The sequence below is a fragment of the Parus major genome, chromosome 9, assembly GCF_001522545.3.
Source record: "Parus major isolate Abel chromosome 9, Parus_major1.1, whole genome shotgun sequence".
Classification (NCBI taxonomy): domain Eukaryota; kingdom Metazoa; phylum Chordata; class Aves; order Passeriformes; family Paridae; genus Parus; species Parus major.
This window is the reverse complement of record NC_031778.1, coordinates 22,018,294-22,090,382: the sequence shown is the minus strand read 5'-3', so window position 1 is coordinate 22,090,382 and position 72,089 is coordinate 22,018,294. Positions and strand designations below refer to the sequence as shown.

The 72,089-nt window shown below is 40.9% G+C and overlaps 1 protein-coding gene and 1 long non-coding RNA gene across 3 annotated transcripts; both read right to left on the bottom strand.

Annotated features, from left to right (window-relative positions):
* Positions 1-1,401: 1,401 nt before the first annotated feature.
* Positions 1,402-12,779, bottom strand: LOC107208566. The gene is made up of 4 exons (XR_004498791.1): positions 12,600-12,779; positions 11,887-11,966; positions 8,613-8,910; positions 1,402-3,924 (listed from the first exon to the last, which is right to left on the bottom strand). It is a non-coding gene; the product is annotated as an uncharacterized LOC107208566 (long non-coding RNA).
* Positions 12,780-49,121: 36,342 nt separating this feature from the next.
* On the bottom strand, positions 49,122-63,323 carry ZBBX (zinc finger B-box domain containing). Of its 2 annotated transcripts, XM_033516825.1 has the most exons (17): positions 63,256-63,323; positions 62,462-62,549; positions 61,869-61,982; positions 60,615-60,708; positions 59,699-59,747; positions 59,463-59,569; positions 57,109-57,286; positions 56,175-56,295; positions 55,509-55,636; positions 55,193-55,296; positions 54,765-54,868; positions 54,198-54,229; positions 53,508-53,782; positions 52,705-52,864; positions 52,104-52,259; positions 51,012-51,144; positions 49,122-50,311 (listed from the first exon to the last, which is right to left on the bottom strand). In XM_033516825.1, the coding sequence occupies exons 2-17, from the start codon at positions 62,527-62,529 to the stop codon at positions 50,236-50,238; spliced, it is 1,899 nt and encodes a 632-aa protein (XP_033372716.1). In that variant the 5' UTR covers positions 62,530-62,549; positions 63,256-63,323; the 3' UTR covers positions 49,122-50,235. The 2 variants fall into 2 exon arrangements, with proteins under 2 accessions (XP_033372716.1, XP_033372717.1); XM_033516826.1 differs by lacking the exon at positions 52,104-52,259.
* Positions 63,324-72,089: the final 8,766 nt, after the last annotated feature.

Genomic DNA, 72,089 nt, shown 5'->3' with positions numbered 1-72,089 from the left:
CTAATGTCAAGAACTATTTATTCATCTCTATAATGGGAACAACTTCAGGCAAGGACAATAATCACAAAGCAGGAAAGTGTTCATTAATTAAATGGAAACAAATCAGAATTGCCCAGGCACAGCTTGCCAAGGATCCTTTTGGCAGGCAGAGATATGCAATGTTCCTCCTTGTGCTCAGAACCTTTTGCATGACAAGAGGCTGAAGGAAGTTTATCAAGGCTCCTGCCTGCACAGGTAGCTGCTTCACAAACCCATTAAAAATGGAGATCTTGGTGACCTGTATGTGTTAAAATATCTCACCAGTGGATCACAGGCAATGGTGAAACCCTTGACTTGCTCTGTGGCCAGGACTGGTGACTGTCAGAGCAGGTTCTCTGTGCCTGCCCATCCCCTCTGATCCAGCAGCTCCCACTCACAGCACCAGATCCCACACCAGATATCTGGGGAACCTCCCCACCTCTCTACCAGCACCACGGGTAGCACTTAAACACTCTTGAAAACACTAAATATCCCTCTAAAATTGTAACATTTCATATTTCCCCTGACTGGGAAGGGAGATGCAAACCAGGTCTTCCCATTTACTAGAACAACCATAATTTAATTACAATTTCTTATATTTTTATACTTATACTTCTTATACTTATTATTATTATTGTTATTATTATTGTTATTATTTTTATTATTATTCCTCCTCCTCCTCCTCACAAGGTTCTCCTCCTTTGGTCTGTCCATGCAGACATTGTGATCTGCTCTCAGATCCAGTCCTTCAGAGACCTGGCGACACACAATCCTATTTTTGGAGCAAAGACAACTATTAGGCAAAAAAAAAGAGGAATTTCTGGAGATAAGCAGTGCCCCAGCTGGGGGCTTGGGCCATGAGTTTGAATTCCACTGCTTGGAGTTTACAATGTTTGGGGATTTTAGATCTGACCCTTTGTGGGTGTTTTCATCAGCAGAGCTTCGAAGGGCTCGATCAACTGAAGCTCCTAAAACACCCAGGACAGTTTGCATACAGAGGGACAATTTATTTGCAGGGTTTCAGGGTGTCACAAATTAGGAGGGCTGAGTTATGAACTCCTGAGTGCCCTGGTGTACAGAGGAAACTGCAGTGAATCCCTAATGACAGCCCCATAAAGATGATGTGATAAATGCAACATTAAAAATGCAATAGAGGCATGAATCTGCTATAATTTAAGGATCTGCCATTAAATGCAACAGGGCTGCATTTTTTTGTTGCTTTATTTTCATCACTGCATCAATACAGAATGGTTTGGGTTGGAGAGACCTTCCAAAATATAAAATCTTCCCAACTTTTATGAAGTAGATCCTTTCCTTTACCTTTTTCCTTTCCTTTCCTTTTTCCTTTCCTTTTTCCTTTCCTTTCTTTTTTCCTTTCCTTTCTTTTTTCCTTTCCTTTCCTTTTTCCTTTCCTTTCCTTTTTCCTTTCCTTTCCTTCCCTTTTCCACACATCAAAATCTCTAAGAAGGAAATAAACCACTCTCCACATTAAATAATTTCCCTTTTTACACCACCCCTTTTCCAAGTGGAAGCCTCCCCGTTTTTTCACTGCACCGTGAGTTTCACACAGCTCAGCATCAACTCTACAACCACAAAAAGGGATGGAAACATCAAGATTTCCATCATTCTCCTCTTTATTCTGTGAAGTCACTGTAGGAGTTTCTATAGGGGGGGAAAAAGTAACTTCTGGAAAGTGAAATGAATGCAATATTCATGGGGTGATCAGACAGACCACATTCAAAGGAGCATAAAATTATCTGCCTATGAAGGTCAATTAGTTTTGACATTAATTTTGGTAAGCATGAGTTAAACCACTTTTTTCCTACATCAGTGACAATATATGTATACAGCAAATTCTAGAAAAAAAAAATATAGGAACATTTGCAAATTGCAAAACATTTTCATTATTATTTCAATTTACAAGGGAACTGGAACATCACTAAATACTTTGATATTATTTCTACTTCAGGCAGTGAGTGTTGCTGGCACATTCCTGGTGGGGATGGGCCTGGTTGTTTTGCAGGAGTCAAACCAAGGGACATTAAAGAAAAATGCTTAAGAAACTGATAGAAATTAGAAGTTATTTGGAACAGAGCTCTGAAAACCATAATGAAATCTTATTTCAAATTAATTACACTTTTTAATTGAAATGGTGGAGATGGTGCCAATCTAAACACAACAAATTATAACAAAATCTAAAGTAAAAAAGAAGTAGTTTAAAGACTTCCATGGAAGGGAAACAATTTATCATTCTGCGCTAGAAATTTCATTTTCTACTTTAAAAAACATGACTTGCCAAATGAATCCAGCAATAACTGGAAACAGACCAACTTCCACAAATGAATGTTTTATATTTTCAAGTATACTTCAGTTAATTAAAAAATTAATTGGCCTCGAAAATACTGGAGAGTCTATATTTCATCACCCCCACCCCAGGCATATGGGGCAACATTTTTAACCAAATCCAATCCTCTGATCTGAAAAAAATCTGCAGAAAATAGTATCAGTAATTCATATTTCTTTTTTTAAAAAAAGAAAAAAAAATAGCTCTAATCTTTGTAAGAGCCTAAAACTGCAATTTGAGGCTCTAGGAAAACCCAGCTCTCCCCAGAAAAGATGGGAGCACAACATGAGAGAAGTGCCAGCACACAGCTCCTCACTCTGCTCCTTCAAGTGATTATTAGGATCTCTCCCCCATAAATTTGCATCAGTTCCTGAGCAAAACTCCCAAAAGGAGAACACTGCAGTCCAAATTTGAGCATTGCTGCTTTCCTAAAGAGTCTCCACTGCAAAGTGACACCCCTGGCAATCAGCACAGGGACACTTTTTGGATTTTACCCCAAAGCTGCTCTGCCCAAAGCTCCATTTCCATCCCCATATCCCCTCACAGGCCACAGGATCCTCCCCCAGCTCTGGAAAACAAATCTGCTCCAGTCCATTCCTACTACACGGAATTCTGGGGGGTAAGAAAAGGCAGGAATGGCTTGGAGAAATTGATGAATAATCTCTACAAAAGAATAATTTGTGGGATTCTTTCCAGAACCAGAAATAAATGTAAGGAATAATTTACCGTTGCTCAATTTGCCATAACCAGCTGAGGGAGACTGCCTTGGCAGATGGTGTTTCTGATCAACAATTCCCATTATTCCTTCAAATGCCAAAATTAAAATGTTCTGATGCTTATATTAATATTGATTTCTCTTTCCTCATGTTTTGTTAATTCTAATCTCAATATTACTCCTTTTTTTTTTTTTTTCCTCCCTAAAAAGAAGTCATCATTGGCAAAAAATTAAAGTTTAAAGCAGCTGTGTCCTAAAAATAACTAAAACCAAGCCCAGCAAAACCCAAACCATTTGGTCACTACACCTGCCAAGGTGATCAGATGGGAAGGATTTTCTCCCAGCATCCATCCCACTCTCCACCCATTTCCTCGTGGAATATCAGGGTTCTCACCTGCATTGTCACTCAGCTGTCCTGTGGTGTCACACAGGTTGTATTCCTGTTTAAGGAGCAGAAGGAAAAGATCTATAACAGCTTTATATTGTATTTGTCACCCACAAAATGCTCTCAGATAAACACCTGGTTTATAACCAGACAACTTAACTGAACCCTTAGGAACATTTAAGATAAAGAACTATAAAACTTCCAGTCAAGACAAAAAGGAAAAAAACCAGAAATACAAATTTCCATCCCTCTGGTTTTACTCAAACAGCAAATCAGACCCAGTCCATTTTGAGCAGAAACACGCCAGCTTCGAGAAGCTTATTTTTACAGATCCACAGCTTCTTTCAGCTTTGGGGAAATTCAAACATCTGCTGATCCTGGCCGAGGCACTCGGCATCCTGCTGCCAAGCAAGTGCTCCAGTCAGTGCCCCGTGGTTCCTCCCCTCTCTGTCCTTCTGCTGGCTGCAAACAAGCACAACTCCAGGTTACCTTTTCTGCCTCTTTGTGCAAACACCGGTTTCGATGGATTCTGCTGCTATTATTAGGCTGCCCTGGTTCCCACTGCAAGTCCTCCCACAGCTCCCAGCAGGATGCCAGGAGCTGGCAAGCTCGGAGAGCCTGAAGGCTGTGCATCTGTTCTGAGACTGACAGGTAGCACAGCAAGTTAAAAAGCCCATAAATTTGCAGCAGGAGGCTCAGCCTAGACAAAAAATAATAATAAAAAAAAGAAATGTATAAAAAAAAAACAAAACCCTGTTTTGGTTTGTTTTTCCAAGCTCCAGGTCGTGCTCTGTCACTGCTGCCTCTCAGGGAGCCCCTTTCCCATTCCCTGGTGTGGATCCTCCTGTGGCAAGTGCTTGTCCCTTCTCATTGTCCCCTCTGGGGGATGTGGCTGGCACAGAAGGATCAGGGGTGCCACACTCTGTCCCCCAGGCACTGATTTTTCTGGGAGTGTCTCTGTGCCTGCAGGCCAGACCCACAGCACAGGGCTCATCCCAGGCTTTTCCCAGGGCTTGGATGGGCTGGATCCATGGGATGGGGTCAGGGGGACACCTCCCACTGCTCAGAATCTGTATTTTCAGGAAATTGTTTTCTGGGAGTAGCAGTGGAAAATGTCAGACCTTGACAGAACACAGCTAACTCAGACTTCAGCCTGGGGGACACCAAGAACTTGGTGATTTTAACAGAGTGGGATCTGCACAACTGGAAGGAAACCAGGCCAGAAGAGGGAACACAAACACCTAAATCACCATTTTCCTCTGCTCTAGCTGTCTCTCCCCAATGCCACTGTAAAATGCAGCTAAAAACTTGGAAAGATCCAGCTTTTGTGTGTTTTACAGCTGACAACAAACCCACAACTCAGCCCCATCCACACCAAGTCCTCCCACCCTGCCATACCCTGCTAGTACAGGCTGAGTAATTAGCATTTACTCAATTAGTAATTCTGAGTGAGGAGAATGGCCAGGGAGATCGTCATGCAAAGCAGCAGAAGTCTAGACCCTGTTGTCTGAAAAAAAGTGTGATGAAAATAAAAATTAAATCCTACACTTTCTGTCCTCAAAGGTGTATTGCATCAAACTACTCTGAGGAGCAGAATTCCATTCTGGTATTTATATTCTAACCAGAAAAAATAGAACAAATGCATTTAGAAGAGTAAATTCTGCCATTCTGAAGGTTTTCAGTTCACAAATAAGGCAAAAGTAGGCTAAAAAATACCCACAACCTGCTCTAACTCCCAGAATTGCCCTATCCCACTCACTCTCTGAATCAACAAATGCAGGATCATGACCTGGGCTGTGAAGAAAAGGAACATCCAGGCAAGGATCAAAATCATTATGTGGGCACTTCCCAAACACTTTGCTCCCGTTCCTACCCCACAAATCAATTCCCAGGCTTCAAAGGCAGATGGAAAGTTCTCATCCTCTCATTGACCACTCGTGTAACACAGAGTGAAGAATCTCAAATGAGGGTTTTTTTCTAGTCTGGTAACTGCTCTTCAACCTGTAAATCATCTTTAAAAAGTGATCAGAAGGATCTCTGGAGAGATCAGAGCCAGAAAATCACTTGAGACAGTCCTGAAAAAACCCCACGCTCAAAACAGGCAAATATTTCACTCTGCTGGTGAAGTTATAAATGAGTTTTTCCTGAACTGCACATCCAAAGCTGGAATCCGTGTGCCAAAGGGAAAGAATTGGCTTCAGGAGGACTCTGAAATGCTGCAGCTGCTGGAGCTCCACGGTGGGGAAGGGTGGGAGAGGAATCAGAGCACAGTAAAACCTGCAGGGACAATTCCAGTGGCTGCAATGCCATTTAAATCACCACACCACTTCCACTTTTCCCCCCTAAACCACCACTCGTCCATCATGCAGCTCCTCTGAATAAACTCCCATCACCTATGCACAGCAGAGATTTATGCTCCAACTGTTGTGTAATTTCAAGTAAATTTGATTATTTCTTCAGTAGCCTCGAGCAGGGTTTGGACCTGGCCTCTATTAAAGCTTGAGTTTTGGGTTGGTTTTACTGCTTGGGTTTTTTTCCTTTCAGGCTAGCCATAAATTAAAGTTTATTAATTGATAAGAAAATGATTTTTTGTGTGTGTGTGATGCTGCTGTGGTTGATTTCAGGTCATTCTTTTTTCACCCAGCTCTACATTAAGCCCATTCCTGTCTGATATAATAATTATGCATTAATTTTGCTGTTTTTTTCCTCGGTTCTGGAACAAAAATGCCTCATTCATCCCTGGCAGCAGGCGTCAGATCACAGCCAGTGGTTCCTACGTGGGAATCAGTGACTGCTCACATGGACACGGCGCCTTCTGCTGCATCCTCCCCGACTCAAACACATTTATTTGGTTTGTACCTGCAAACCTCAGCAATGCACTCGTGCCACCTATTGGCAAATAACAGCAGAGTTCACATTTCTGGTGAGCACACCTCAAGAAAAAATCCCAAATTAGGAGCTCCAGAGCAGCCTGCAAATTTCCTTATCCTCCACAAAAAAAACCAGAAAGGTCCACAGTGAATCCTCCAGAATTCTCAAATCGTTCTCCTGAATCTAATTCCTCATTTTTTAAAATTACTGTTTGGCAAAAAAACCCCAAGAGTTGCATCATCCATGGGTCAAAGCATGGCTTAAACGATATTCAGGTTTGTTAATTCATTTCCAAGTATTTCTACTCCCAAAGCATTTTAAGGAAATGCAGATTTAGAGACATGTTATGGTAAGATTGGCAAATATAACAGGGTTCTCCAATCAATAGAGTGCCTCTCTGAATAATCTCTAAACAAAATGCAGTGCCCAGCCAGTCTGGGGAGTCCTGCTGTTCAAATGGCAATAAAGAACACGACAGGAAATATTTACTGCTGTCAGCAAGGCAACAGACAGGTTCTCATTACCTAATGACAGCAACTGAGAACTCTTCTTTTCTTTTCCTTTTAGAGTATTTTTCCAGTCCAAAAGGCTGGTTTAAGAAGGCAGTACATTTATGAGCACGTGTCCTAGGAAAATGTGTGTGGTATCTCAGAGCCCAGGAATACCTAACATATGCATTTCTTTTTTCATTTCTTCTGAAAACTGATGTAAAGCTGGCTTAAAACCCGGTGCTGTGTGTGGCTGGCTTCACTCTGAGTTCTTTTCATCTCTGATAGAAGCATTTCCTTCTGCATAGGATGGTCATCCATTTAATTGCATGGTACAGAGAAAAAAAGCAAAGGAAAACTCAGCTGTGGAGATAAATCTCAATAGAAATGTGATGAGTGCTCCTGCCAAGAATCATTTGCAAAACTTCCTATTCAATGCTAACCATCAGAAGTGGGACATCCACGAGCCCATCTGGGAATCTGGAGATAAGAAGCTGCTATTCAACACCCAGAGCAGTTTGTTCCTGGCCAGGAGCAAACCCACCACTTGAAATCCTGGTAACTTGAGGGAAAAAAGCATTTTTGAGCTGCCACAGAGCCTGAGCTGGGGAACTCGGGGCCTTTGGGCCTCGCTCACAGCTGGGTTTTGGGCTCCTGGTGAGCTGAATACCTGACAAATCAAGAGACCAAAAGAGGGGGGAAATGCAGCCTGACAAACACATGGAACACTTCTCCAAGATGGGGCCACAGAAGGGAATTCTAGTGCTGAACTTGGGCCAAGAGAACAGGAGTGCCAGTGTCTCTTTGCATTTCTTTTCTCCAGCCAACAGATGTTTTTCCATGTGTCTCCAATCACACTGTAGGCTGTGGAATATTCCAGGTATTCTTTTTTTTTTTTTTTTTTTCAAGGATTTCCAAAATTCCCTTAGGGCCTTAAGAAAGAAGAAAAGGGAGAAAGTCACTCTCTTTCCAGATGAAGATACTTGGAAAAGGCCCTTCAGCATCTGTCAGCTGTCTGGTGGGAGGATGAGTAGCCCTGGAGTATCTCACTCCCAACAAAACTTCAAGCCCACCAAAACCCAACACTGATGAATTCAACAGAGATTGTGCTGAGATAATGCTCATCCTTGGATAATGCCACTTCTTCACATGCAGGAAGGAAAATTATAACTGCTAATTGATCATTAGTTCAGCATTATTACTGATCCATTAATACAGAATTTTCCCCTAACCCATCAAAATAGAAAAAAAAAAAAAGCCCAAAAACAGTTAAAGGAAAAAATGTACTAAGATCAAAGTAGAGCTGCTTCAGTCAATCCTTTCACTCAAGAAAAATGTTGGATCAATAAAGAAAAGCCTAAAATTCTCTGTTTATCTATCAGCATTAATGTGAGGATCTGAGAGAGCTGCACACCCCTCAACTGCAAATCCTACAAATGTTCAGGCAGCTCGTGCTGAGCACATTCTGCCCTGGGCTGGCTTCCCATTGCAGCAATTATTCCTGAAGGGCTTCAAAGATAAGATCCCAATGCTTTTCCCTGCTCTTCCATCTCCAAAATCAGCCTCTGATGACTGTGCCTGACCTTCTGTGCAAATTGATTTTGTGTGTTGGGACAGGACATTTGACAACTTTGATTCTTTACATTCTGCTGCTCTGAACTGAGGGAGCTCTGATTTGCTCCTCCAAACCAAAGGCCATTCTTGGCCCCCAGGTAACCAGCAGTAGTTAGAAGGGTTTTATAAAATATCTAAGTTTTCTAAACATCCTTTTCTTCCATCTCCCAGCATTACCTGGACAGTGCAGCTGGAGCAGCACAGTGCAGTGGCCTGAGGCCAGGCTCCAAGAAGGCTGAAGGCTCTGAAGAGATCTGGAACTCTGAGAGATCCACACTCTGAAGAGATGTGGAGCAGAAAATCTGCTCCTTTTATCTTCTGTCTGTGGAGCATGGCCCATTCTGAGCCAAACACAGCAGCACTATATTGAAACAACCCTCAGCAGTGGGGTAGAAAATTCCACTTCACCCTGCCCTGCCAGCTCCAGGGAATTTCCTCTTCCATCTGCTCCATGACTTTTGGTGCTGTCTCTGCCCTGAGAAAGCAAATGGAGTAAACATTAAACTGTCAGTGAGAAGAAAACCACCGACCCGGTGTGCCCATCAAAGCTGAGGGAGATCCAGCCCTTCCTCCCTGAGCCCAGCACGGAATCCCTGCCCCAGCCTGGGCCTCGCTCCTCAAGGAGGCTCTTCCAGACGTGCTCAGACCCCTGCACTGCTCTCCTGCTCTTCAACCCGCGACATCCCAGCTCAGCCTCACCAGCCCACCCTAAATCCCTCTGGGAGGATCCTGTGGGACACCAAGGAGAGCTCCTGCTGGGCCATGGGGGCCTGCAGGCACAGCTCCATCCTCCTGCCCCACACACAGGGGCTGGTGGCTCCTCCTGGTGCCTTTTGGGGCTACCCAGAAACAGAGGCCAGACAGAATTAAGGGAACAAAAATCAGTTCTATTTCTATTTCTTGAGGGCCCTCCAGGCACATTTAGGGCAGGGGAAGCCCCCCAGGGGCTGCACCCAAAATGTCCCACGGCTCACGGGTTTCACACTTTGACAAGTTTGGTCCATTTGCACATTGGGGGTCAATCCTGCAATTCCAGCTGCAGCTGATGAAGGCATTTAGCCCAAGTTTGCTGGCCCAGCTCCCTTTTGTTGCCATTTCTGGGGCCTGGGGCACTGAGGTGTCCTTGATTGCCAGGCCTGGGGAGGAATTGTTGTGTCTGCCCAGAATGGGAAAGCAGCAGCTGACGCTGTGTGTGGAGTTTGGAGTTCTGGAAAGAACTGCAGGGTTACAAATGCATGGAAAAGAGAAAAGTAAAATCAATCCTAAGGCATCACTCTGGAAAACATTCCCTGGAATTTCTGACCATGCAGGGCTGAGCTGAGGGGGAAAGGCTGGCCCCCAGCACAGTGGTTTTGTGTGCAAATTAATAAATAGGAGCTCTCTAATGACAAATTCTGGATGGATCCACCTCCCCAGCAATGCTGAATTTCGCCCTTTGCAGGTAGAAGAGTTGAGAATTATCATAAAACTAATCCAGGCGGGCTCTCAGGAGAACAAGCAGTATTCAAATGCAATCAAGGCAATGTGAAATTTAGTCTGTGGAAACTCCTGGCACATCTCATAATGGATTGCTCAAATATGATAACAAGTACACTGATTTTTCTCTCTGAGGCAGATTAAGGCAGTTGCTCTAAAAACACAAGATTAATCTGACTTGTGCTTTGATACTAATTTGTTCCAACATTGGGTGAAAAAGTTATATGTGATAAAGCAAAACCATCCAGCTGGGCATTAAGAGCAAAAATATGCCCTCTGAAGCAGTGCCATGCCATAAATTAAAATTAATTAAGCTTAGGCATCATCTTTGATGGGAACAGAATTTGCACCTGTAAATTTAATACTGAAAAACTGTTATTTTTTAATCTAACATCTCTACAATTATGTTAATCTTAAATTGACTTGTGGCACCTTAATTTCACATTTGTCATACTTTTTGGACAGGAAAACTTGAATATATTTTTAAAAATGCTTTCAAAGTAACAGGAATTGAACTTTTTTTATCAAATATAAATAAAATACCATAGAGATAAGAAGCATATTTCCTATCAATTCTCTAGGAATTCCTGTAGATTTAGTCAAGTGAAAGTAAGAATAAATATCAGCAGTATTCACTAGTCCTGGTGTTTTAGTGGCAAAATTCTACTGACTTCAAGGTACTTAATGGAAAAGCAGAGAAGAAAAAAATAGCAGCCTTTAGTGAGATAATTTTATACATGGATGGACAGATGAAATAAAATTTCCCACCATTAAATGATCTGGGAAGTGACAGGAAAGGTTAAAATAAAGCAAGCAATGATTTCTTTTCTTGCCAAGGAAAGTTTTGCTTTCAGCAAGATTGATGTCCAGAGAAGGGGGAGAAGGGAGTGGCTGAAGGAAAGGGAGGAGAGGCTGAGTTTGTGGCTGGAAATTCAGCAGCTGCTGAAGGGGTCAGAAACCTCTTTCCTTCCCAGCCCCTTCTCAGGTGGAAATATTTCTGTAGATGCACACCCAGCAGGAGCCCACTCAGCTCTAAAATCATTAACACAGGTTATCTCATTTAGGATGGAAACGGGTCATTTGGATACAGAGGGGAAAAAAGAGGAAAACAAAAGGGAAACAACAAAAGAGGGAGGAAAGATTTAAGAAGTGTATTTATTACATTGACTCGGGACAGAATGCGCTAAAATACAGAGACCCAAATAATTCTAGACATTACATCTGGATTTTCCTCCTCCTCAACAGCCTCATTCACCTCTTCCAAAAGAACTGGAGGACAACTTTCCCTTCCAGTTGTGTTTCCAGAACATCCTGGTACTGAAGTGCTCTGGAAGGAGAGATTTTCTGGGTGGGTCCTGAGTGGAGCCACCTCTGTTCAACCCTTCTGCCCAAAGGTCATTTCCTGTCCCCAACCCCTCTGTCAGTGTCTCCTTAACACAAAACCCTGGTCTCTGTGAAAAACAACATTCATGATGGTGTTTAATAATTAACAGTCCATTATATATGGATTATTATATATTATATATGTAATAGTCCATTAATAATGGTCTCTGGGTAATCAAAAGATTCTCGTTAATTATCACAGTAAGAATTAAGAAAGGAGAGCAAATATATGAACAGAACATCACCAACAAGGCCTCTCCAACACTGCAATTTTAAAAAGGTCTGACAAAAAGCCTAAAAATAATTACTTTTGGAATTTATAACATAGATGGAAAAGCAGGTAAGATCTTCTATTGCTTTGGCATTTATATAATCTTACTTTCCTCTCTTAAAAGTACCCTGGCAGCACACAGACACGGCTTTACAATTATCCTCATAATTTTCTACTATTCAGAGTGTTTGAATAATTTTGAATATTGAATTTTGGAACATTTGCAATTTTGAATGTAAAAATTAGGTTCTTCTAAAAGTTACAAGCAATGGCATCTTTTTCAGATAATTGATTTAATATTTAATAAGGGATGGACATTACCTGAATTTAGGACTGCAAAAGGGATTCTCCAGCACCCTGTGCAAGTGAATCCTGTGCTGGAGAAGTTACCTCACATTCTTCTGAAAGGAGAAGAAAATACATTTAATTTGAGAGCATAACATCTGATGGCACCCAAAGATAATAATATTTCCTTTTTTTCTTCCCAGCACTTGATTATCTTTTTCCACTAATATGATGTAGAAATAAAAAATAAAAAAAAATTAAAAATATAAAAGATTTAACAGAAAACCAAGACACATCTTAACGATTACTTTGATAATGCTAATATGCCCTTTAAAATGGAGTCCAGCTGGGAAATTGAAAGGGTGACAAGTGGAACCAACTTGTATTAGGTTGGCATGAGACCAGTCACTGGCATGGCCTGAATGACAGTGACTGCATCTGGGAAGGGGTTGATAAGGAAATCCTGTTACACTGCACTGCTAGATTATTATTTTTTCTTCCCCTCCTTAAATTACATCTCACATGATTTTTTTTTTTTAATTTTTTTTTGGTCATTTCTTCATTTTCTGACAACAAAATTGTTTCGTTTGCAACACTTTTGATTAAGCAAATGCCTCAATGATAGCTCCCAGCACTTTCTTTTAAGTGAGGAAAAAGTCTTATGTAAACTAATCTGATCACTCAAAGACTTTGGCTGGGCATCCTTCCAGTCAGAAGTTTAAAATTTATGACAGTGGTTTACAAAGTACCTTCCAAGTGAGGGAAAAGAGAGAATAAGCTCTTTAGATGACCTTGATCTCCTCAGCTTCACTGGAGGTAATCCCAGGGGAAGGATTCTCCTCCAGCAGCAGAGAGGAGAGAGTTCCTGATGGAATCCTCTGTGTGTGCAGAGATGCTCGGGAAGCACCGGCTGGGGAAGGGATTGAGGTCCCTGAGGGTTAAGGAAAATAAAAAGAGTAAATTCAGAGGACCTTGTCAAAGCCTTATGCTCAGCTAATCCACACCTCTTGTTTACAGCTGGATCTGTCACTGCTGCTCCTCCCTCCCAAACACAAAAATTCATCTCTAATTAAGCTGTCCTGTGACTTCACAGGTCTCACCAACCTGCCACGGCTGTCACAACTTTGTCAAGAGAGGTGGAGTGTTTAAAATAATCCTCCTGCTGCTGACATTTGTGTTTCTAAGGAATAAACACGATCCCTGCCACCTCTGACTCCCCCAGGCTTGTTCTGACTCTGAATCACAGCACAGAGCTCAGGGTCCAGCACCTGAACTTTGATCCAAACAATTTTCAGTTTCTCCCCACATAATGTGCTGGGCAGTGGCAACATCAAAAATACAAGCAGAAAAGGCAAGAGATAAGAAGCAGGTGGGTCCCACAACTCAAATTCCAAATATTGGGGTTTATTTCATCATTAAGGGTGGCTGAGTTAATGAGAAGCAAAACTAAAACATAAAATAATCTGAGTTAGAAATATGGCTGTCTTTTCTCCAGGTCTGTGGGTTGCATGCAAGCTCCTCAGGAATTTTTGGAACTGCTAGACAATTTCAGTCAGATCTGTCAGATTAAAAGTATAGAACATAATTATCTTCTCATTAAAAAATTGATTAAAAGGCATATAAGAACACTGCAGAATGTTAATGTAAAGGCACCACGTTCTGCATTAAAAGATCCACAGCAAGTTTGCTAAAGGAGCTGAAATGTCCCAGAGTCAGAAGGATCTTCAGCCAAAGCTTATCCAGGCTTCAAGATGCTTATCTTCCCCCTGTCTAATGACATTTTCCTAGCTATGCTCTGGAAAAACAGTGCTCCTTCCCCTCAGGGGATCCCAGGATGGTTTGGGTTGGAAGAGACCTTAAATCCCATCCCATTCCACCCCCTGCCATGGGCAGGACACCTCCCACTGTCCCAGGCTGCTCCCAGCCCAGTCCAGCCTGGCCTTGGACACTTCCAGGGATCCAGGGACAGCCACAGCTTCTCTGGGAATTCCATCCCAGCCCCTCCTCACCCTCCCAGGGAACCATTCCTTCCCAATATCCCATCTAAACTTACCCCCCTCCTTCAAATGTTCCTCACACTAGCTGGATTTTCACAGGAACTCTTGGACTCCTGAGGATTTTAAGAAGCTTCAAAAATATGGGATAAAATCTAAGGCAAATTCCAAAGCTCCTTTAAAAACATAAATAAAACTGGAACTCCTGTTCTGGAAAGCAAACATGTTGCAGTTTGAATACTGCAAGATATTTTCATCTTCCTTTCTACTCTGTTTTCCTGTGTCAACTTGAGTTCACCTTTCAGGAAACCGTGGGTAAAAATAGGGTTCTGTTGTCAGATGGATTCCAGTCATCACAGGACACCAACATTCCCAAACAATCCCAAATCCTGTCAAAGTCTCTAGGAAGAATCTGGGCAACTTCAAATGGCCTGAATGGCTCAATATTGTGATTCACTGGTATTTTACTGAGCACCTGCTACATTAAGATTCATTTTCCTTTTAAACTGGGCAGTATTTCAGCCAACTTCCAATCCATTTGGCCCCATAACTTCTGTCAGGTGCAAATTAAAATTAAAATATTACCCAGGCCAAACCCAGACTGCAGGGCTGGCTCTGACTAATTTTCCAGTATGGTTTTATGCAAATGTGCATCCTAAAGTATTGATTTAGCTAAACATGTGCACAGCCAACATTGCTCCTGGCTCCCCCAGTCATTAATTTCATATTCATTTCATATTCCCATGAAGTAGAGAAGTTATTTTACTTCACTACAGAGATTAAATGACTGACTTAGAGAAATTCAGTGAATTTGTGAGAATGCCAGGAACAGAATCCAGGTCTCCTGCCTAATTCCACAAAAACCATTCTTCGGGGCACCACGTGCAGCAGCTGCACAGTGGAAATGAAGAAGTTAATTACTCTCATTTCTTGTCCAATACAATCTATTTACTTCTTATTCAGGATTAAAACTAATGTTTTGTCCCAGAACAAGCCTGTTTTCTCTTGTTAAATTCAACATTTCAGGTGTTTTGGTTCATTGTTGATAGAATTTTTATGGAGAACACCACAGCTTAGGTCGGTTTTTTTAGCCCATAAATGTTGATTATGTTAATTATGGGTCACGCCTTAAAACAATCATTTTATAGCTGGACAACAATTAAAATCTCATGTTAGATTATTTGTTAGCTTTCAGCCATTAGGAGATGTCTTCTCTTTCATGCACTCTCTCAGCAGCTTTAGATTTTTACATCTATAAATATTTAAATCAGCTCAACATGTTCTCCCCGTACATGAACTGCTGCTGAAGTTACATTTGTTTTAGTTTTCACTCTGAATAAAGACAAGCCAGCTGATTGTGATCTTTTCCTCCTGGTTCATTTGCCACATGATTTTAAAAGGGACAAAGCAAACACACAGAGCTGACAAGGAATATGAAGCTTCCTCCTCACTAAACCTGATTAAAGGAAGTCGTCCTGAAGTTAATGTCAATGGAAATATCATGGAAACATGACTGCTTGTGGTATTTCCAATGGAAATACCAAACAAAGAACTGTCCAAATACTACTTCTCCTGTAAATATCATGAGGATATTTGCTGCTCAGCTCAAAGGCAGGAGGATAAAATGGAGAAGAGGAAGAAGAGAGCAGAGAAAGGAAAGCAAAGTGAGGAAAGCCAAGGAGCAGAGTGGGGCAGAGCTCTCTTTGAGGATACAAAACAAGAAAAGCAGGAAAAGTTCTCAGTAAATAATCTGAACTTCAAGGGTTGGATGGGATTTAGAACTCCACAGGAAAGGAAGGAAAAGGAGGGAAACACAGAAAATTGAGCTACAAGACCTGAACACCTCTGGAGAGATTTCCAGGCTCCCCATCCCTGGAAGCGCCCAAGGCCAGGCTGGACAGGGCTTGGAGCAAGCTGGGATGGCGGGAGGTGTCCCTGGCCTTGGATGAGCTGCAAGGTCTCCTCCCACATAATTCATTCTGGGATTAGAATCCGAGACACTGAGATGGGAAAGGCACACTGGGAACTGAGAAGGAGAGAAGAAGATGCATTTTAAAGCTCTCAGAAGTGATGTGAATGTACACAGCCCCACACTCCCCTTGTCAACACACCTGTACACTCCTTACTTACAGCACTGAGTCAGCCTAGGAGACACATTTTACTATTTTCATGCATATGTATCTTTAAAGTGTGTATAAATATACACATAAAGCAATTTTCCTGACAGAATTTTCTTGTCAATGGAAATACATCGCAACACTTGTCTTGATCCATCCTCCCAGAACATTATTCCAGGAGCCAAAATGTATTAATGAGAAAGAGACTGTACAGCCCAAACCCTTGTTGATTTTCTCAGTCCATCCTACACACGATAAAATTAGCACTGGGCATCTTTAGATGCATATTTAAAAGTTTCAGTTTTCAGCTCTTGTACAAAAACAAGACAAAATATGAAGAACTGAGGTCATTATTTAATTTCTTTTGACATCAGTCTTTCCAGATGATTGAGTCTGTCTTTGCTCCAACACAATTATAAGTGTACAAGAAGTCTAGAAAAACTTTTGTGAGGAAATCCCATTCACAAGGGAAAATTATTTGTATTCCACTGCTGTAAAAATAAACTGAGTACTTCACCAGTTTTGCAGCATGGATTAATAATGCATAAATGTTCACAAATGGTAGAGGAAAGCTTCAGTCATTTCAACACCCTTCTGATCAGTCAGCATTCCATAAAATGTCATGGATAAAGCATTCCAAACACTGCTGAGGAAGAAGGAAGCTTTGGGGAGTACAATGAACGCTCTGTTACTGAGCAATTATTTATGACTCAAATTGATAAAAAATTATTCATATTACAATTCATCCTGGATGTCTCACACACATACAAAAAACTCCTGCATCAAGGCCAGAAAGTCTAAAAGATCATGAAAAAATAGAAGAGGAAGATGACAGCAGAGAGCAGGAACTCACCAAGTGGTTTCACAGGAGGTAAAGAACTGAGAGGAGCCACATCTTCAAACTGCCCAGAGAGTTCTGCCTCCCACCTGCTAACACAGGTATAAAGCTAAAAAAAAAGTGATATTTAGCTGCCTTGCATCTTGAAAAAAATTGAATCCAAAGTTAATAAAATTTACAAAATAAATATGCAGGACAAAATAAGGATGTATACTACATGAGTATGCAATCCAAAGTACATATACAAAACAAATATGCATTGCAAATTAAACATAAATGGAATCAAATCTTATCATTTCCAACCTCACACTCTTCCAAAATAGAAAAGACCTCGTCACCCTTTAAATGCATTCAAGTACATGATGCCTTCAGAAGAGTTTTATTTATCATGCTGAGATGAAAAGAAATTTACTTAAATTAGAGGTTTTGTTGGGGATTTTAGTAGTCTGAGAACACAGAGCAGGCAGAGAACAGCTCAGAGATACACAATCACCTCCAGGATTCACTCAGCATAAACATTTCCTTGTTCCTCATGTTAGGAGATCCCATTTCATCCAGAAACCATTCCACTTTCATGTCCAGCCTTTGCTGGCTCAATGAACATTTCTCTAGTTTCACATTGCAAACACTGCAGCAGGAGCAGCTTTCCCACACTCCTGGGGACTGAGCCTCACAATCTGCTGATGGAGCTGCCTGCTCCATTGATCCAGCCAGAATTCCCACTAAAAGAGGTGCCTGTTGTCCTGGTTCAACTGTGGAGGCCAACAATGGGAATTCCCTTGGGTTGAGGCATCAATAATATTTCCCTAACTCAAACCAGGTGGGTGCAGAGCCCAAGGAACATTTTCCAGTGCACGCTCGGCTGCTGTTCCTCCACAAGGAGAAGTTTAAGGACGTGCTCTAAGAGCCCAGGCAAGAGTTTTCATCTCAGCACAAGGATCTTGGCACATAAATCTTTCCACAGTGGAGTCCTCTCTTTGATCAAAGGGCTCCCAGCCCCTCTTTTCCTCAATACCTGCCCAAACAAATTATTATTAGTAGTATTATTATTAGTAGTAGTATTATTTATTATTATTATGAACACAAATAGATATTGGCACACACAGCCCAGCACTGAATCACACAATCATGGAATTCCTAAATCCCATGAAAATTCCTGGAAAAGACCTTTGAGATCATCCAGCCCAACCATGTTCCCCATTAAACCACACCCTCAAGTGCCACATCCACAGGTTTTGCTCTGAGATCTCTAAATTCTTAAAGCTCAGCTGTGCCAAAGGATGACATTTTCATATCAAGGGGACAGGAGCTCTCCTCTAAGCCACAATCCAGCTCTGTCGTTAGGAATTGGCTTGAACAGATGGAATTACATCAATTTTCCCACTTTCATCAGCACTGTCAAATAAATTCAAGACACGAGTTGTTAATAGAATAAGGAGCTGAGCTGACAGCACATCTAATAATTCAACCAGGTATCAGCCATTTGGCAAAAATAAACAGCTTGGCTGGAATAGTAACAAAGACCAAATCTGACAAATAGAAGCCTTGAAATGCATATCTGATAAAAAAAAATATGTACACAGAGGACAAGAAAGACCTAAATATTGCTGTTCAACTCTGCAAAGCAAACACCTCAGTTGTGAATGTTGCCATTAATTATGACTTAAAAACCTGCCTGTGATTCTCTGATTAAGATTGGAAAAGACCTCCAAGATCATGGAGTCCAACCTTATTGTTTGAGACTTTAATTGATGCACTTACTGCTTTTGTGAGCATATTTTTGTTTGAGAGAGGAAAGACCAACTCAGAATTTATAAGCCTTGTGCAGTGATTGCTCCTCTTCACTTGATCCCAAGAATTCCAGAGACAAGAGCAGCCAGGACCGTGGTTCTTACTCTAAAAGACAATAAAAGAGGGGGTGATTTTCTTTACTGTTGGCTCCTTGGGCATTTTTGTCCCCCTCCCTGCTGAATATGTGGCAGGACAGATTATGCAGAAGACTTTTTTCCTTTCCACTTTATTTCATTTTTTTCTACAGCATTTTTTTCTACTGTAAAAAGCAAAGAGCAGCATTCCAACCTCAGAGTGCAGGAACTCGTGGTGAGGAAGCTCCTGGAAAAACTGGAGGCTCCCCTGGGAATTACAAAGTGAGACCTGAACCTGGAATGCTCCATGGCACATTTCAACTTCTCTGAGTTTATCCCCTCCATCCAAAACACAGGAAACTCCTTGACTACACAGCAGGATGGGCTTTGAGGCAGACAAATATTTTGACTTGGAACCAAGATTTTTCCTTTTCCTGCTTTTATCTGGGGTCACTGAAGAATCAACACCTTCAAAGGAGAGCACACAGAGATTTTTTCTGTACAGCAGCTTAAATACATTGAAGATACTACAAAAAAAAATAAAAATTCAAAAGCTCCACATGACTGATGGTAAAACAGTTTAGCTCAAGAAGGTCCCTTAAATAGCACAGGTCTCTGAAGATACATAACACCAAATATATTCTCCTTGAGGAGATGTAAACATTTGAGAGCTTCATTCATCCTAAAATTCAAAGCTAAAGTCATCAATGAAAGAAAAGACAACCAATCTGGCAGCAAAGTCCCATTTCTTTTTTTAAAAAATATAGAAATTAAAAACTATTTGGCGTTCCAGCTACAAAATATTCAAAGTTCACAGAAGTTCTGTTACCCCTTAACACATCATTTTTCTTCTGGCAACTTGAGCACAAAAGCAACTTGACTTTCTTTGTACCTCCTGGTTTAGCACTATCAACCCCAGCAGAGCATTCTCAGCAAACATCTTGCTGACAGTGAACACCTCAGGTCAAATGAGCCATTGGGGATCCCACCTTCACCAGGTTTTATTTCTGACCAAAGCAAGGCATCCTCAGACTTCTCTTCCTCCAACTCACCTGGCACAAACCCCACCTGAATGCAGAAACTGATTGGAACCAAGGATTCCCTTTTCTAGAACCTCCCATTAACAACACAGCAAAAGTTTTAACTTCTTTTTGTTTTAAATGGTTTGTTTTCTGAGCTGGTTGAGGGATATAAAATGTACGTGGGGCTTGCACTCAGGTATTCCCAAAGTTCACAGATTTGCCTGCGAAGAGCCTGGGTTCAATTTCATCTTGAAATTGATGCTGGCCTTTTTTTTGTACTAAAAAAAGTCTCATATCCTAATACTTCAGGGCTGCTGATGACAAAATAGTACGGTAGAAATTTAATAAAGCCCTTTTTCTATAGGATAAAGCCTGTGGAACTGACAAGGTGTACACTATAATTAGCAACCTGCACCTTCATATCCTTGTTACCTGAACAATAAACTCAAAACCTGAGCTATCTCTCCACATGTCACCGATCCTTTCACCAGCACAACTTGCATACTGATGAATATTATGTAAATGAATTTACAGATAAAAAGGAAAAATACCTATTCTGATGCAAATCACACCCAGCACATAAGCAGTGGGAGTGACTGAAACCTAAATGCCTCTTGTGCTTTTTCACAGCACACAAAAAACACAGGAAAAAGCTGTCTGGATGCTCTCACTGCTGCTGACATGGAACCCTGAGAAATCGAAAATTAAAATAAAAAACAATCCACAACAAACAAAACATTGAGTATTTGCTGTATTTCCTGCTTGTTTCATATCAATATGACACCAAGAAGCTTCCCCTGAGGTGAGGCTGAGGTTTGGAGCTTTTGGGCTGCAGTGGGCAGGACCATTCCCCTCCTGTGGGCAGCAGGAGAGCTCAGTGATGCTTTCAGTGATGCTTTCAGTGATGCTTTCAGCTTTGATATGACCTGGGACCATCTCCAGCCCTTTCCTTCAGCTTTGCAGGAGTACAGGTAAAGAAAAACTTGGACCTAAATAGCTGGAGGAAAAAAAAACAGCCCCCAAAATGCATCTTTCACACATTCATTTCAAGCAACAGAAGAAAAGGTTAGTAACTAAATCAGTAAATATTACTGAACACACAATTTTGTTAATCAGCAGTAGTGGGGAAACACCCCAGTATTTCTCTGCTGATGACAGCTGTGCCAAGGCACAGCTGGAGGGATGAACTTCCCAGATATGGAAAAGGTGATTTTTTAGCACTTTGTACCTGCATAGTTCCATCCTAAAAGTCCTGGGGCAAAGCAATAAACTGCAGCTCATTTCTGGTGCACAACCACCACTTCTGGTATTAGACTCTTTCTCCATCCAATTCTACGTGTCAGAAGGAAAATCCAGAGGAAACTTCTGGCAAGTGGGGAGCTGGAAACTTCCCGAGCATCTCTGGGTAGTGAGGAGCTGAAGGAACAAACTCAGGGGGCAGATCTGGTCCCCAGCCTCACCCTGAGCACTGCCCAGACAACTCACATCCCACTCCCCCTGCATCCCACTTCCTCTGATACTGACTGGCCCCAGGTGATGGAATTTACCACAGGAGGTGCTGGATTCCATTTCTAATTCCCTGTGTACACATAAACTTGCTCCAGCTAATTTAAGTGGGTACATGCCAGCCCAAACTCCTGTGAGGATGTTTCAATTTTAGTCTAATTTAATGGATTATTACATTTTAAGCTGACAATGTTCCTGGCTGATTTACACTAACATGAAATAAAGTTAGTTTATGCTGCAATAAGAGTGGCTGTGCAGCCGATTGGACCAGCTTAATGAAACTGATGTAAATTACACCTTAATTTAAAGAGGTACAGTAATGCATATTAACAAGCCCTGAGTGATGTTTTGAATATGAAGAGAACAAGAATGACTGTCAGGAGCTACAGACATTGCTGGATTGTTCATCTCAGCTTCCCAAAGGTTAGCATTGAATCTGGCCTGGGAGCAGTCAAGGAGAGTAAAAGCAGCATAAGGAACAAAGTAATTAATAGTATTTTCTATGTGGATTGCCTTTAAATTATGTCAGTTCAAAGACTCAGTGTTTCTCCAAAGCTACAGAAAAAAGGGGAAGGGCACACACATGAGATTACATGTGTTTAATCCAGTGTGATGGGACAAGTTGGCAAATTCATCACTGAGAACTTGATTCTAGTGCTTTAGAAGTTTAATCTTCAATACCATCAATTTTGTACTAAAAAGCAATTAAAGAATACAAGCAAAAGTCACTGAGGTCATGAGTTTACTCTGCTAAGGTTACTGAATTCTGTCTTCTGTTACTTGTTTGTTCTTTGGATAAAAGCAAAGTGCACAACTGTAAAGTGGGGCTGGTAGTTATAGTTACAAAGAAAACAAAATATTAACTACTTTGGCTCAATTTACTTAACTTATGTTGCATTTCAAACAGGAGAAGTTGGTTACCAGGCACTTCTAGAACTTTTACATCCCCCAGGATTTAGTTCATTGTGCTGAAATAGAGTGCAAATAAAATATAATAAGGAGAAAATGATGGTATAAAACATGGTGTTGTAGTGGGGAGAAGGAAGCCCAGCCTTATCTTTCTTCTGCAATGCATGCTCCATTCTCTTCTTGAAATGGGCTCATATATAACTTTAAGAGTTTGGAAATAAAGCTTTCCATTTTACAATCTGGTTAATGTCAGCTGCTCACTGTTTCATGTTGGGCACTGTGACAACCTCATTCTGCAAGATCCTCCTACTCCCCCCAAGGTGCTGAGCAAGGCTGACCTCAAACTTTGAGATTTAACACTCCTCTTTGACTCTAAATTAATACAACTTTTTAAAAACAAATCAAACAAAAAGTGCAAACAAGCTTGCTCTTCCCTTTCCACTGGCATGCAGCAAGTGCTCCTTCTTGTTCTCTCAAATTTGGGCAGAATTGCAGATATAGGGTATGACATTTCATCCTGCTCTGCTAAGGGCAGGCCTCTTAAGGCTGTGAGAAATAACTAATTAAAACAGATGAAGACTTACCCCTAGGTCCAGGTCTCTCTTAAAATAAAAACTAAAAAAACCCACAACTTTATTATATTCATGACTCCTAGAAGAGCTGAACTGCATTAAATTACAATTTTATTAAGTTGAGCAATTAATACATGCAGAAAAGCGAGTTTGGGAGAACAAATAGCACAGCAAACTGCAGCCATCCTGTCTCTTTAGTGAAGCCTCCCAGTGCTGCAGGGCACTAATCCAGGTTTATGGCTGTTTGCTCCAGCAGAGCAGCACCAATTAGCCAGGGCACATCAATGAATATGGCCCAGCACATTCAGCAGAATGGTCCTGGGGTTTCTTAACCTCTTTTGGGGCCTGAAGAAGGGAGCACAAAACTCAGCAGTGGATTCACTGAACAGACAACAATTTGCACTAAAACTAGGTAACCCAGCAGGCAGAGCTTATTAACCCAAATTCTGCAGCACTCTCCACCCAGGTGTTACCACAGACAATTCTGTTCATGCTTTATCAGGGCTTTTTTCCTAATTCTCTAGTTCTAACTTGGCAAATAATCACTGCTGACTCCTAGCATTGCAGGGCATGCTGAAATCCACCTGTATTCCACAAAATTTCCAGCATCCCATAGCTCAGACAGCACAAATAACCAGGAATGCCTGTTCTCTCTCCAAAGGGAGGAGGCAAAAAACCCCAGTGGGTTCTTTTGCAATGCAGGTCCCCATGGGCACCTACATGGAGATCCCTCAACAGGCTCAGAAGCCAAACTCCTCAGCACTGAGATTTTCCACATAAAATCTGTCCCCGTTCAGACAGAAATAAAAACTCTGATTGTCTTGGAGAAGTCCCTGGAAGTTGAAGGGACAAGAGCAAAGAACACAGAAGGCAGGAGAGTGTTGTGCCCATGAGGGACAGCCACACTGAACCCATCCAGACAGCACCAACACCCTGACAGGGCAAAGCACAAAGAGACACTTGTCCTTAAAACAAAACAAAAAAAATTAAATTAATACACCTTTCCCTTTAAAAGAAAATGTGAGGAGATGAAAGCTCCTTCCCTTTGAAAGAAAATGTGAGAAATGGATCTCCCAAGTGCTCTGAGTGTCCCTTTCAGGCGCCTGCTTTTAAAGCACTGACTCACCTAAGGTCTGATCTGCAAAACCTGTAACAACTTGGAAATGCAGTTATGGCAGATTACTTTGGAAAAAAACATATTCTCACCACACTCCAAATCTGTTTTGTCATATAAAGGGCTGCTCCTATACAGACGCTGTCCAAGCCTCTCTGACAAGGCAGAACTCCTGCAGACAGCCTCTCAGGGAGCCCTGGGTAGCTGAAGTGAAAGGTAGGAGACCTCTGTCTGTGGCTAATTATGCAGCCATGTTAATGAAGATATTCATTAATGAAGGCAGGACCCCAGGGTTAAACCATCTGGGGATCCTTCCCAGCCCTTCCAAGAACCCAATCTCCTCCTGAGGAAGGAAGCATCACTGGGAGGGGATGGGAAGAGCACAAGTCCCAGGTCAGCAGAGTCCCCAGGCAGAGAACAGGAATGGAACTCACTTCAGACCTCCTGTCTCACCTTCCACCTGCTCACTCCAAGATCTCTGAATTTCACACAGGAAACTCTGGCTGACAGCAGAGCCCTGGACAGAAGCTTTGTGTTTGCAAACTGGTCACAGTTCCACTTTCACACCATCATTTGTGTTTGCTAAATTGTTGAGGCCAATAAAGTTCAGTCTGAGATCATCTGTTTTGACTCTTCAGCTTCAGTTGTATTTGGTAGCTGCTTATTTGTTCTTTCTTGGATGACAAACTTTTTTGAGGTGGAAACAATTAGGGCAGAAGGTAAATCATCTCCCTAGCATGTTCTGGGAGAAAACTTGGAGCCTGCTCCTGTTGAAGAGCTGACACACTCCACAGTTTAATCTTGAAACAGATCCAGGGAGGTAAAAGAGTGTCAGAAGTTCAAGGGCTTGAGCTGTAGCCAAGAAAAAGGCAAGTTAGCCAAGGTGTTGTACAAGTACAGGCACAGGCTGTGCATGAAAGCTGTGCCTATCCTTTTTATCCAAGGGGAAGTGAGGAAAAGCAGCAAAAATCCCACCAGCTCTGTGCCTCAGTATAGGCATAGCAGAGCTTTAAACATGATGAGACAAAAGCAATAAATTGATATCTTCCTGATGGGATCTGAGAGGATTGAGTGTTTTACATACCTACAACATTATTGTCAAAACAACGTTATTGACACCAAAAATGTAAAGAAACAATCACAGCAGAAGATAAAATAGTGAAGTAGAAAAAGCAGCCACAGTTTTTAGGAGCTGTTTACATTTGGGAACCATTGGGAGGTGTGGGATGTTTAGTTCTGAGCTCCCAAAACTCCAGCCTCTATCAAGATGTATTTTGTACCCAGTTGTCAGTAGGATGATTTAGGCCGTGTTTTTATCAGAATATCCTCAGGAATTGCAGGAGCTGAGTCAGTTCCCAGCTGCAGGGGATTGACCTCTCCCTTGGACTGCTACCACAGGAGAGGAAGGAAAACCATGTACAGCTGGAAATGACAAGTTTTGTTCCAGAGCTGGCAATGAAATAATGAGAATACTGCAAGTGGTGTCACTTTGGGGCCAGAGTATGATCAGAGGCTGGAGCAGGATGAGACACTGAAAACCACCAGAGAACCTGTGAAATACCACAGCTGATACCTCCCTAAAGGGGCTTCTTCACTTGCCTTTCACTTCTGTCACTGGAACACAAAAACCTCTACAACTTTCAGTTCTTCACTTTTCACAACCCAGGATTTCTTCAGTGCCCTCCAGCAGAGAAATGCTGAAGAGCACCAGCATTTCCTTTGTAAAACACCAATGCTGTCAATTTTTTCCAGCTACTTGACCCTTGTTTCCATTTTATTCTAGAAAAAAATATGCAGCATCACAGAGCCCTGCTGAATCCAGTAAGGTTCTGCTGTAAAAACTCAGAATTTCATTTGAACCTTGCATTCTTGTGAGCTGCCACAGACTCAGTAACAAAGATAGAGATTTCATTTAGTAGGAACAAAAAATAGAAGAGGCTTAGAAAAACAGCTAAAAGAAAATCTGACTATTCTTTATATAAAGGATCTAGGAAATATTTTAAAGAGCAGCACATTTAAAATTTCTATTCAGAGGCATGTAAGTGCACATAAAAAAAAAATCACACATTGATTGGCCTTTTGTTTATCAAAGCAAGTTTGAAGCAAGCCTTAAAAATATTTTACAGCCACATATTTTGGAAGTAAACTCCTCGTGCAGCTACAAAAGATTATGGTGCATGGCCATATTTAAAAATATAGGAACTCTCTGTGGGAAAAAGAAAATCTCAGCTGTTATTTAGGATGTCAGCATTACCCAAATGACTTTCAATGGGAAAAAGACAAACATCAGCAATATCATTAAAGATAAAACCAGAGCGTGGAAATGGATGAGCAGGGTATCTTGGGGCTTTTTGTTGTTTCCTAGGTTTTAGCTTATTTGGAATAGCTGTGCAGTTGGATTTAGGTTTCAATTAATTCTCATCTGCTCGTAAAGAAATCTTTGATCTTAAAGGAGTTCTTGTATTCTGAGTTAGAGGCGTGCACAATAAGAAAACAAGGAACATGAAATCATGTTGTGTGTTGTGAGGAACACATGAGGGGTGTGAAATCCTCAGGCCAAGGTGGGCACAGCTGGGATGACACAGCTGGACTGTCCAAACTCAGATCCCAATGGGAATTATGGGCACAACATCCAGAGCCAGAGCCCAGTCCTCGGTCAAGAGCTTCAATCTCCCCCTGTCCCGCAGGCCAAGGCTGGAATTTGGGCACCTGGGAATGTATTATACATTGCTATAATTGAATTTTTTTGTTGTGATTTCTTCCAGCAAGTGTTACTGCTCATTCCTTCACCTTGGAAAGGAATATGATCAAAATGGCTGCACAAAGAAGAGCTCCAGGGTGAGTGGGACCTGCTCCACTCTGGAACAGGATTTCCCTTTAATCTAAATCACCAGAGCCCCAATTATCATTTTAATTGTCAGGACCCTCCTGGTTCAAACCCCACAAGACAAAACCCTTTCTCCTCTTCAATCACCATCCCTTCCTCACCCAGATCTTCCTCCAAAGCATAGAACAAATGATGTGTAGGGTTAAGAGATGAGCTCTCCAGGCATTTGTACTTTCCTGAGAAACAAAGCTGCAAAGCTGGAAAAATCTGTCAAAGGAGTATATTTAATCCAGGCAATCACTTATAAACCATTTTATGCTTTAAAGTCTTTTCTATTGCTAAGAGATGTTGTGCAAATGAAACAGCCTCAGCTCCCAGACTGACTTTTATTTCCAGCCTGAGATTTCCTGGGTACAAATAGATGCAGAAGAGAGCACAGCTGCTCTGGGTCACGCAGTAAATCCAGTGCTTTGGAGATGCACTGGCTTGGCTGTAAATGCACAAATTAACCCTAAATCTCAGACTTTTGGAGCAGCCAGGACTGCTGTGGCTCTGACAGACACCCTGGCAAACACATCCAAGGCTTCTGGAGCTGAGCAGGTCACTGACACCTCCTGCAGAGCAGCTCTGAGCGATCGCATTGTTCCATGTCCAACACCCAGACAAACACAGGCACCCTCAGAGTATCCATCTGAACAACAAGAATGGCTCCTCAGGGCATTTTTCAACAGCATTCAGATGAAAAGGATTGAAAGAAACAACCTTCTAAGGGTAGAGCAAAGCCAGGAACAGCAGTTACACAATAATCCAGTTCAAGTGATGGATAAAAGCTGAATGCAAGCCCGAGCTGCGATAGTAAAGATGGATCAAACAAGAGCTGGAAGATTTCTTTTCAAAACAGGAAGGCTCTTCTTTGGTTTGTTTCCCCTGCATTTATTTGGATGGCAACAGAAGCAGGAAAATATACTCACACTATTTTTAAAATGGGAAATAAGAGTCAAAAAAAGGATGAATAGTTTGGTGTAACTGCAGGATGCCAGCCCTCATGAACCTGTTCCATCAGTGGTTCATATTGCAAGTAGAAAAAATGAGGGGAAGTTAGAATCAGTGGGTCATACCCCCAAAAATGCATTTATGGAATATTGGAGGATTAAAAAAAGTTGAAAAAAAATCTCACCCATCAGAAAACTGTGAGATGGAAAATCAAGCTCTGTTTTTAGCTGTGCTCCTTCAAGGTCTTCAGGATTGGTCCTTTTTAGAACACTTACTTTGCTTGCAAAGCCTGAGAGAGGAGACAGATGATGCAGTTATTACTGTTCAGCACCACCCTGCCTCTTTCCTTTTTCAGGAATTCTTGATAATCTGTCCAGGATCTTGCCCACACACTCTCCAGGAGTTCCCCCAGCTGGCACTAGATGGGATGTGATGCTCAGCATCTTTTGATTCGTTCTTTTGGGGAAAGGAGAGTCAATAATGACATTTCAGCCCAATTGAAACAGTTGAGACAGCTCATTTTGGGAAAAAAACCACAGCCAGAACTCTGCATTCCCACATTTCTCAAAATATTAATTGGATTCACTCTGTCCCAAACCAGGTGAGGCAATCTCAGGTGGGAGGGAAATCACACATTGGTGCTCTCAACACCTCCCCATCCTTTGGAAGATTTCCCTACCAAAATAACCACCACTGTCATTTTCCAAAATCTAAAGGAATAAAAGAGTAGGGTTAAAAGTTTACTTTCAATTTTTTCTAATGATGATGATGATGTAAAAATTATTAAGGGAAAGCAGCCATTGCTATAAATCTCCTGGCCTTGAAAGAAACTGCTGGAGAGAAAACACAAACACAAATAGTGAAGCTTTAACACAAAAGAGGCAGCTGAAGAATTTTGTTAAATATTAATGCCACTTTTCAGCCCCCAATTCTCTCTCTTTGGTCTTTGTACCACCTACAGAAAGATCCCCAAAAAATCAGCCCCACACAGAAAACCACATTTCCTCCCTTACCTTCCCAGACCATTCACATCTGTTTGAAGCAGAGAAGAAGAAATCTGTCATTACTTTGAGATCACTCACCTGTCACTGGAAACTCAAGGATTGAAGTCACTTTTGAAAACAGTTTTAGTTCTTAGTCATCTGTTCACAGAAATTTAGATTTCATTGTGGTAAAAACTTCCATCTGAACTATTTGTCTAACAATTTTGTCTTTCAAAAAACTTAGAGGGAGAAAAATTTCCTTTGATTAGTTTTTAGAAGTTCATTTGCAAGCATTCTTTCTTTCTGAACAAGAAAAACCTAAAGTTTCCATGACTGCCAAGCCATTTTAATGAGTTAAAGAGTTTTCTTATAAATGATTCAATTCTTCCCTTTCCTATATTTTAGTTTCTTTCCTCCTTACTGTATCATACCACTATTCTATATCTTCTGCAACAAAATCCTTAATTCAAAATGACCACACTTGACTTTTTGACTGTATGAAAGTACAATAAACCAAGTGATGTATAGAATACCCCCTGCAATTCCAATGCATTGGGTACAATTTCATCCTTTTTACTTTCTCTTTTTTTTCCTTTGGTGGGAGGATTAGAGTAAAAAGACTGGAGAAAGAGGAATCTAAGACTGATGAAGGTTCAAGAAATGCCCAATAGCTTTATCTTGTCTGGAGAACTCTTTCAAGTAAAATATCCAATATTTTCAAAAACCATAAAGGATCTAACCAGGGTAAGAAGAAAAATCCCTGAATCTATCTAATGGTCTATTTGTGTCCTGAAGCAGGAGAAATAATAGCCTGGTAATTCCATCCCAGGGAAACAGCAGATTCCATTCTTCCACTCATGATAAATGGATTTACCCCAGCACTGATTTAGAGCCTTATTGGGACAAACAGATATGAAGAATTTTAACCAACAATAAACGACTCCATTGCTTGTGGCTGAGTGGAACAGACTCAAAAACAATTCCTTCATAAACCACTTATTAGAGAGACAATCACAGACACTGAAGATTTAACACAGAAGCAGCAGCTGAACAGTTTTGGTGAATTTTAATGGCACTTATCAGTTCTTAAAAACACACCTATCAAACACACACTGTACTGATTATACCTTACAGGAAAGTGATCTCACAACTCCCAGGAGATGCTGAGCTGAATCATAAACTTATCTTGGTTCCTTGAAATTATCAGAAGGTGCCTAAAGCTAATAATTAGTACTTAGACTACAATATCTTCTCTCCCATTATGAAGATTATTGTGTCCTGTTTTTTCTGGGGATTTGTGCTCATTTATATTCCAGGTCTCATCTCTTATGAGAAACAACCCCAGCAGAGTAGAGGCTACACATTGAGAAGGGTCTTAAAATGTCATGTAGGAACTGAGAGCCACAAATGCCAAAAGGTCAGAAAAAAGGGGAAAAATCTCAGGCATGTTCTTGAAGTGAGGAAAAGAGATAATCAAAAGTGTCAAATCTTGTAAATCAATTTATTCTGATGGTGCCTGAGGCTGAAGGATGAGGCATGAAAAGGAAACAAGCAGCTGAAGCTCCAAAGATCTCACTCATTATATATTAAACATCAGGGCAATGGAGTGATAAAACTTACACAAAGAGTCAAAAATGACTGAACAAAACCACCAGCAGAACAAAATTATGGCAAACTGTACAAGAACCACTGTCCCATGAGGAGCAGTTTCATTTATTGTTGGTTTACCACAGACACCTGTATCTGAAACTGGTCACCACGTGAGCCTCCTTAAAATAAAAAGTTCAGATTTATCCCAGTATCACTACCCTGAAGTAGTTAAAACACATGTCACTCTCAGCTCAGCCCACAGGAACACATGGAACTGCAGAAAAGCTGTCCCTGGATTTCTGAGCCTCCTTTCCTGGGGTATTTGTGCATCATAACCAAAGGGTTACAGGAATATTGCTCCAATTCCAGTTCCTTCTGATGCCATTTATGTTTTGCCTTTTTTCCTTTCTGTGTTCTCTGTGTTCTTCACACATATATTTGTAGCTCTGTAGCCTATTAGTGCCTAGGTTTCCCAGTACTTTTCCATGGCCTTTCCCTAGGCAGAAAGACAAAACAAATTCCAGAGCTCCAAGCCCAGGGCTGCAAGGCCCCAGTGCTGTCTTGGTTCTTGCTGGGAACCAAGGCTGGAACAACTCCTGAGACACATTTCATGGACAAAGTGAAGCCAGTGCCATGGGGGGACTCCAGAGACAGGGCTTGGCCTGGGGGAGGGAATTGCATCCCCACTTATCCTCCTAATTGGTGCTTTTTATCAATTATGCTAATTTCCTAAAACCTATAAAATGTACTCACCCCTGGGGGTTGGGTTTTCATGGACATCTTTCCATAACTGCCCTGGAAGCCTTCAAGAAGGAGCCACTCTTATATTCCCTCCTTACCAAAATCATCTCGAGTTTCATTTCCAGGGTGGGAAAAAGGCAACACTTCAGTGGCATTAGGTGATTACAGCACAGAAGGGCTCCTGAGTGACCACCACATCTTCTGAAATATTGCATTTCAAACCAGCATCAACCAGTAACCTCTACACCAATCACTTTAGAAGTCTGTCCTGTGCAAATAAAAGCTCCACTTCTATGCCCAAACAGAGTAAATCTATTTCTATGAAACAGATTAAATTTCTTTTGATTGCTCAACAGCTGGGTTTTTCTTTTCCTCTCTGTTCCCTGAGCACCTTTTTAAGAACTGGAGGAAGATGGTTCCTTAGATTTTGCACAGCATCTACAATCCCTGCTTCTTCACATGTAATTTCCCAGTTTGCTAATAAGTGCCCAAACACCTCTTTGAGATGATCTCCTACAGTCAGACAATCAGAGCTGTTCCAGTTTCTCTGAGCTTCAGAGAGCTCCTCTATTTAATTAACTTCAAGTGCTGTATTCTCCAAGGAGGCAGAGGGAGAGTTTATTAGGAGGTGTGGTATAAATTACACAGTAATTTGAACAGAGTAGAAATCCAAGACAGTTTGAGTACAAGAAATCTCTCTGTAACACACCTACTCCTTGAGAGGCCAAAGGGCAGAACTTGGTTTCCAGCTCTTATTTAAGCCCCCAAGGAAGTGTGATGCCTCAGCATCTCCAGCAATTTGATCCATTAGGAATGCACGCCAAGCCAAACTCCCAAAGGCTTCGCACAGATTTTTAGAGTTTAAATCAAAATCACCATCCAAAAACACTAAAAAAACCCACCCACATTCTCACTCGTTGCCTAGGTGAGAAATTCTCTGTCTCCCCTTTTGCCTGGAAGATTTTAAAGTTGCATCTGAAGGATCCAGCCCTGAGGAGCAGATGAATAAATCCCAGCTCTCTAATTAAGCAGAGGGGCTCTTAACACCCAGGAGACCCCAAATGTTCCAAGCACAGCTCCCAGACAAGAGCAAGTGGATTGGCTTTAAATGATTGCCAGAGTATCAGATAATGGCTCAACAATTAAAACAACCCTCCAGGGAAGGGAAAACAGGGAAAAACAATCTTCCTCGAGAGGATTCCAGACCACATCGTTCCCTGCTGCTGCTGCTGACACCCAAGCAAGCACCCAGCAGAGCAGGAGAATGAAGAGGAGGGTAAATCATGCCAAATTCATGTGCCACAAGGACAGAGCACAAAATCCCCAATTCTTTTTGAAAGTGAGGAATGAAGCTGTGCCTTAGCCACCAGACTAGCAGGAGTTTGCTCCTTTGGAGGTGGGAATTTCCAGTTAGGATGGAGGGTGTAGGAGCCCAAGGCCAGACTGGATGGGGCTTGGATGAACTGGGATAGTGGAAGGTGTGAGGGTGGAATGGGATGAGCTTTAAGGTCTCTTCCACCCCAAAACACTCCAGGACTCTATGATTAATACTGGCAATAAAAAGCAGCTTTGAAGGCATCTCCTTCAAACCTAATTTTAAAAGCAAACTCTGTTCAATACCTTCAGAAATTATGCAAGCAGAGAGAACAAGTAACACACACCAAGCCAAGTTTACATCCCAAACAGCCATGAAAAGCAACACCATCAAATCCATATACACAAATTCTTTCAGCAATCAGTTATGTAGAAATACAGAAAGTTTTGAAACATAATATGGCTATGTTCTGGTGCATTCATGAATCCTATCAGCTTCCCTTTTATTAACAAGATTCATTTTAATGTTGGTATTAACATGACAACAAAATGTAAACGATTTGGGAAGTCTTTCTCAATTGCTATATAATTATAAAGGGGAAAAAATTCTCTTGTATCAAGTTCATTATTAAAAAGGATAAGTAAATAAATCTATAAAATATTCTGTTAGTTGCTGGGAAACCTCATTGTTGATATGACAACCATGGCACAGAAAACCAGATTACCGCTTCCTTCGGATCTGTGGGGATTCTACACTTTCATTAAGGAAAGTGGCTTCTATCTGCTATGTTATAGTGACACCTACAGAAAAAAAACCAACATTTGAAATGGGGGCCATGGGCAGGGATTTGATTATGAAATGAAACCATTTTTAAGTGCTGCATAACCACACTTGTGTGTGCATGCAGTAAGTACTGTTTCAAATCCAGCACGGACGCTCTGCAATTCCATCTGCCAGTCTTTTAAGACCCAATTTCTAAACGTTTTCATGGCAGTCATGTCAGCAAATCACGCCAACAGCAAGTTTCCAAGCAAAGTTGGTTGTTAAAATTGCTGAATCCATGCTGCTAGCATGCCTTCAGAGGCAGGGATCTTTACAATTTTCAAAGGCTCAGCACTTTTTTCCCTGTGGTGCTGCTGAATTTACAAAAAGGAGCCCCTCCAGAATCTCCTGTTGATTGTGCATTGTTGAGCTGATGTTGGACAACTTGTTTCCTCTTGAAAATGCACTCAAAACTTTGCCTGTGCTTTTGCAGAAAGAAGAAATATTCCTTTTTTTTTAGAACTTCTTTCCTCAAAATTAAATGCTCTGGGAAGTTCTGGCACAGCTTTTACACCTTCAACATCAGAAGCCATTTGCACAACTCTCACTCATTCAATATTATATCCTTGAATCCTCAAAGCCTGACACACTATTTCCATTTTCCTTTTCAACCAAACAATGGCAGAACAAACTCCTCTTTTCCTTCTCTCTTCCTTTAACACTTTTAGGCATTGCAGTTGAGGAAGAGTTTAATGACATTAAAGGCTTCAATGAAGGAGCCTCTTTCTTTGAGAGAATGGATAGAAAATCTTGAGTCACTTAAAAAAAAAGCCTCCATTACATTTCCCAATAAGAAATTACAATTAATACTGCATTTTATACTTTGTTTTCAATCAGTAACAGCACCACAAGCAGAGGGGAAAGACTCTGTAAGGTTTCTCCTCCTACATGTTCAACATCTGATAAAATTAGGAGCAAATACCTGAAATCTGGACTTGGACCTAAATATGACACAACAAACAGCTCTTGGAGCTGCCCTTATTTACTTCTGCCCATTTAACCTATTGCTTTAGGATAAAACTTTCTCAACTAACATGACCTCAAGCTGTCTCTGCCCCAGACATATTTGTGTGCTAAACTGTACAAATGACATTTATTTGCACAGGTCAGTCACTCTCACCACTGTGAGCAGAGCATGAGGACCCAAAGCAGGGCTTGACATCATCCTTAGGACTGCCACCATTCCAGACTGCAGCAAAAGGCACCTGTAGAATTCCCTCTGAGTCCCTAAATAAACATAAACAGTCACCAGAAAAAGTTACCAGCCATACAACACTGTTTTATTACTCCCTGCACTTAAATGTTTATTCAAACTCACAGATGGTTCTTTCTAAATCAAATGAGAAATGGAGAGACAATGAAGCAGAAATGTTGTGGCTACTCCTGGAAGAGATGAGGGTTACTTCTTACCTCAGTCCCTACACAAACTGAGCTGGGGAGGCTGGAATAAACAAGGAAAATGCACAGCTACTTTGGACAGACACCTCCTCTGAAGGAAAGGCAACGTTTTTTTTACTGTCACAGCAAGAGTTAAACCCAATTCCATTACCTCTTCCTTAGAAAGCTCATCACATTCCACCTCCCTTAAATTGCTCCCTGACTTAAGTAATCATCTCCTTCAGGCCCTTAAGCAAGGACTGGAGCTGGGTGAGTGAAAAGCAAATTCCATCAGTACCAGCTGAGGTAGCACAGGAGAAGCAGAGGTGTTTCTGGCAGTGCATAAAACAGTGGCAGTTTAGAAAAGGAGCCCTTTCCCATCTGACAGGTTTTTAATATTTCCACTCAGTGTGTCTGAGTGCTGCCCTAGGCATCCCAAAGTTTGCTGCACCACATCATTCATTTCAACAATTCTATCAGACACTGAAAGCAAAAATAAAACACATTAAAAAACTATCAAGTCAGGCAAACTTGTGCTTCTGGGGAATCCAAATCCACAGCTCTCTCCTTGTCAGAGCTCTCACTGCTGCTCATGCAGCCAGGTGTCCAAGTGGGTGTTCCTATAGGAGCATGGAGGTGGATGAGCCCAAAAATTTAAGCACTGATGTCCATCACACACCACCCACTGTTGTCTCTGATGGGAGTTTCCATTTGCTCCAGCACCTGAAGAGCTGTGGCTGATTTCCTACCAGGCAGCAGGGCTGTCTTGAGGCCCCTGTGGCTCCCCCATCACCAATCTGCTTCAGCTTCCATGATTTTTCCAGCTTTTTACCTGTGTCCCAGGTGCCTTGTGCTGCTGAAGAGCCAGGTACAGGTTTTGTCCTCTCCTCATCCCTCTCTGTAGCCAGGAGAGAGGTTGTGCAGTGTTTTCCAGCAGCATCCTGCAGCAGGGGTGAAATAAAATGTGGAAAATTTCTTCCCAGATATCTGGCTTTTGGAGCACATTTTAAATTGATCACATTTTGGTCATTTTAGGGCAGTTTTGCAGGTTACACCCAGGAAATCGGAACTGACAGAGCATGCTTAGGCCTCTCTGCTGTAAAATGAGCTTTATACTTTGATTTGCTTTCTTTTGCTCTTTGTTTTGAGGCTTTGGACTGCAGGTCCTGGAAAGAGCTGGATTTAGGCTCGAGAAGCATTTGGACAATGCTCTCAGGATTCTCAGGATTTTGGGGGCTGTCCTGGGCAGGTTCAGGAGCTTGACTCAATGGTCCTGTGGGTCCCTCCCAACTGAGGATATTCCATGATTTTTTCAGGAACAGGGCTTTCAGGTTTCACTGTCTGTCTGTGGGGAATTTTTGTGTCAGAGCAGAATTTCAACCACTCCCTGGTTTTTTTTATCATTCAAGATAAGAATAGACTTATTTAATTCAGGTCACATACCTCCCTTTTATTTCATTTTCTTTTCACAAAACAGAGTCTCGACTTCCATCTCAACACTCCAAATACACCACGAAAATGTGCATGGAAATTCCCCTTCTGTAATTAATTGAGCTCTCCTAAACATAAGCTCATTCCAGGAAAGTCCCAGCACCTCTGCTTTAGGTGCTACCTGGACATAAACACAACATCAACCACTTCAGTGCAGGGGGAAAGAGAATTTAGATTTCTGTTCAAATACCGACTTTAAAGTTTAATTTTATCAATTTTCTCAGACACCTCACTACACTTCAGCTATTAAATCTGACTATGAAATACTTAAAAAAGCCTCACTCTGAAATCCCCCCCATTTCTGCTTTACACAGATACACAGCCACAGAGAAAAAAGAATTTGTGCACATGATCAGGTTAGACACAAAACACCACACAGAGAATTCAGTGTACTGAACACAAATCTCAGCTTTCAGAAGGCAAATGTCACCCAGACCTCACACCTCCACAGGCCAGAACAGAACCCTGAGAGTTGCACTTGGCCACGAGAGAAATCACAAAGTTTACATCTAAATAAGGAATATTTCTGGCCAGCAGGGCACCAGGTGAGTCAGAGGAGTTGTGTGGCCAAGCAGGAGCTGATAAAGCAGGACAGTCAGTGCAGTAATAACCCATTATTATCTCAGCACCTCCCTCCATCCCTCTCCTACAACAAGCTGAGCCCAGCCCTGAGCAGGCAGAAGCAGCTGAAGTGTTGGAATCTGCTGAAAAAGAGGCAGAGCCTCCCCAGCATCCCTGGCCTTGGCACTCCAGGGCCTGGGACACTCCCTGAACAAAGAGGGGAATGTGAATACCTGAGCTGGAGATCAGAGGAGCAGGACCACATTATAGGGGACAACCATCCCCTCCCCAACCCCCCCAGAATGAAATTTGGAGCAGTAAAATCATTCTGTCTGGATTATTAAATCAAGAAAACACTGCTGATGCCATTAGCAGGAGCTAAGGACTGTTTCATTTTACTGTCTACAAGAGCAGTCAGCCAGTCAGGTTACCTTCCTTTTCATCCTGGCTGCACTGGGACAACACTTCACCTTCACAGGACAATGGCAGCAAACACCACAGCAGGAAAAGCAATTTTCTGAGTGCAGGATTCATCCCACAGACTGGAACTCCTTCCAAAAAAATCAGGATTCAGTAACACCAAATGTCTGAATTAAGTACCCAGCTGTTGTGGTGGGCCCAAGATCCTGAGCCAGTCCAAGGGAATCATCCTCCACAGACAAATGAGTGCTCTCAAGATTAAAACAAAAAGCCACAGAATAAAATTGCTCACAGGTGGCCAGCAGCAAGCTGGATTTAAATTGGATTAGGGGATTGTCAAATGTAATATCAACTGTTCTTTAGCAAATGGGCAAAGAAGGTCCTCTCCACCCTTCTGTGTGCTCAGGAAACTACAGAAATCACATCCCTGAAAAAAAAAATACACAAATTCTTTATAATTTATTGAATAGCTTTAGATTTGTAACATAATACAGCACTCAGAAAGCAATGGAAGATAAATCACTCTTTTAGCTCAGACACAGAGTATTTCCAGTTACTCAACCACTGCTCAAAGAAATTATTTACTCTTGCAGAAAGCTGAACACTGGACAGTAAGAAAATCATTTAGCTTCCATTTACTAACTTCAAGTTCTGCCACATGTTGGAGAAGACCATTCTGCAGCTAATTTTCTTAATTTTAGATAAATTTCTGCTTCAGTGCCTGTCTTAAAACCCCAGTATTTAAAACAACTTATTTGAATGTTCTGTGCAAGCATTAAGCTTTTTTGGAGGAGTAAGAAACTACACAGCAAATTCCCCCACAAATGTACCAACTTCTGCTGAGGAGAGTTTCATTCTTTCTTTCTTTCTCAAACTGCCATTCTTGATGCTCTGCAGTCTCATTTTCCACAAGCATCTTTGATCAAAAGCATCCAGATGTTTCCTTCTGGCTCTGCCAAGTGCCAGATTTCACATTTTTGTGAAGTCATAGAAGTTCTGAAACAAAGAAGGAATTTTATGAGCATTATACAGTCAGTCTTCAAGGAATCTCAGAAGTCATTTGCTCCATCCCATGCACTGCCTGCATTAAACCACTCCTAAATTTAATTACATTACTAAACAATGGAGCTACCACAGGTTTTATAGCAAACACAGCTGGAGCCATAAAAAGGTGAATTAGTCACATCCTATCCTAAGGACCAAGGGGGATCTCCTGCCAGACACTGCCTTTGATCAGTTTAGCAAAGTTTTAATGTAAGGTTTTAATTGCTGCCTCTCATTAGATACAGTGACTTGAAAGTAAAGCACTGATGGGGAGAGAAGAGCATTTTAAACTAAAAATTCTGGTTAGAAAGAAATGCATTTCTAACAGTCAAATTAAAACCCAAGTTAATCTGGAAGTGGGACAAAGTTTCCAGCTTGACTCTTAGAGCAGCAAGGTTATGGAAGCACCTCCTGAACACTGGATAAATGGCAAGAAGAAATTACAAAAACAAATAAATAAAAATGATGTGCTGCCTGCAAAACAAAGCCTTTCATGTAGAATTTCCTTCCAAAGAGGAGACAATTTGAATTCTCCTTCCACCATTCCATCACCAGTGCACTGCACAAGGTGGCCCAGCTCTGCTCCATAAGGAATTCCAGGTGTAGCAGCTCAGTTCTCACTCAGCCACATCTCCAAGGGAAATCAGACAATGATTATTTCCCAGCCAGCAAATCCAGAGCTCAGCCATGACTTTGGCTAAGGTTCCTTCCCACCCACAGCCAGTCACTCATTTCTCAATTTTCCATTTCCTCGGTCACATAAGAATTTCTGCAAGCTCCCACAGCCAGTTTTAATTAGAATATTCTGAGTCATTTTGCATCAGCATCAAATTTTCACCTACTTACCTCCTTTGCCAGGCCACATTTGTTCAGGCCTTGGAATTGGCCTCCACATGAAAACCTGTCCTTCAGTTGTCTCTTTTTTAATAAATTGTGAATGCTTAAAAAGCCTGATTTTTAATCCTAACACTTGCTCAGTTTCCTAAAAAGTGTATGTATATATATATATATTAAGAGGTTTTTTTGGAAAAAACTTTATGTAATATGTAAATCATGTCAACCTTATACTCGTTAACTTCTCCTAAAATCTTCCAGGTACTGTTTATCTTCATGAAAGTTCGAGATAACTCCCCAACATCTGTTTGTCCATTCCTCTGAGCACTCTGGGTTTTTTTTTAATGCTGTGCTAAGTCAGATTTGAGTTCAGCTCCAGACTGAAGCAAAGGCTGTGCTGAGATCTCCTCCCTGCTATTCCTCCTGCACCCAGGCAGATCTAAGCAGTGTCCCACAGCAGCAGGCTGGTGATTTCACATTTTAATTCCCTTACAAGTGTTGGGTGAGGACCATCTGGTCTTTGTGCAGTGCTCCTGCTCAATTTATTGATTTGTCTCAGAACTCGAGGATGCTGAAGAGAATAAAGCTGTTACAAAGGTCAACCCAGTCCAACAAGCCCTACAGAAAACACATTTTGCAAGATCATTTACCTAGGAAAACTCAACTACAGATGTGATGCCTGGTTTTGTGGGGCTTTGCCATCATTCTGGCTGGGTTATGTGAAGGAACAGAAGGGAATCTGACCAAAATCATAATACTAAAGCTGCTCTATAGCCCAAAATTGTGCTACAAATCATTTGCATTTATTAAGCTATTTACTTTTATACACACACCAGCTGAAAACACATGAACACGGGGTTAAACATCTATAAATACATCTCTGATCTTGCAAGAGAGGTAATCTCTCCATTTTAAGTCCACTTCCCATATAAAAATACACAACAGTCCCTCACTTTCCATCACACACATTTTCTTTATCAGTACAATTAACTCTACCCTGGATTTCTCTCTATTTTTCCTTTCCCAGCTCCCCTCATCTTCTAAAAAATATCCTGGAACACAAGTCAATTTTATTAGGATTTTGTCTATTGGATGCTGCATCTGTAATAACCTAAAAGAAGTAAATCACCCTCACTGGATGGAAATGAGCACACCTGAAGCTGGAATTGTACAGAATAGTGGTTTGTGCATCCTGCAGGAGCTTTTAGTTCCTGGCTGCCACACACACCAAAGAACAACAGTGAGCATTTGGGTTTCCTGACCTGGATCCCAAGAATTTGGAAGGGAGCAGCCCCTCCCTGCTGAGGGCTGCCAGCCACAGAGGGGCCCTGATGGGCAGAAGCAAGGCTGGAGCTGAGGTGAAGGCACTGCTGCCAGCAGAGAACCCAGACAACACCAGCAGAACCTTCCCCTGGCTGCAGAAGGGCTGGGCTGGGTGAAAAGGCCTGGATACCTCAGTCCTGGGGACCAGAAATTGCTGTAAAAAGGGCAAAAAACAACATTCACCATCCGAGTCCAACTCTGCTGTGCAATCAGCCACAGGTTTGTGTTGTCTCCTCTCTCTCCACGTGCTCTTTATCAGCTGCAAGGGGAAGAAGGAAAAGAACAGGGGAAGGACAAGAAGCAAAGTTGGAGGAGCAAGGACAAAATGCCTCCTGTGACAGAGGATACAGGAAAAGGAGAAGGAATTGCAATTCTGATTTGCTTTATCTTGCAGTACACTGCACCTGGATCAGCACTGCAGGAAGGAGAGGGAGCCAGGCTGGTTGGAGAACAGGGAAAGAGATAACAGGAGAGTGTGGGAGGAAACTGGGCCAGGTCTCAGTGGTGTCCAACACCCACAACAATACTTTGCAGAGGAGATTTTGGCAGCAGGAGTTTATTCAAAAACCAAGGTAAAACCATTTGGCTGTCAAAGAGGATTCCTGAAAAAAGCATTTCTAATCAAACCAATACCTTCACTAAGCAAAACAAACAAAGCCAGCTACAACACTCCTCAGTTATCTTTATTTAATGTGAACCTCAGAATGGAGCAGCTGCCACATTCAGGTGACAATTTGTTTGACATTTTGACACATTATTCACACTCAGAGCATTGTTCTCCTCTTGGAAGCAAACAGATTTTTGCTTTAAATAACCCACTTCATGCAGTGATACTTGCAGGCACAAAGCCTTGGGTGTCATTCATGAAAAGAAATGTTTAGCTGAGTTGTAAATTATAAGACAACAGAATTTGAATAAAAAGGAAGAGTCAGATACTGAGTGGGTGCCACCAAAAAGAGACACTCAACTTTTTCTTTTTTAATTAAGGAGAAATAGCAATAGAACCAACAAGGAGAATTAGAATTTTCAGGATTTTTCCTCCAGCACTTGTTGAAGCCCTGGAAAGAATCACTGGCATGGGTGAAATGGGCACCTCCACCCAGCTCTGCATCCTGAGCTGCAGTGCTGCAGGGGCTGCAGAACTCTTGGAAACAGGAAAGCTCTGCCAGAGGAGGATTCACTCATGTCCAATTTAGCCTCACCATAAGAAAATAAATGCTGCCAGTAACAGGCATCCAGCTCCTTTATGTATTTCTGTCAGGAAAAAAAAACACTTCTGAGAGTGTTTCTTTGTTACATTTAAGTTTGTGCCTATATCCACATTTAATGACTCATTTTGACTCAAATCCTCCTGTCCAACACTGTGAAATCTTTCTGTGCTTCTGAAAATCACTCCAAATTGACAAAGAGAACATTCTCACCTGAAACAAAGCTCATGCCAAGCCTCACAAGGCTTAGCTCCCTTCCTTTGCTTATTTACACTCACACAGAGACAATTTAGGAAATCAGACATTTTGTCAAGGTGCTTTAACTGAAGGCCTCTTTCCCTTTGGGGAAAATTGAGACTTTGAGGAGAGGGTCACACAAAAACATCACAGGAAACAGTGCTGGGAATAGAACTGGGGCTCCCAAGAGAAGAGAAACAACCCTGCTCACACCTTTTGGCCTTTCCAAGACCGTTCTCCCCAGAATTCCAGAATGTTTTGTGTTGGAAGGGACCTGAAGCTCATCCTGTCCCAGCCCTGCCATGGCAGGGACACTTTCCACAGCCCAGGCTGCTCCAAGCTGGCCCTGCTGCCTGTTTGGGAGGAAGAATGCAAAGGAGATGCCACCACCAGGGATTCAGGGTTTTCCAGTGGAGTTCTTCCCCCTCCTTCCCACCAGATTTTACCTGGAAAGGACACCTGGCCCTGGACACCTTCCTTCCCTGGACAAGCTGTGAATAAACCCTCAGCTGATTTCTGCCTTCCCAGCCTGCAAGAACAGAAGCCCAAGAGGAGCAGGAAGCTCTGCAGTGCTGTGACAGTGATGGCCCTGTGCCTTGGCAGAGCATTTAACACCCTTAATACCTCGGGGTGAACCACAACTTTTGCTCTGTGTTTAAATTGATCAGCTTCTGAGGCTGCTTTGGCTTCTGAAACCAGGTTTTTTTTGATGACATGCTGAGAGCACAGCTGTCTGGGCAAGTAATCTGCAACTAATAAAACTCTGCAGTTATTTCTTGTTCTGATATTTGACTAAATGAAAAAACCAAAAAAAAAGCTTTTGTTGAGCAGCAAGAATTCTGTTTTGTTTAGAAAATTGTCAGGAAAGCAGCCTCATCATTCTTCAGCTGCCTTATTAAACGTAGATGCCCATGCAAAGCAGTCCTGATTAACACCCTTGCAGCCAGATCAAAGTCCTGGAGTGAAAAATAACCCCCACTGCTGTAAATTGTTTGTCTGGTGTGATTTTCTAAGCACTCCCCACATGCTGTGCCATAAGCCTGTTCCCAGTGCTGCCTCCCTGTTCTTATTTCTGCAGCTTTACGTTGTAGGAACGATGTAAACACAAGGGATGTTAAGGTAGGAGTCAAACATCCCAATTTTTACAGGTTCAGTAGAAAATGCTTGAGGGAAAAGAAAGGAAAATGGTTTACTTTGAGATGATTGGGATATTCAAAACGTTGTACACATAAGTTATATAAGCAAACTCATCAACTTTCACAGAATTACACTGCCAAATAAATTCAGGTAGAAAGATTAACGTGAAAAATATTCTCTAGGAAGCTGTTTTGACTTTCCAAACAGACATCATGCAGCATAAGAAATGTTATGTGGCGATGCTTATCCAAGAAAGTTCAGCAAGTTTTAATTTGTACTGCAGAAGGGAATTGCAGATAACTATAAAACACTGTCTTTTGAAGTGCTGTACATTATAAACGCCTGGTAAATTATGGAAAGATACTTCATGTCCCCAGTGCAATTCAGAAAAAATAAAGGGTAACCATCACATTCCTGTATTGGTTTTTGATGAAGTGAACAACATTTGAAACTCCTCAGAACATTAAATCTTCTCTTTCACACAGTTTGTAAAACATCAGGATGATTTCCAGTACCCTTTAAATCCAAGTTATGGTCTAATTTCAAAGATTTTCCATGAAAATAGGTTCTTGCCAACCAAGCCTAAAAAATTCTTCATAAAATTCAAGCTGGCTCAGTGACAATAATACTCATAACTCTGAATGTTATTTATTATCATTGTTAGTTAATCTGACTTAACTTTGGCCTGGGCAATGGTGTCATGGTTGAGCCAGTCCTTAAACCTTCAGCCTATTCCCTGATCTAAAAAGCTCTAGACAGCAAAAAACTGCTGAAATTGCTGAAATATCTCTGTTAACAATAAAAACAAGCAAAAATATTCTACAGAAAGAAGGTTATTGGCTGTATCCATCCTGCATTCCCTACAAACACAGCAAACTCTAATCTGTTTGATGAAGCAATGATTTGGGATGGGTTTTTTCATTTAGGATGTCTTTCCATACTGGCTATGAAGATTTCCAGCTTGAAAACTGAAAAAAATTCATCAGCTTGCTTAATATTGACAGGGAAACTGAAGTTTGGTTTTGTGCTCCATCAGAATGGAAAATGGGGGGTTTATTTCTCCATTTCCACCTCAAACCCACACAAGGCACGAATCCAGAGAGGTTTTGGACTTCTGATCCCTGGCAGTGCCCAAGGCCAGGCTGGAAGGGGCTTGGAGAAGCCTGGGACTGTGGAAGGTGTCCCTGCTCAGGGCAGGGGTGGAAGGAAAAGGTTTTCAAGGTCCTTTCCAACCAAAACCACTCCATGATTCCATGAAAATTCAAAGCAATTCATTTGGAAAAGACCACATGAAGACCATTTTTACATCCAGTTTGATTTTTCCCACTTTTGGCTACATCACAAGAGGGAAAATTAATTTCCAACCAATCTCTTATTGAACACTACATCTTCCTACAAGGGAAGTGTTTGTCTACCTACAACCAAGCTGAAGATTTTATTTCCACCCACATTAATCTTGCAAGCACTGCAAATAAGCAGGAGGAATTTAGACAGCAAAATGTGAGAACTTTTGGCCTGACAATGACAATGCTTCCTAGCAATGAAATTTTGCACATCTGAGAAGTTATTTTAGTATTTATAACTTTAAACAAGAAAAGATGGATAGGGGGTTGTAAAATTTGGGTAATTTAAAAAGGTTTTAAAGCAGAAGTCAAGCCAGCCACCAGCTCACCCTGGGCTCAGAGTCTGTTCCCTGTACCAGAACATTTGTTTGAAGATTATTTCCTTAGCTCTCTCTTTCTCAGGCAGTTTATTAGCCTGAACCCTGTGTCCTACACCTGAGGAAGTTTATAGCAGCTGAAAGATGTTGGAAATTATTTCCAGGAGCTCTTCCCTTAACAAACCATCCACAGGATTGCAGCTCCTGGCACTCCAAGCCTCTCTTTCTAAATCCTGGCTGTTCCAGTGATTGAGCAGGGGCAGGCACTGGATCCATTACAGGGATGAGCAAAGACTCTGCATTAGAAAGGACATTTTCTAAATGGGTTCCAAAGTCATTTCAACAGTGACAGCAACAATGTCACTGAGAACAGGATGTGATTTTTCACTGGCAGGCCTCCCACAGCTTTATCAAGAGCAGACTGGGGCTGTCCCTGCATGTTCTAAGATTTCATCATCCACATTTAAGCCATTTGCATGATCTGTGCTGAAGGGGAGGCCAGGATATTTGCTTTTTTACCAAGCAGTAAAAAGTAGGGAAAAAAAAAAATCAGAACCCTTATCTCTGCTCCCATTTTGACCTCCTTCTGAGAAAATACACAATAAAAGCAACTTGTCATCCTTTAAATGAATACAAGCCCTAAAAGTCACCTTAAAAATGCAAAAAACCAGAGAGGAAGGGGAAAATGGGGAGGGATGTGCAGGAAAGGAAAGTCTGTATCTATGTAGCTCTTTCTGATCTAAAAACTATTGTCACAACTGTTCTGTCACTCCTTTCTCACCTGATTTTGAGGTCCAACATTTCTGAAGACTGGGTCACCTCACCAACTACAAAAAATGTAGCAGAACCAAACTTTAACCTTCGTTAACAGGTTAGCCAAGAGAGAAATAAACTGTGTAAACCCAATGATTGGAATAAGGCCAGATGATGTGACACCTCTCTGCTCCAAAAGTTGCTGGGCATTGGGTTATTTTTTATTTTAATAAAAAAAGCTCTTTGTTCTTTCTGTTTGTAGCTGATGTTCTTATTGTGACCATAAAAACTGGTTTTACAGTGCTAACAGCTAAATGCAAATAACAGCAGCTGTGTTTCAAGCAACATATGATGTATCTATTTGATAATAGTAACTCTAATGTAATATAAGTAGGAAAATTAAATATAGTAGAGGAGAAAGTATATTTGTATTTGGCAAGCTCCAGCAGCCAGACAAAAATAATGCAACAGAGTATGATTTTTTTCCAGGCTGTTTCAGAGCACTTTAAGAGAAGTGTTCATTTTTCAAACTGAGCCACATTCAATTAACTTCTCTTCATGTTCCCCTGTATAAATGATTCAAACTTACAATAAAAAATATAAAATAATTGTCAGGGCTCTGGTGCAGAAGCAGCAATGGTAGAAATGGTTTGTGGGTACCACACCATGGGCCACTGTATTTTGTTAACTATTCCTCACAGCCATTGCCCAATTTACAGAATTTTAATGTTATAGAGAGAATTTTGGTAGATCCAAGCATAATTCCCAACAATCACAGCTCCATCTTTATGCAGATGTTTCTTTTCGAGTTCTGCACCCACTGCCATTATTTTATGGCACAGAAAAGCTGGCTACAGCAGGAAATTATAGAAGGCCTCTCCCAGTGGAGTAAAGAGTTCCTTTAACCAAAAACCAACACATCTGCAGTAAATTTAACACAGGGAAGAACCACAGCAGACAAAGGAAAACAAATTAAATTGATGGAGTTTTACTCTATTTCATCTTGCAAAGTGAATATTAGAAAAAAAAAAATAGTAGAAGTACCACAAGCAATGCTGCCCCAAAAAAAGAACCAAATAAAATTCTGTTTGCATCCTTCAACACAAACACTGTGTAATTTTTGTTGCATTACTTCAGAGAAAGATTAGACACACACTGGGCCAAATCCTGAAGGATTGTTGGTTTTGGGGTTTATTTCGAGATTTTTTAATTACACTAAAATAGAACCTAATTCATACCTAGCAAGGTTTCACAGTTCATTCTGGTGAATATTTGTTCCTTAACCCTTCTGTTGTAGTTCCTCTGGAGCATTTGAAATGCCTCAGTTTTACTGAAATAAATCACAGTTTTCCTCTGAGGGTTTTTACATCTCTCAATATATGGAAAATCAGTTTTGTTTTTGAAGGCTTCCATTCCTTGGGCTTGTTAACTGATCTGTATTATTAACATAAAATAGATTATTATGTTTCCATCCCTTACCAAAAGCATAGGCATATTAAACAACCTAATTAATCCTAATTAACTAAAAAGTCACGGAACACTTCTCTTGACCAAAATAATTTAGAAATGCCCTTGTGTTGATGGCTTGCAATTTGCAGGATTCATTTTTGAAATGAAAAAGACAGATGTATTTGTCTCTGATGCAAATGGTCTGGATAAATTAAAACTAATTGGGTTTATGTGTTCCTGATAATTAAATGAGATGCATGTAAGCTATATTATGATGGAGGAAAGAACAACTCTTAATTTTTACAAATGAGATGCAGCAAATTTAAGCATCTAAAAGTCTGTTAAAGGGTAAAATCGAAGGGTAAAACAGAGCTCTGCTCTGGAGCAGGGAGCAGAAACCTCCACAGTGTTTTTTCAGTGGAATTCATCCCTTGCTGGTTGAAAAGAAACACCAACAAGAAAATCTCAATTTTCACTGTCCAATCTTTGCCCATCCCCGTGTGCAAATCCAGCTGGGAAAGGACTTTGGGGGGTTTCTCTGCCTTGAGGAGTGGCCCCTTCTACACCAAAATAACAAAGTCTGGCAGCCAGACAAACAGCAGCCAGTGAAGATATTTCAAGGGCTCCCTAGTAAGATGATCTGGATTTTGAGCACAGGAAACATTCCATTTACACTGTAAATCTGCTCATTAATGGGAGTTTGGTTGGTTGATGAGAAGCAACCACATCAAATGTGGGTCAGGATCTGACACAGCCCCTGGACAGTGTCAGGCTGAGAATTCACCACCCCTCTGATCTTCCCTGAAATGCACTAAGATATCTTGATGATGACAAGGGGGAGAGCAGTTTGGGAATTCTAGCACTTGGAATCCTGGGGAATTTGTGTTGGTCCCCTTTACATGGCTGCACATCACACTGAGAGCAGAACATGGCCACATTCAAAAAGTCAGAGCAGGTGGAGTCTGCCAGGCTGCTCAGAAGGAATCCAAAACACTTCAGTATATAATGAAATGTGGTGGCCTCTCCCAAAATCCAAACTGATGGCCAAGTCACTTTCCAGGATTTATGTTTCCCAAAATCATGTTACCAAAAGTCAATGTACACAAAAAGACAGACTTACCCCAGAAGTTCCAAAAACTGATCTTTCATTTTCCCCCTCCTTTTCTTTCTCTCTAAATGGGCTGGAGAGATTTCTCTGTGCAAATCCCTCAGCACTCAGGTATGGATCAGGCACCCCTACAACAGGCACAGGTAGAAATAAAAGTAAAGCCTAAAAGAAAAGAAATTAACATTATCTTTTGTAGATTATATTGGTATCAAGAAAACATAGAATGGTTTGGGGGTTGGAAGGGACCATAAAGATCGTGCAGAGAATTACAGAAAACCCCAATCATAATAATAAAAGTTTCCAACACTAAATTTGTTCTGTTAGCAACAAATGCATCACAGAACTGCAGCAATTCAGATGCTGTTTTTGGTCTCCTGTTTAGCATATCAGTTCCAGCACTTTAACTTCAACAGAGGTGGGAAAACCCATACCAAACATCTTCAAATGTTTTAAATCTGGAATAAAAAACTGAGATACATTAAAATCACCACTGCCTAAACAGGGATCACTAATGCATTGAAGGGAGCTTGGTCTTAGCCCAAATTTTGTTGAGGGTGTTATCAGAGGCTTTTTTTTTTTCTTTCAAGCAAAAGGGATGGGAAGAGAAAACTTTGAAAATCAGATGTTGAAAGCACTCAGTGACTTTCTGGTTATCTCCAACAAGCCCAAATTTAAAGGATTACCCTGCCTGCTGAGGGCTCGAGGCACACACTGCAGCAGCAGCTGCTTCATCAGTTTTCCTGTTAAAAAAGGTTGAGAGCAGCATGGAAGCAGTCAGGCTGTCTGTGCCAGTGAAATGAGTGTAATAGGAATATTTGGAAGAGTAACTGAAAAAGAAAGGTTACATTGATGAGAGAAAAGCACTGGCCTCCATCTCCAAAGTACAACACCTGCTTTGTGATTTTATTCTCCCAATTTCTGACAAAGAACTGCTGTAATAAAACATCAATATATGGTAAACTCTATAAAGAAAACTGAGGTGGAAAATATGCCCTCACCTTAACGACAAGAAATGAGGCAGGAAATCAAATCAATGATCTGTTCAGCTTGATGCCTCTAGTTTGTATGAATTAGGGTGGCTGAAGTACTTTCTCCTGTAAAAGAAATTGCTGCCAAGATTACAGTGTTGTCTGATATTAGTGCAGAGCTGCTGGGGGGGCAGAGAACACATCAGAGTCCTGGGCTGTGGGGAGAATCCAAACCACAGTGGGTTTAACTGCCAGAAACCAAAAAAGGGACTGCAATGTTTCCACTGATCCATTAGTGAACCTCTGAACACAGGAAAGTAAAATTTAAAGCTTCTCTTTCTAAAGGAAAGTTCCTGGGGGACCAAAATTTCCATAAATTTTAGAGTCCTGTCAGGCAGCTCACCCATAAACATTTAAGAACATATGTCAGACAACAGCTTTTAATTAATCCCACTTTCAAAATTTCCCAATACAAAAAGACAAATCTTTGCCATTGTTTTTGATACACCTTTATTATCTAAACTAAGGGAGAAGGAGGAAATTTTCCTTAAAGACCACAGTGGAGGAAAGAAAGAAGGAAAAAGGCACATGAAGGGAAAGATTATTTTAATGCTGTGTCTGAGAATCCTACAGATGTTAGCAAAAGATACCATTTAGGTAATTTCAAAGCCACTCAATTACTGGGTACAATTAAGCATCTCCTCAACAAGAGAGCAGAAAGTCCCCAAACCCTCTTTACATCAAAGCACCACATCAACCAAATGACCTTTTACAGAAATTATACTAATTGCATTAAACCTTACACTTTCTGGGGAGCAGGAAGAATAAAGCTTTTTATACAACACACATACAGCAAGTTCAAAAGGACAGTTGGGGCTGTTTGTTAAAATTAAAACCACCCAGGATGATTTTAACTGCATTTCCTCTTTGTTCTTTTAATTATCAAAGGCCTGTAAGGCAGTAACTTACAGCACAGCTGGATTTGCCTGGACACAGATCGCTTTGAACTGGAATTTTGGAGCAGGGAAGGAAAGGGAATTCACTCCCAATTGATTCTGAGCAGCAGTTTGCTGCTGGGCTGGGCTCCCTGCTGGAGTCAGGAAGAAAGGAGTGTGGCAGGAGAAGTTGAATGTACAGTGGGAAGCTGTGAAATTCTATTCTGTAAGGTGCAAGTCCCTTCTAAAACATCTGACAAAGTGTACTTGACCTTAGAGACTCCCCCTGTGCTTCTCACCACAAACCTGATCATACAGAGGCCCCAAATTTATCCCATTAATGCCCCTGGTGTGGCACTTTCCAGCTTGGCAACATAAAACAACATTTGGAGACACAAAATTCCACCTGCAGGCGAGAGAACTTACATTGAATTAAAAATAACAAATAAAACAATCCTAACTAAACTGCAGCACAAGAGCAGTTTTCTTTTATTCTGTTATTTCTTCATAGCAAAAACAAAAAACAAGCCAAATCAAGGTATTTTCAAGAAGTTTTAATGACAAGTTTACAGAATATTCCTTTGTAAATGATGTCTTGAGCAGCACTTAAAACACCTCCTGGATCTTCTTGGTTCTGAACAACACAAAGGTGGAGAGCTGAGTTTTCCATGTTCACTGCAATGCCAGAACCTGCTGTTTGTCCTCCAGAATTGTTTCCTCATCATCCATTTGGCTTTCCTCCCAGTCCCTTAAAAGAAACACATCCCAGTGATTTCCAGCACCTCCAGTTCCCCAAGTTCTCTGCTTTAAGCTGACATATGTTCACATATGTTGAAGTGAAAGGCACAAAAATAGCTTTTACTGGAGATTTGGTCAGTACAAGCTACTCTAATTCAGCTTTTCCCTCACTTTTTGTCACAAATCTCTGAATCAGCTCTAATCCCACAGCCTGGAGCTCACTCCAGTGCTCCTCTGACTCCTGCTGCTTATGAGATCCCAGTAAAAAACCAGTGAGACACAGAACTTGAGGAGTTTCCTTTGTTCCAGGCATCTCCTCAGTGTCCAAGGCAAAATAACAAATATACAGTGAGTTAGAGGTTATTAGCTCACCTGCTCACAACTTTTCAAAGCTGCTTCACAACCCAAGAATGCAGATGATTTTTAAGAGATTTACCTCATAAATCTCAGTGCTAATGCACTGAAAAATCCACAATCCCCAAATTTATCATCTGGAGTCTAAACAACAAAATCCATCCCTCAGTTCTGGCTCTGAGCTGCCTGAGAAGGAGCTTAGAACACCAGGACACCACACAGGTCATGCTGACATTTGAAATCAGCAGGTAATGCACAATTGGAGAGTTGGGGCTCTTTTTATTTCAGTTCTGACATGGTTGGCATCTGGAATAATCTAAAATATCATAAAAACACACCCAGCAAATTGAACTTACCCAAAAATATCAAATTTTTCGTGGTCTTTCAGCTCCAGGGTGTCCTGGAAATCTGCATTTCCAAAGATCTTCTCCCAGGCTCTGCTGGAGGAGGTTCCATCTTCACAAGTTAACTTGGAATGATTTTCAGGGCCTGAAATATTTTAGGAGCAAATATGAACAAAAACATGCAGTATCTCCACTATCAGCTTGAAAAAAAACCACAATACTGACAAAAACTTGCCATTGAAAGGCTCAAACCAACCCTAGCTGATGAAAAATATCACTACAAATTAATATTGTACTTTTCAATATAACTTTTTATTAACACCTATAAATTCACCACCTCCTACTTCATAAGTATCTTTCAGAAAAGAAATACATGATTTAAGTATTCTGCACAATGCCACAAATTCTGTGTGAGGGGAAACACTGAGTGACTGCAGAAAGCTCAGAAGTTTGGTTCCTTTTTGTGTAATTTAAACTAACATGAATAAAATATAGACCCTTTCCAATATTTTCCCAGGATTCAAAATTGACGGCTTCGATTTCTGCACACAGCATTATTTAAATTAAAATGTCAACCTCGTTGCTCATGATGTGAGAAATAATGTAGAGTTACATTTCTTGGGATGGAGACAGCTGAAATTGAGAAAGGTACCACAAAAGTACAGATACAGTTATTACTTGTGTCCCTATTTCTTCAAGTCCATGTAATCTTCTTTTAATGTGCTTCTGTAGCAGGAAGAATTCTTTTATTAGATCACTCCCAAAATTGTACCAGGGACTATCAACACACACAAATACAGAAACTTCTTCTAGAGAGATTATTCTCTAAACAGTCAAGCTAAGAGGGGAGTAAAAGGGCAGCAGCAGAAGCAGAAACTAAGCCAAATAAAAAGAATTATTTGGGATAGCTGAAGAGACATTTAACTTCATTTTTAACTCCAAAGCCTATTCTCACAAAAAAACAAAAAAAACCAACAAAAAATAAACCAAACACAATACAGATATACAAATTGAGATATAAAAACAACAAATTCAACAGAGTGTCTCCATTTTACACAATTAAAATTAACCTGATTAGGACCTCAGAACTGTGGCTGTCCCTACCTGGCCATGGCATCCATGCTGCCATCAGAGAAGAAAGTTGATTTTGAGCCTGGAAAGTATTTGCAGCCCTGTTCAGTTGACTTTCCAAGACACCTTGAACTATAGAATCATCAGCATATTCACCTAAGCTCCTTTCAGAAACCCACTGCCCATCTCCTGAAATCAAACATTATTAAAGGAAATTATTTGCAGGTTTTGTGTTAATATGCATTTATTGTTCCTATATTTGCTGCATTTAATGTGTGAATTAAAGAAGCCATGCAATGAAATTTTTACAGATATGTAACAGATTGAAAGCTTATTTTCAGGTGATATATTTAATCAGATTAATGATATTCACTTGTTGTTTCATATACACCATGAAAAGCAATAGGAAGATCACAGAGCCCTATTCTCAGGGGATATAGTTATATAAATAAATATAGACATTTATGGCACTGGATTTCCTCAAAGTAGGGAGTTGATTTTATCCTTGCACAGCTCCACTCATGTAGCATGCCTGTCACCCTGAAGTGACTCCTAAAAGCAAGCTGGATGGAAGGGAACAGAAAAAAGATGATAAAAAATGCGTATTTTTGAGGATTTCTTCACACACCAGTACCTGGAGAAGGGATTCTCCTCTCCCTAGGGCTGGAGGAAGCAGCCAGGGAAGAAGGTTCCTCCAGGTTTCCCTGTTTAAGGTTTGTTCCTATAACAAAGAAACCTTCAAGTCCTTGATATGATGTAGAACCACATTTCTGTCTTTTGGCTACCTCCTGTAACTTGAATAAAACAGAGAGATTAGAAACAGGAAAGGAAACAGGCAACTTTATAATCTGTCCCTGAAAGTTTAGATTGATACAACACTCATTTCATAGAACTCAGACTGATTTTGACAGCCTGCTGTAATAGATCTTCATGAGGATGATGTTTTTGCTCAAGATACACTTTAAAATCCTAAAACCTTCTCAATTTGTGAGAGTTTGAGTCTGTTCTGTCACTAGAGACATGAAAAGCAGATTTTCTTTGTGTTCACTTTTGGGTACATAAAGGAAGGTGATCACAGTTTAACAATGACTCCAAAACAATGTCCTAAGCTTTTCTATCATTTTTGCTTTTAATTTTATTTTCAGCAAATGAGGATCTGAATAATTTGTTAGATAAGACTGAGCACCATTTTTTGGTCATTCAGGCAAGAGGTGAAGTACTGTTAATACAAACATGGCAAGAGCTGCTCCTCCAACATCTTTTGCATCTGAGATGGATTTGTTCTCTTATTTTTTTGAACATTTACAGAAAAGTGGCAACAGAAAGCTGAGCCTTTCATCCCTTACATATCAAATATGGCAGTGACAACCCCCTAAATCTAAAGCAGATAAAACAACATCCTTAATCTATGCAGCAATTAAAGACATCATAACTTACTGCTGAAGATTTTGTAATTACAGGCAAGACCAAACTCTGAGTATTGCAGGCACTGCCTGGTTCTTGTGGCTCTCTCCTGCTGTGCTGCAGTTCTGTCTCCAGGAGATCTCTGCTGCTCTTCAGCTCAGTCCCAATGAGATCTTTGCTCCCTCCTTCAGTGGGGGCAGAGATCTCAGGAGGGTCACAGGAGCTCTGTGATCTTCTCCCAACCTTTGGTTCAATACTCTCCTCCTGCACTGCATTTATTTCAAGATCACTGCAGACAATCAGGTTTTCTATAAGAGTACAACAAAATCATGAAAATAGCAATATTTGTAATGAATATTAATTATAAGCTGTTAAGTCCATTATTTTCTTTGTGAACTTAGGATATAAAATCACCATTAAAACTAAAGAAAGGCAATTGTGGAAATTGAATAAAACTTCCTTAAAAGGTTTGAAATCCATCCTATCAGGCTGTGAATGATTCTGGAAGTTGGTTTTCTTTGTTATACATGTTTACCACAGTGCTCACACAGCCCATCAAACTGTAATCAAATCAAATTTTGACAGCCCAGAGAATGGTACATAATTTAATGACCTTTAATTATTTCTCAGACCATTGTAGTTGAATATCCCATCCAGTATGAGAAACAAATGTGTTGAGTTTATCAACTTTCAACAAAGATCTTAATAACTTTTCACATTTACCTTGAAAAGTTTCTTTAGGAGAAACAGGATTGCTGTTGAGAGGAAAAAGCAAAAACTATTAAGTGTCAGCTGAGGAAGTTAAATGGAAAGAAGACTTTCCCATTATACCCATTTCTCTTTTAAGGTACTGGTTTTGACCAGAAGAATACAGAAAAGCAAAACAGGTCACAGTTAATCAAATAAATGTTGGGAGATCAGAAGAATTGCAGATGTATCAGTTATTGTTTTTGTCTGGAATTACAAGGTTAGTTAAGTAAGAGTATCTTAAATGTGCACAGCACAGACTAATGGTAAAATCTGTGTGCGAGCTCCTGCTGAGGTAAGAGCTCAGAAAAGAGAAGTTTTCCTAAAATTCAGGACAGGTAAATGCAAAGAAATGCATCTTACATGGGTTAGGGTTTCAAAGTGATGCCTCTCTAGTTACAGGCAATTAGTGGCTTTAAAACAGTGGATATTAAATAACTCAAATATAACTGCCTGCAAAGAAAAGCCCCTTAGTTCTTAGGGGCTAACCCTAAATTTGGGATTATTTCCTTTCCTCCCTGACAATCTCTGCATTTCTGATACCTTTCACACTCCAGTGGGTCAGTTTTTCCTTGCTTACTCATCCCCACAGCTCCAGTTTGAACCACTGGAGAGTCTGAAGATTCTTCCAAGTCTTTGCTGTGAGACTGAATAAAAAACAAAAACAGAAACCCATGCTCAGCAACAGATTAAAATTTTAAAAGTAAATTAAAAAATTTAGAAGTGCTGAAAAGCTGCCAGATTTTATTTGTAAATAAATCCCATAAAGTGCACATCCCTGAACACAACAGAAAAAATACAGGGAACTTTTGGAATGATCATTTTTCCACATTTGAATGGAAAACAAACAGTGAACCAGTATTTTTCTTTATTGGAGGTTATTTAACTGTTTCTATCTTAAATATTTAACAGATCAAGACTTGAACAAATCAGTTCATTGTGAGATTCATTAAGTCCTTATCAGTACTCACATCATCAAGGAACTCAATTTTCAAAGATGACTCAGCATTTGCACAAACAGTGTTGGATTCTTCACCTCTATAAACAGATGCCCAGTATTTCTTCACCTCTTCATCTGTGAAATATAAATAATTTCCTGCATTTCAGTCTTTCCTGTTCAAAACACACTCAAAAATGCCACAATTTTATTTGTTAAGAAAAGCCACAGATTTCTCCTTTTATCATTCCTGCTTTTAGCAGAAACTGGTTAAGAGCAGAAATGTTCAGCAATCACAGAAATCTCAAGGAAAAGCTATTTTAGACTAAATAAACAGAAATCTGTTATACCTGTTAACTCCTCAATGTCATCATCATCATCATCTCCTTGTCCCCCTCCTCCAGCCTGATGGACACTCAGGGCTTGCACAGGCCTTGAATCTTTCATGCAACTTGCAAAAAATTGATCAACAGGTGTCCTGAAACAGGGAAAAAACAAAATAAAAATTAAAAAAAACCCTTAAAAAGTCTGATTTCCTAAATACATCACAAAAAAAAAAAAGAAAAAGGGAAAACCCTGCCAGCCTAGTTAATGCTGCTGCAGTAAATAACTCCTCTTAACTGCAATGAGGTGACTTTGCTCCTCAATAACTCATAAAACAACCCTGTAATGTCCATAGAAGAACACTGAAGATGCCTTTTCTCTATAAAACTCCTGTAGCAAATGCCCCAAAATCAAGCAACTAAATATCAAAACCAGCCTTCTAATTCTACAATAAACTGATAGTAAAGATATGCAAAGATAGCAAAGAGAATGCCTCTAAATACTCACTCTGCAGGAATTCTGAACTATGAAGTGATTGAACCTGTTAATAATCATTATTTTATTCAAATGAAGTCCCCTGTATACACTCTCCTTAACTCTTGACAATATACCTAATATTTTAAAAGTTTCATCTGGATTTTTAATTTGGCATTTCTGAATTCTTTCCTTAAGAACAGCAATTTCAACAATACCTCCTGTATTTCTTCAGCAGGAGTTTCTCCATGTAGCTCAGGCCATCCTTCTGGAATTCCACATGGATGGGCTCCTTCAGAGCAGTAACATTTGTCTGCACCTCACAAATCCCCACAGGTTCTGTCAGAATTGTTTAAAAAAATTCTACAGCTGTTCAGGCTTACCAACTTGCTCTTCATTTACATTATCCTTGAATGAACATCACATTTGGGTCTGTGCTTAGCTCAGTCTTTGCATAACTCCAAAATTTAAGTGGCAAGCAACATTACATTTACAGAACACAGTCAGTAGTGGGGGCAGCCATAAAAACCTCATTTATTACAGATTATTACACTGGAGCCACAGAAAGAGTGGGGGAGATGAAAATCCATGACTTCACAGATCAAAATCCCACAGAAAAGAAAAAAAAATAGTTTAATATTATTTTGTACAAAAAAGCCACAGAGAAAAGCCACTGTCTGTGGACTAGAGGAACAAGACACAGATTGGATTTGCACAAATCTAATCAGACCAGAGAAATTTTCCATATTTTTTCCATGCATACTTCAGCTGATTGCAGCTTTTCATTGGGACAAAGAAATATTAAGAGCCTGTAGAAGGCAAGCAGAAAATGCACTTGGATAGAGCACACAAACTCCTGAGCCCTGCACATTCCTTGCCTCAGTTTAAAACTGGTTTTATGTTTGAGCATTGCAGTTCATGCTGAAGTGCCATGTGAGACATGGGCTGGACAACCTGGCCACTGCCAGAGATAATTACAAAAACTGAGCTGAATACTGCGCATATCATTAAAAAACACCTTCAGAGATGATTGTTATAATAAAGGCAGGCACACTGAGAAAGAATAAAATGGGTTTCCTTAGCTTCACTAATCTAAAATCTCAGATGGCACCTACAGTATTTACAATGCCACTAAAACAGAACAAACCATACCTGATGGGACCCCACTGGCACACGGTTCTCCTCCAGGATCACTCTGATCTTTTCTCCACTGAAGCAAAGCTTCCTGAAAAGACTTTGCAGATGCCTCCTCATCAAAGGCACCACTCCACAACAATCCTTTGTTTCCAAGCTTTCCAAGGCTTGCACAGGTTGATTCTGAGACTGGTTCCTAAATCAGAACCACAGCATTACTGATAAAGCATTTCTGATGAGCAGCATTATTTTTAATGTCAGCTGTGGAACTCAATTTTCTGGGCTCAACTGAGCTACCTGGTAACCAAGATCACTCCCCACTTTATGTCATCTTGCTCACAATTAACTGCAAAGATCTACCAAGAGCTAAATAAGAAAGACAGAAGTTTTTATTACTAGACACACAACTTTTAAAGGTTTCTGGTAGCAGAGGAGCAGTGGCCATGGACACCCACAGCCCATGTTTTGGATATAAAGCCATGAACACCACATCCCATGTACAGGAAGGATTAAATGAGGCATTTAATGCAGCATGTCTCATTTAAAGGAATTTATGAGCTATGTGCTTTACTAATGAAGAGCTGCTTATTGAAGCTTCTCAGTGGACAGGGGTACATCTGGAGAGGTCAGCACGAGGAGAATGGTCATTTAAGGGGCTAAGTGGGATAACCATTAAAACAGCAGTCCAGGAAAGTCTAAACTGTAATTGATGAGATTGACTGAAAACAGCTACAAAACAAGAAAAACAGTCCTGCACTGGGACTTTAGTGATTTTTCAACCTTTATTAGAACAAAGATAATTACTGTGGAATGCTTTCATTAGCAACTCTTGGATAATTATCAACCAAAACCACAAAATAATTTATGCATTTATGGGAAAGATCTTTTGTCTACACATTCTCCAAGTGAGGGACCTGATCTTACCACAACAGCAAAGGTACAGGCAGAAAGTGCAATCAGAGTCAAACATCAGCAGCCCCTACACAAGCAGGGGATCTTCCCAACTCCTCCTTTCCACCTATCCTATGCTTTAACTGACACAGGGACTGGTTGCACGTCTAACGGCACTTGTGCCTGGCAAAAGCAATAAATGGTGGCTGTTAAAGGTGTGTCTGCTGATCCTGCCACTGCAGCGCGGGGTGAGCGCGGCGCAAAGCTCACTGTGTGAACACGGATCAGCAGGGAACAGCTGGAGCTGCACCTAACGCGGGGCCAGCGAATCGCAGCTCAAATTCTACAGCAGCGCGGATTTCCAGACCAATTATTCCTGCGGCTCGATCCTTCCCAATCCCGGGGATCCCCGGAGCTGGAGTCCTGCGGGGGCGCAGCGCCCTCGGGCGGCGACTCCCGGCACTGCAGCCGCCCCCGCGCTCCGGGATCGCCCCAGGGCCGGGATCGCTCCCTAAAAACCGCTGGAAAAAAACAAAACACGCACGATCTGCGCTGTTGGGAGTGTGCGGTGTTCTTTGTTCCGTGAGCGTTAATGAAACTGGGAGCACGGAAGCAAAATCCCCGTGGTTTTGCTGGCAAGTTACCTTAAATTCCAAATCCGCACATATTTTTCCCCCCAAAGGAAAAGCATTACAAAGACACACACAAAATATCAGTTCCTTTTGAGAGTCAGCAGCTCCAGCTGGTTTAATAAAACAGTGGAAATAAATCACAATGTATTACAGGGTGGGGAGGGGGATCTAAGAGATATGATACTTTTTTTAGAATAAAAATGTTCTTTTCTTATTCAACAGTGGAACATCTCTATTCACATACATTACTTTAAAAATCAAGTTGCATGAGGCTTCACCACACTTTAGAGTCTGGGCTTCCTGTTTATTATTACAATTTTCTACTTGCTAAAAGGCAAAATATCCTTATTAAAAAGAAATCACCTCACACTTGATAATAGAAACTTCCACTCTAACACAGCACCAGCTTGGAAAGCAGTCAGAATTCAACATGTGCCCTGGGCTTTATCTAAGGATTTAAAATTACAAAACATTCATGGATCACTTAATTTTACCCCCTTTGCCTGCAACCATACATCTTATTTTAATTACAGAGAAGCATTCCTTAGTTAAGGATGAGATCAGCCTTCCTCAGTCATGCCCACATGCTGGGAAAATTAATAAAAATGAAGTTTAAATAAACCCTTTAAACTTTTACCAGTTAAAGAAGTGGTCATAGTTCTGATAACAGAACCATTTAATCTGTTTCCTTACATTTAGGGAGATCAGTTTGTAAAATGTCTCTCTACTTTATGGGCACTAAGTAGTTATCAGAAAGAGAAAGAAAAATGTATGTCTACATACTGACACACAAAAAAAAATCTACACACATTGTGTTGCTTGAGAGTTATTTTTAATCCATTTACTTACCAGAGCCCCACCCTTAATTTCAGGTGTTCCACAGGCCATCCCCTTCACTCCCAATTTTTCATGAGCTACAACATCTCTTTCAGACTTCACTGGTTTTTTCACTGGCCCTGGAACAAAACAAAAATCTCAACTAATCCAGTGTTCTACTCTCTGATTTCTCTACTGTTTAACTGCAGCAACCTCCAAGCAGCAATAATCTAGCAGAAGTTTTATTTAGTTAACAAAGATGCCTTTACCTTGACTCTGTTCCTTGAGTACTTGGAACTTCACTTTTTCTGGAGAAACCTAGAGGAAAGAATATTTACATATATCTGTATAAGGCTCTAATGATCATGAATAAAGAGTAACTTTTACAGAATGAAAATGGTTTTAGGGAAAGCAGTGCATACATTCAAAGAGAAAACTCCATGGATTGCTCATGATAGCCATGAAGCCCAGGAGCAGTTTCCCTCTCCAGACACAAAATATTGTCCATGTGAGCCTTCCATGATCTAACACTGCAGTAATTAATAATTTTCAGCATTTTTGCTCATCAGTTTTCCCCTGCAAACAGGGTTAACCCTGCAGACTCACTGCCCCTCGTTCACCCCTTGTTTTAATTTTGCCCTTTATTAAATTCTGCCCCATTCATCTCCTCAGCCACTCCAGCTGAAACTTGAAGTCTTCAAAGCAGCAACAGCTCCGAGTTCCCTGTGTCAGAAGAGGAAAGGGAAAGAGGTGGGTAAACAAAACCTTTTCATTCTGATCCTCTCCTCTCACTGCAAAGGAGAATTTTATTGACGTTCTCATTTTCTGCCAGTTTAAGAAAAATTGCCACAGACTTTTCCAAAAAAAAAATAAGCACCCCATTTGTACATACTGAAAAGAAAACAGATTTTTCAAAGATTTAGCAGGAACATTCTACATCCCTTCTTTTAGGTATGAGCAAGATTATCATAGAAAAAGAGTCAATGATCACCCACCAGAAATTGATTCCTCCAGCTCAAAGGGAATCAGAAGCTTGGCATAGAAAAATAAGCAGTCAGGAATTTTACTCAGACAGGGCTTAACCTTTTGGTTTTACAGTATTTGAAATTTTCCTGTTCTGCAGCATAAGAACAGCTCTAAATCTTGTTACTTTAAGTAGATTTACTTACAAATATGGTTTCCTACCTTCTTCCTGTTTTCGTTATTTTGTGCCACAGCTCGGGCTTGGGTCATCCTTGGTCCTGCCTGCCCAGATTTCCAATGATAAGCACCTAACTTCCTACAAACCAAGGCAAGAAAAAACTCCCAAATTAGGCCTTCTGCAAGCAAGAGAAGCATAAAAGTTTTCCTTTAGCTTGTTAAATATGAACATCACAAAAATAAAATCCTTATCTACAGGATCATCAATTTACCAAACCGTCGTTGAAACCTGCTTCATGTCTACTTTAATAGCAGTAAATACAACATGGAAGAAAGTACTTGTTTTTAAACCATTAACTTGGTCCAAGTTTTTAAACTTAAAAACAAAAATCTTATCAATTCTCAAAGCTTGCTTTCAGAAGAATAAAAACAAAAGCATATTTTGTTTAAAATTGTCCCAATTTACTCCAGGACTTCATCCAGCACTACTAAAATTGCAGGAACTTCCAGATCCTTTCCAGTCCAAACCACTCCATGATTCCAATAGTACAAATGCCAAAGCCTCCTGTCCTTAGAGCTCCCCACAGCAACCCTATCAGGGTCTGCAGGTACAAGGCTTTGAGAGCAAAACAAGAACAGCTCCACGAGAATAACGTGGAGACAAAAGTGCCACACATCACCTGGAAAGCACTGCCCCAGCAGCCCAGGGCAGTGCTCACAGAGCTGCCAACAGCAGGCCCTCAGCAGCACCAAGGGATCCAAATCCAAGGCAATTGTGTTCACAGTGAAAAAGCACAGCAGGAAAAGGAAGCAGATGTTGCAGAAATTTGCCAGCATTCAGAGGGACTCAGGTTTAAACTTCACCCCAGCATTTGCCTCAGTGTTTGGTCCCAAGCCTTGCTGGGCATCATGAAGGTGCCTCTCTGGGAAGCCACACAAATGTAAAAGGGAACAAAAGCAAAAATAACAACAGTGTCCTCTGTTGTTGTCCTCAGAATCCTCAGAAATGAACAAGGGTGCAGGAGAAACTACTCTGTCTCCTGATTGAATACTAAGGTGACAAGTCCAGTCAGACAGGGAAAAGGAGAGATAATAAATGAGGAAAACAGATCAAATATCATATGGGAGTTTAAAATTAATAAAGTCAGGGAAGCAAGTTTATCACTGGAAGAAAGACAGGAGAGAAGAGACTGAATATAATCGTGAATTTCAAATTTTTTGAGATCCCATGTGAGGAGTTGGAGGTGTGGAGGGAGCATCTCATTGGATTCCTTTTTTCCAAAGGGAAACTGAACCTACCTCCTCTCTTCCTTTTCCCTGCTCATGTTTGTCTGCAGCTGCCGTAATCTCTTCTCCATCTCCTTGTTTTCTGTTTCTAACTGTGCTTTCTCCAACTGCAATTCCTTGACAGTTCTGGAGGAAGCAGTTAAACATTCATTAGGAATCACCTGGAAGTGAGTAATGCACCTGAAGAAGTCTAAATCAGAAAAACAGAGGCTGGAAATTTCATCTTTCCAGCCATGTCCTTCTTCTATCTCCCAGCAGGACTGAAAACAGCTTGGGAAAATTTAGGACAGGTCAAGTATCAAAACTGATACAATTGTGCCTGTACTCAGAAAGGTTTGGGGTTTAATTATATTAAAACAAACAATCCACTGATTTCTTTAGTATGCTTGTATTATCCAGGAGATTCACAGGCTTATAAAACCCATAACTTAATCAGGAAGTAGATTAAAGCCTGAGAAAAGAAAGGCTTGTGGATAAAAGCATAGAGAAAATGCAAGAAAAGAAACACATCATAATTCTTCTCTCTCTTCTAGTTAATGTTGCATTAAAACCTATTAAAAATTATGAAAACCCATCTCAATCCCAATCAGATGGAATGCACTTACTTTGTTTTTAATCTCACTGAGGTTCCAGATTTTGAGCCTGGGAGAATTACAAAATCATTGACGTTCATGATGCCCAGTATAATGTCTCCTAAAAAAGAGAATTTCAATGATCTACAGTTAGGAACTTGTTGAAATGGGAATTTGATTGAAATTAAAACAGTAAAAATCTCATTACACATCCAAAAATATTCATAATATAGAGGGAAATGGAGCACAAAACTTGTTTAGATGAAGTGCCAATAAAATCCTAGAGCAACTCAAAATTAAATTTAACTGGGAAAAAACCCTTTTTTAATATTACATTTATGATACCAGGGAAAAGATTTTCTTGGCTGTTTCATTTGGGCAATTCCCTAAAGTTCAGTGCAAGCAGATTAATATTAACTGAAACACAGCTTTCTTGAACCAAACCCATAGAAAGCACCAAGAAGGAGAAAATTGTACCACTGGCTACAAAGCCAAACCATCTCACCTGATTTGGGATGATGAATTCCTTCTGTCACAGACAAATTGATACAAAGGAACACAATAACTCGCAGAGCAGAATTAATCCCTTCTCTCAAGTCTTCAGTGGTATTTCAAAGACTTTTTTTTTACCCAGGATGTAAAATAAAATACTCTTCCACAAAGCAAATTCATACAGCATGGGGTTTAAATTAAAGGTGAACATCCAGAGCCTTGCTGGCCTGGAATGTTTGTGGGATAACAGCAGTTCAGTGCAAAACTGGGCATTTCCTGCTGCTGCTGGGATGCACATGGAACAATAAACAAAAGTTGACAGTCCAGAGACTTACAGCTGACAGAGTGCTTGGAAACTCTTCTGCAGCTTGTGGATCTCAGCTTCCTGGGAAGAGCAGGACCTAGCAAATGATAAGGAGAAGCTCAGGATTGTAAATATCCCAAATGGAAAACTGCCTGTTCACAGGTAAACCTGAAATTGAGCATTAATACAGATAAAATCTGCCCAAGCATCTCCACCCATGAGGCCAAACACCTCAGTGGCACCTGGAAGTTAAAAAACCTGGTGCCACAGAACCTAAAACACAACACATCAGCGCTGACAAAGCATCAGATTTGTACACAAAATGTATTTCTTATTGTGTCAGAAAACCCAGGCACTCAATTCTAACATCACTTCAAAACAGTTATTCCTTTATCATTTGCCAAGATGAAAAAAGATTTTATTAATTTTGAATAGAATTAAGTTTTTCTCTTGGCAAATGTGTTCAGGCAGGAGCAGCACAGATGGACAGGAGGAGGTCACACACAGGATTTGAGGTGGCCCAAATGCTATTTAATAATAAAAACATAGGCAAATGACATAGGTCAACTGAGCAAGTTCAAAGAGGGAAAGCAGTTAATAGAAAAATACTATTTATGCTAGTTAAAGTTAACATATTCCACTGAAAGCAAATATTTAAAGGGATAACTTAAAAATGTGGTACTATCAGAGATGCTGTGTAAGAATAGTAGAGATAAAAAGCCCTACAAAGTTTCAAGCACACTGGGTGGGGAAAAAACAGCATCAAGTTATAGATAACAGGGGATAGAGATACACAGTGATTAACCCCCTGAATTAATCTGAGGAATTCATTGAACAGAATAATCCTTGGAGGGATAAAACCAGCTGTTAAATGAGTCTGCAAGAGTCAAAGTTAAACAAACCCCATGGGGAAATGCACACCCTGAGCCTGAATGGCATCCTGAAATATCCCTGAGCTGGGCCCTCAGGGGTGCCAGGGAAATGCAGCAAAGGCAATCCCAAACTCCTCAGAAACAGGCTTGGAATTTAAATACACACAGGAGTTCCCTCTTTCTGTCTGGTTTTTGTTTAATGAATCCCTTTTCTCTCTAATAGGCAACACAATTTGCAACTCATCAACATCAATAAATCAAGCACTAATTAGCCACATCCTTTCTGCCCGCTCCTCTGCCACACTGGCACTCAAATTTCATCATTCCAGCAAGTTCCTCTGTGCTGATAATGGATGTACAGCTAAAAGTAACAAAACAAAAACTGCTGTTAGGGCTAAACGAAGTTTGAGTCAACTTTAAAGACTGCATAGCTAAATAAACCCAAATTCCACATAGCCTGTACCCCAGCTTAGCTCAAGTCTCTTCCTAATCAATTTCAAGACAAGTTTATAACTTACAGAAAGCTAAAGATGGGTGTAGTTTATTTCACACTACAAGAGTTTAACCAGGGCAGACTAAATTCCAACAGCTTCCTCACATCAATAAACCCATAAAATCCAAAGGGATGCTACTGTCTATGCAACAGCTCACATCCAATTATCAACACCATGAATGTGGATTTCATGCTACACTAAGTTCCATCCACTTACCAATACTTCAAGCCAAACTATTTCCTTTGAAGAATTATTCCAAGTGCAATAAATAGTTTGTCTAACATTGCTCCCCACCCATTTGCTGTTAATTACAGCAACTGAGACTTCTGGTCCTTCCAAACATTTAACATTATGCTAAGTACTTTAAAGAAAGAGGAGAAAGAATGACATTAAAAACATAAGAAAGAAAAAAAATGCATCACATAAACTTTAACTCAGGTGTGCTGAAATAATCCGAGCTTTTCAGAATAAATTCATGTTTTCCATTCCCTGACATCTGTGACATCAACCATTTCAAACTCCACTTTCTATTTTTAAGCCAATTATTCCATTTCTACATGTAACACCATACAATACACTAAGTAAGATCAGGAAAACAACATGAAAACAGCTAAATGCCACTTTCCCTAAGTCCTTTTACCATATTTTGCAATTCCACCACACTTTGGAAAGCTGCATTATCTTGATAACTCTGCAAAATCAGCACCTATTTCTACAGGTTGTGTATCTTCACTGTTGTGGTGGCTTGAAGTAGCTTTTTAGTTAAGGGAAGAAATTATAGCAGTTAAGGGAAAAAAGCAGTCAGTTTGCTACAACTGTTTAACCATGAACTGTAATTTCAGCTTTATTATAAATAACTTCAAACACAAAAGCCATCAGAGCAGGATGGTCCATGCCTCTCCATGCAGTCTACTAACAGAAATAAAACAAAACAAAACAAAACAAAACAAATCCCCCAAACTGCAAACCAAAAACCTCCACATTACAAAGCATGTTTCTCAAGAGAAAAACCTTTTTACCCACACTATGGAGTTACACTCACTGCCCTGGGAGCTGCAGCAGCTCTACCCCAAAGAGAAGGAAGGCAGGTGGGGTGATAAATAACAGGTGGGGCCATAAGTAATAGATAAGGTGATAAATAACAGATGGGGCAATAAACAACAGGTGGATAATGGCAGCAGAGTCAGTACTTGCCTTTAGAGCTCCTTCAAGCCCCAGTGCTGGGTTTGCAAGCTGGACTCGGTCCCGATGGCTGCTCTGGGGAAACACAGCAGAGCCAAAGGCAGATAGGAAATAAAGGTGTAAAAACCCCGCAGTAAGGCGGTGTGGTTGTCTAGGTTTGTTTGTTGGGTTTTTTTTCCCTTCCGTTACCAGTGTCTTTTCAAGCCTGATGAAAACTCGGCGGGGTAGGGAAGAATAAACTGCTTGGAAATGTAACCTAAAACCAGAAAGGCGTCAGAAGGGCAATAAAGAGAACAGTGCCAGGGCCAACACAACTGCAGCTGTGTGGGTGTGCGGCCGGGGTACCTGCGGGCTCAGCTTGGGGGAATTGACACAACTTACACCTGCCCCGGGTACTCTCAGCCCTCCCCGGGCATGGGCTGCGCGCAGGGACCCGCCTGGGGGCGGGAGCCTCGGGGAGCTGAGGGATCGCCCCGAGGGGAGCTGAGGGCTCACTCTGAGGGGTGCTGAGAGCTCTCAGGGCTCACCCCGGCCGGTGCTGAGGGAAGCTGAGGTCTCTCCCTGATGGGAGCTGAGGGCTCACCCCGGCCGGTGCTGAGGGGAGCTCCCAGGGCTCACCCCGGCCGGTGCTGAGGGCTCTCCCGGCGGGGACTGTCCCGATCCCGATGCCCGTGGTTGTCCCGGCCCCTCGGTCCCTGAGCGCGGCGCCGTTGCCGTGGCAGCACGGGAGCGACCATTGGGCGCCGCCGGCTGGGGGGGACGAGGCGAGAGCCGATTCCGTGCGGGGGGCGCGGAGCTCGGCTGAGGGCAGAGCTTCCTTTATCACTGAACCGCGGAACTGCCTGGGCTGGAAGGGACAATAAAAATCGTCCAGAGCCACACCTGCCGTGGCGGGGACACCTTCCACTTGTTGCTCCCAGCCTGGCCTTGGGCACTTGCAGGGATCCAGGGGCAGCCACAGCTGCTCTGGACACCTGTGCCAGGGCCTGCCACTCTCCCAGGGAACAATTCCTTCACAATCTAAACCTGCCTTCCATCAGTTTGAAACCATTGCCCCCTGTCCTGTCACTCCACGCCCTTCTAAAAAGTCCCTCTCTCTCCTTTTAACGAGCCCCCTCCCATCTCATTCCAACCTTTATCCCAAACTTCTCAAAGCGTCCCTCTGTTTGAATCCATGGTTTCACTCTGAGGTATTATTTATTCACCACTCTGGAGGAAGCAATCTCCTCTTCCTGCTCATTTAATGCCGTGCTTTCAGTAGCTGAAATCTAAATCAACCTTGCTGAGCGCAAGGAGGCTTCAAATGGCTTTTTTTTTTTAAAAAAAAAAAAAAAAAAGTTATCCCATTATCCACACTAACCTTTAGTTAGTGCTCAGAGCTAAACATCCTTGTGATGTTTAATTTTTCACAAAAGCTGTATTTATGGCCACCCTGTAGACTTGTGCACTTGTAGATCCATGCATCACACTTCAACTCTTCCACACCAGGTATTTATGTCTCTGCCAATAAATGATAATTCCCATGCCTCCCCCTCAAAGGATACCTGAAGTGTATGGCAACACTCGAGTTTTTATCACTTATATTGCTGCAGTTTATTTGCTTTGAGTCTTGTCCTTCCAATTTTGGTGGCTTGACCATTATTTATAATTGATACTCCTTTAGGGGATAAACAGCCTCCACAGAAAACCTGGAGATTCAGGAAAAATCATGATCCAAGCCAGGATTTAATAAGGACAAAGTATTATCTGTTTGAAATTTATGCACTCTGAACTGTATTTCATTTGGCAAATTTGCATTTGTCCCATATGTATTCAAGCTAGGAGGCACACAATAACTTCCACCGTTTTTCTTCACTATATAATCTGTCTGGCAGTAATTTTCCTTCATCATCCTGGTTACAGCACAGTTTTCAAGATTTTTTTTTTACCCTGACAGGCAATTTGAGTGGAGAGCCTGTGGAAACACATATGGATTTATGGTTAGGGTTAGGGTTAGGGTTAGGGTTAGGATTTATGGATTTTTTGAACTTGAGAAGGAATTCAAGTAGTTTGCATAACGTGTAATCAACCTGAAAATATCCTGTATTCTGGACCTTACCTGGAGTATTGTTTTGTAGTGTTATAATGTGTTCTTCCCTGTAGGAGAATCATTTTGTTAGTAGCCAGTTGAATACAGTTTTTAAGATTCTATAATAATGCCTTCCTGAAAGACATCCCACTGTACACGTGATATTTATCTGTTATTCTCAAAGAAAGTAGAAACAATACACTATTCTACATAAATTATGTTAAAACACTCAAGACTACTTTTAATTATAAAGTTTTCACTAGGAAAAATGTGATTTTAGATGTAAGATAATTTCCTGCAGAAAAATTGGCACTCAGCATCCAAAACTTAAATGATTCATAGTGACTTTGTGAGCTTTGGATCGAGTACTTCAGCTGGAAGAGCATCAAGAGCCTGTTTTGCTGAGGTTTGTCCCCTTAGATTTACATGCATGGGAGATGAAGTAATGCAGGATTTGATGGTGGCATTCTCTATGTCACCGTATTTATAATTAGATTATTTACCTTTCACGCTCACTTGTATTTTTGTTTCGTTTACCAAGATCTGATTTTCATAAACATAATTCCCTATTTTTGCAATCAGCTTTCACAAATGTAGATCACACAAAGAAGTCAGTGCTTGCCTGATTTCTCCCAGAGTCACTTTTATTGGAAGTAAACATAAAGTTTATAAGGAAAATAAAAACTGAAATTCAACTCAGATCCATCTGGTGGAGTTGTACTATAAGTTATAAACCTTTTGTGTTTCTGTTGCCATTCTCTTCCTTTGTTTCATACTGCTCCTGACAAAAATGAACCAGATTTATTAACTTTGTGGGGCTTTTCATCCATATTCAAATATTTTTAACTGGTTTTGAAGCTCTGTATTTATAGCCACAGTTAGAAAGGACTCCTGAGCACAGAGGTGGCTGAGGGATCAAGGGACTGACCAAAAGTGGCTTTTACCAACCCACATTCCTACTTTGATTTGCAATCCCTTACATTTGTTTCAGGCTTTAGATGAGCTCCCAGATCAACATTTCTGAGGCTGCAGGACTGTGAGTTACATTAACACTGGAAATGAAGAATGATCAGGAAATATAATTTAATTTTTTCGCAAGCTGCCTTTGATCACTTTCCATAAACTTTGGTGCAGTTCAAATTCCACTTTCATGACCATTAACCAAAGGCCAGTTTTAAAATCTCATAAACCAGGATCTGCAGGAAATTAACTTTAAATTTGCTCTGGAACTGCTTGTTCTTATGACCAGGCAAGAAATAGAAGTAACATCATTTTACTTACCTGATGACTTTCAATAAATAGACTTTCAATAAAAGCAGGGTATTTTTAGTCCTCAGGAGGAGATTGTGTTACTTATTAGTTGTGAGTTATTTGCTCCATTTTGTCCATACAGCAAGAACATTGTTTTCCCTCTTCCTCCCCTGTTTTTGGCTGCAGAGGCACTCATGGAATGACAGCAACCAGTCAGATAAAGACATTTTATCTTTAGTGACATCAGATCCCATTTAGGATGGTCTGGAATATTAAAATTATTTCAACTCAAGGGAAACCCTGAACAGCTTTAATCCCTTTTGTTTTATAGGAGAGAGCCAGTAAAATCCATTGGGGAGCAAAACCCAGGCAGGGTTGGATTTACTGCACATGAAATTGCCACGTTCAGTCATTTTTTATCATTCTTCATAGAAAAAAAGATTTCCTTGCTCAGCCAGAGCTCGTGGTTTGATCACAAACCTTGGGCTCAGCCAAGCACAGGCAGAAATGAACTCAACACCTCCAAGCATCAGAGTTCCCCTGATGAAAAGAGATGTTCACCTCGAGGTGTGCAGTGCAGACCAAGCCATTAATTTGTGCCTTCAACTAAAAACACACAGTGCCAATATTGGCCCTGCTTGACTCAAAACTCAACCCAAAACATCCAAAACTGGAGCCGAGTTGGAAGTTTTTTGTGAGGCCAGGTGATTTTCAGGTTTCATTGCCACGTTTCAGGCTCTGTGACCTGCAGCCTGCACATCTGAAGGTAAAGCAGGCTGATGCCTCCAAGGAAAAGCACTTTGCAGTAATAAATGGGAGGATTATCTCCAGTGTTTCCAGTGAATACAGCTGCTGGGCAGTGTTTTATTTGTTCACTTTATAAGGATAAATAAAATGAACTTGTTTTAAGCCATTCAGGTTTAAGACAGGCTTTATCTGCTTGGAAAGAAAGATTAGCACTTATTAGAGCCTAATCTTAATGATATCCATTTATAAATAGGGCTTCAAATTGCCTAAAACATTTAAACACGATGAAATATAAAAACTTAAGACAGCTGAAGTCTTCAGAGAGGAAAAAAAAATTGAAAACCTGAAGATTTATCTACAAAGATTAAAGCAGCTTTAGTGGCAAAGCCTAAGGAAAATAAAAGAAAATATCAGAAGGAAAATGGAAGCTTTTGCTGTGTCTGTACAAGGCAAATTAAGTTATAGATGTGGTAAAATGGCTTAAGAAATTATAAAAATGTAACCATTTAGCTGATGTTTCATAGCCAAAGACATCACAACTGTTTACCTTTCTCTAATCCTTTGTTTTTCTGAATCTTCAGTCTTTGCTTTTCGTAGAGAAGAGTGTTACTGCACTGAGGCATTTTCAGGTTTTAAAAAATAAAAATGATACTCTTTTATTTATTTTTTTTTCCCCACACTGTAGGAAGAGAGAACGTAACTCTTGTTTTTGTGCAGGTATTGAAGTGCAGCAGCAGGGGAGTTCCTGGCTGATTACAGGGTGAGGCAGGTTACAAGCGCTGCCTTGCAGAAATTCCACACTTTAGCACAGAATTTCCACCTCTGCCCAGGATCATCCTTCCCTTTGACCCAAAAGCTTCCCCATCCCGAGTGAAAAGGTGTTTTGTGCCCAACCCTCAGAGGAGCCTGGATAAGAAAAGCCTTTTCCTGAAGGTGTTCAGTGGAGGATGGGTGTGAGGAGCTGGAAGCCAGGTAAGTGCAGGGATGTCCAGAGCTGAGAGGGTTCAGAGCCTTTCTCCAGGTGTGCCTGTCAGGAGATGTCCCCACCAACCTGAAGATCACCATGGCAGCACCGATTGCAAACAGATGGATTTTTCCTGGGCATGCAGGGAATAGGCAGCTGGGTTTTTATGGAAGGCTGGGCTGAATTTGCTTTGCTTCTGCTCGCCTGATCCACAATGACACATTTTAAATGCCCAGGGTTATACAGATGTGAGCCTGAACTCACCTTGCATCCTTTCTTCTGCTGCTCTGGCTCACAGCCCTGCTGTTCTTTCCTGATATCCCAAATTCCTCAGTGCTGCTTTCCACAGAGCCACTGCAAGACTTTTGCTGTCTTTCCATGATTTGCTGTTAATACAGTTCTCAAACAGCTCCTGGCTGATTTAGGGCAGCTTTTACCTAAACTCAACAGAGAATCCTGTTGTTCAAAGTAGTTAGGAACATTTTCCTTCCATTCTCAAAACTCCAGCACCTCAGTTTCTTTCCATTCCACAATGAGAAAAACCAGGAATCGGGAATTTTCTTCCAATAAAATGCACAAACTTCCTAGAAAGATTGAAACTGAGAAATCCTCAACTGAACTTTATCTATTGGCATTCACTTGGCACGGTTGGTGAGTGCACCTCACTTTTGCAATTCATCTCTGTAATAGATTTGCAGAGCTTCTTCAAAGCCTTGCCAAGTTATTTCAGGTGTCATCATCAATATTTTCTTCAAAAATTGGATATGAGAAACAGTAAATGGGCAGTTTATATGTGAATAATGATTAGCTTGAGCAGCAATACCAAATCATTTCCCATAGCTCTGGTAGAAATAGTTCAATGATTCTACATCTATAAAAGAGGGTAAGACACAAAAAAGAATGCAGATGACAGCCCAGTTTTACAGCCAGAATGCCAACAGATCATCTTTTAAAGCATTTTCACTGGAATTGCTTACAAATATGAGGAAATGTTGCTTATTTAGCACATCTGTAGGGGAGAGTGAGAGATGCTTCTCTAGAGAAGAGCTTTTTAATATAATCCTTTAAATAATTCTGTCTTGCAAAAGTTTGCAGTTTTAGTAGACTGTAAGAAACATGATAAGGGTGGTTTGGTCTTCTTGTATTAAATTCCTTTTTGTAGCTAAACCACTGCAGTGGTTTATTGAAACCTGAAAAATCAAAAACCTGCTTTTCTGGGCTGGCAGGGATGTCAGCCCCTAGAAGTCACGTTGCTGTCATTTGTGATTTGCTGAATAACTGTGATCA

Excerpts from the sequence above, each read along its gene's own strand:
- ZBBX (XM_033516825.1), bottom strand. The coding sequence starts at position 62,529 with ATGAACGTCAATGATTTTGTAATTCTCCCAGGCTCAAAATCTGGAACC. Across the intron at positions 53,783-54,197 it reads TCCTAAAGAAACTTTTCAAG|AAAACCTGATTGTCTGCAGT; the intron begins GTAAATGTGAAA and ends GTACTCTTATAG. Across the intron at positions 52,865-53,507 it reads TAATTACAAAATCTTCAGCA|TTACAGGAGGTAGCCAAAAG; the intron begins GTAAGTTATGAT and ends GTTTTATTCAAG.